The 62,797-nt window shown below is 48.7% G+C and overlaps 5 protein-coding genes, 2 non-coding genes and 1 pseudogene across 10 annotated transcripts; 2 read left to right on the plus strand and 6 right to left on the minus strand.

Annotated features, from left to right (window-relative positions):
* Nucleotides 1–11,685, minus strand: part of LOC132432943 (MHC class I polypeptide-related sequence B-like) — a 159,508-nt pseudogene extending 147,823 nt beyond the window's left edge.
* Nucleotides 11,686–18,444: 6,759 nt separating this feature from the next.
* LOC132432636 (BOLA class I histocompatibility antigen, alpha chain BL3-7-like) lies at nucleotides 18,445–21,901 on the minus strand. Of its 2 annotated transcripts, XM_060023314.1 has the most exons (8): nucleotides 21,770–21,901; nucleotides 21,173–21,442; nucleotides 20,696–20,971; nucleotides 19,801–20,076; nucleotides 19,572–19,682; nucleotides 19,074–19,141; nucleotides 18,921–18,968; nucleotides 18,445–18,757 (listed from the first exon to the last, which is right to left on the minus strand). In XM_060023314.1, exons 1-8 carry the CDS (start codon nucleotides 21,831–21,833, stop codon nucleotides 18,635–18,637), a joined length of 1,236 nt encoding a protein of 411 aa, XP_059879297.1. In that variant the 5' UTR covers nucleotides 21,834–21,901; the 3' UTR covers nucleotides 18,445–18,634. The 2 variants fall into 2 exon arrangements, with proteins under 2 accessions (XP_059879297.1, XP_059879296.1); XM_060023313.1 differs by lacking the exon at nucleotides 18,445–18,757 and having other exon boundaries at nucleotides 18,847–18,968; nucleotides 19,109–19,141.
* Nucleotides 21,902–34,082: 12,181 nt separating this feature from the next.
* MCCD1 (mitochondrial coiled-coil domain 1) lies at nucleotides 34,083–35,436 on the plus strand. The gene is made up of 2 exons (XM_060023312.1): nucleotides 34,083–34,406; nucleotides 34,951–35,436. The coding sequence occupies exons 1-2, from the start codon at nucleotides 34,083–34,085 to the stop codon at nucleotides 35,137–35,139; spliced, it is 513 nt and encodes a 170-aa protein (XP_059879295.1). The 3' UTR covers nucleotides 35,140–35,436.
* Nucleotides 35,437–35,471: 35 nt separating this feature from the next.
* Nucleotides 35,472–46,099, minus strand: DDX39B (DExD-box helicase 39B). The gene is made up of 11 exons (XM_060023311.1): nucleotides 45,915–46,099; nucleotides 44,492–44,834; nucleotides 43,619–43,746; nucleotides 43,247–43,339; nucleotides 40,878–41,061; nucleotides 39,666–39,784; nucleotides 37,457–37,588; nucleotides 36,570–36,679; nucleotides 36,327–36,471; nucleotides 36,035–36,182; nucleotides 35,472–35,695 (listed from the first exon to the last, which is right to left on the minus strand). The coding sequence occupies exons 2-11, from the start codon at nucleotides 44,700–44,702 to the stop codon at nucleotides 35,679–35,681; spliced, it is 1,287 nt and encodes a 428-aa protein (XP_059879294.1). The 5' UTR covers nucleotides 44,703–44,834; nucleotides 45,915–46,099; the 3' UTR covers nucleotides 35,472–35,678.
* Nucleotides 40,750–40,826, minus strand: LOC132432994 (small nucleolar RNA SNORD83). Its single transcript, XR_009521047.1, has one exon. It is a non-coding gene; the product is annotated as a small nucleolar RNA SNORD83 (small nucleolar RNA).
* Nucleotides 45,267–45,344, minus strand: LOC132432993 (small nucleolar RNA SNORD83). The gene has a single exon (XR_009521046.1). It is a non-coding gene; the product is annotated as a small nucleolar RNA SNORD83 (small nucleolar RNA).
* A 1,770-nt stretch (nucleotides 46,100–47,869) lies between the features above and the next one.
* ATP6V1G2 (ATPase H+ transporting V1 subunit G2) lies at nucleotides 47,870–49,880 on the minus strand. The gene is made up of 3 exons (XM_060023308.1): nucleotides 49,747–49,880; nucleotides 49,368–49,468; nucleotides 47,870–48,854 (listed from the first exon to the last, which is right to left on the minus strand). Exons 1-3 carry the CDS (start codon nucleotides 49,826–49,828, stop codon nucleotides 48,681–48,683), a joined length of 357 nt encoding a protein of 118 aa, XP_059879291.1. The 5' UTR covers nucleotides 49,829–49,880; the 3' UTR covers nucleotides 47,870–48,680.
* NFKBIL1 (NFKB inhibitor like 1) lies at nucleotides 49,730–59,570 on the plus strand. Of its 3 annotated transcripts, none has more exons than XM_060023307.1 (4): nucleotides 49,730–49,868; nucleotides 51,352–51,628; nucleotides 58,409–58,630; nucleotides 58,810–59,570. In XM_060023307.1, the coding sequence occupies exons 2-4, from the start codon at nucleotides 51,364–51,366 to the stop codon at nucleotides 59,394–59,396; spliced, it is 1,074 nt and encodes a 357-aa protein (XP_059879290.1). In that variant the 5' UTR covers nucleotides 49,730–49,868; nucleotides 51,352–51,363; the 3' UTR covers nucleotides 59,397–59,570. The 3 variants fall into 3 exon arrangements, with proteins under 3 accessions (XP_059879290.1, XP_059879289.1, XP_059879288.1); XM_060023306.1 differs by lacking the exon at nucleotides 49,730–49,868 and adding an exon at nucleotides 49,984–50,232; XM_060023305.1 differs by lacking the exon at nucleotides 49,730–49,868 and adding an exon at nucleotides 50,818–50,950.
* Nucleotides 59,571–62,797: the final 3,227 nt, after the last annotated feature.

Genomic DNA, 62,797 nt, shown 5'->3' on the forward strand with positions numbered 1-62,797 from the left:
CATTACAAATAAAATCTGATTAATATTCTTTTTATTTTAGGCCACGCTGTGAGGCTTGTAAGGTCTTAGTTCCCTGACTAGGGATCGTACTCAGGCCACAGCAGTGAAAGCACCTAGTCTTTATTTATTTATTTATGGCTGCGTTGGGTCTTTGTTGCTGAGCGCGGGCTTTCTCTAGTTGTGGCAAGCAGGGGCTACTCTTTGTTGCAGTGCGCAGGCTTCTTGTTGTGGTGGCTTCTCTTGTTGCGGAGCACGGGCTCTGGTGCAAGGGCTTCAATAGTTGTGGCTCGTGGGCTCTAGAGCTCAGGCTCAGTAGTTGTGGTGCACAGGCTTAGCTGCTCCATGGCATGTGGGATCTTCCCGGACCAGGGATAGAACCCATGTCCCCTGCATTGGCAGGCAGATTCTTAACCACTGCGCCACCAAAGAAGTCCCTGATTCATATTCTTATGCTTAGGGAGTTCCCTAGTGGTCTGGTGGTTAGGATTTGGAGCTCTCACTGCAGAGGCCCAGGTTCAATCCCTGGTCAGGGAACCGTGATCCTGCAAGCCACCTGGCATGGCCAAAAATTTAAAAAAATAAAATTCTTACACCTAAATATCCTTCTATATTTTATTTTAAAATCATAGATTTGTTGAATAGAAATTACTGGGTCAAATGGTATGAAGTTTTTTGGTTTTTTTTTTTTTTTTGCGGTACACGGGCCTCTCACTATTGTGGCCTCCTGCTGCGGAGCACAGGCTCAGCGGCCATGGCCCACGGGCCCAGCCGCTCCGCGGGATGTGGGATCTTCCCGGACCGGGGCACGAACCCGTGTCCCCTGCATCGGCAGGCGGACTCTCAACCACTGCACCACCAGGGAAGCCCAGTATGAACATTTTTAAGGCTTGTCATACATGTTTTCAAATTGCTTTTCAAAACCACTATGCCAGCTTATATTCAACCCATATTTACTGAGTCCCTACTATGTACTGGGACTGTTCTATGTGCTAGAGATACAAGTGGTGACAAGTAGACAAGGTTCCTGTTTTAAAGAACATATATTTCAGTGATACAGATGACAAAAGCAATTATTCTGCTATCAGTGATAATTGCTCTGGAGAAAAATATGGCTGGGCTAGAAGATTGGTGGTGGCAATGGCAAGGCAAATATCTCAGAGAGTTTGTTGGACATGATGTTTCTGAGGACTTGACCTTGGGACACTGGACCTGAATGGAGGAGGGAGCACCCATGTGAGTCTCTGGGGAGGAGGTGCACTTGGGGAGTCACAGCAGGGACAGGAGCCCTGGGACAGGACTGGGCAGTGTCAGAGGCCCATATGAGTAGATGAGTGAGCCGGGCTGCCAGTGGTGGGCTGAGGCCAGGGTGGCCAGAGGGTCCCTGTCATAAGGGGCTTGTAGGCAGTGGTGAGGGACTGGGATTTCATTCTGCCTACGAAAGGAAGACGCTGCAGTGCTCTGTGGGATGTGGTGGTGAGGATGTGGTCTAACTCAGTTTAAAAATTCATGTCATCTGTTACGTGGGTAACAGACAGCAGGGCATGAGAGCCAGCAGGGAGCCCACCTGGAAGGCTAGCCTGTTTACTATTGTGGGGAGGACAGTTCTAGGATGGAAGCAGTAGAGCTGTGAGAAGTGACTGGATTTAATGTTGATACATTTTAAAGATGGCGTGAGCAGTAAGTCAATGAAGAACCACACATTTATTTACTTATCTTAATTCCACACTTGATTCCACGTGGCTTACTGCAACAAACTCAGTGTAATATACATGAATTATTTAAAAAGCAATATAAAAATATAAATTTTAAATGTTGAGACTGGGTTCAAGTTAGAACATTCCTAGGCAAGCTGGAATATCTGAAACATTTGTTGAAATGGAGAGTTTACTGTTTACCTAGTCATGGATTTCACTGGCTCAAAATCTCTTATGATTATTGCCTAAAAGAGCCACGGGGTGGGGCCATAGCTCAGGGTCAGTCCCTTGTTTCCTGCTTCCGGTTCTATACTTAGAGTAAAGCAGATTAATTCCAAGATGTTCAAAGATTAAATCAACATCTACAAAGTCATTGAGTAAATGTAAGAACCTCAGGAATTCAAGGAGATTTTACAGTTTTTCTCAGAAATGACCTCACTGTGTGCTGCTGAAGAGATAGTGTCCTTTCTGGGGGCCCCAAGATGTAGGGGCTATTGAGCTATAGCCCTAAATAGAGTGGTTCTTTCTACCTAACGGGTCCCACAAAGCCTTAGAGCCAACTTCAGTGGTGTCATCTGAACTAGGATTTTGGTTTTCTGATGTTGGTTCTATTTGAGCATTTGTGTGGGCTTAAAAGTGTGACAAAGGTTTCCTTGCAATGATATTTCTTTGAGGGAATTTGACATCCACCCTCAGTGGCTCTGACTTCCCTGACCAGTCCCTGGAGGGAATGGACTGTCCTGCACCGCTTTTCAGTATCCCTTTGTGTAGGAGTGACCTGTAGACTTGGAGTCACAGGGTCACCGCATCTCACCCTCCTCCCGAATGCAGAGTGCTTTAAGCCTTTTTTTAGGGGGGGGGGGTGTTTGCAGTCTGCTGATCTGATGAGTGCCATTGTCCCATATCCAGAAATAAAGGCACATGTGACCATAACACCAAAGTCTTGAATGTAGTGCCAAGGTGGGAAGGTTTCCTAAATTTTGACTCTCCATTTACACCAGTGGTTCCCAACTTGGGTACCCGAGATTTACACAGAGAGAGAGCTGGAGGGGATGGTATGGGATGTCTAGAGGCGGAGCCACAGGTGCCCTTCAGGGTTTCTCTCAGTGGTCTTTGCCTCTCTTTTTTCCTGCGGTTCAGAGGAGTTTGTACTCCAGGAGAAGTCTTTTGAAAAGGGTGAGAGATATTCAGGGATGGTTCTGGGGAGGGAAAAGGATGAGGAGAGTAGAGACAAAGCCGAGTGCAGCTGGACGAGAGGCGGAGTCTGGCAGGAGAGGGGGCTGGCCTGAGGGCAGCAAGTCTGGAGCCCAGCAGTTCACTGTGTGGAGTCCTAAGGCAAGTGAGGAATGGGGAGAGCGCAGACCTTCTGTTGGCCAGAAAGATCAGCATTTGACTTTGTTTTGTTCTTGTGTTTCGTCAGGATGAATTGGTAAACCCATCAGAGTGGGAGATTAGGTGCCTACTTTTCTTTTATTGAATTTTTTTTCATTTATTTTTTATACTGCAGGTTCTTATTAGTTATCTATTTTATACATATTAGTGTATATATGTCAATCCCAATCTCCCAATTCATCCCACCACCACCCACCCCACTTTCCCCCCTTGGTGTCCATACGTTTGTTCTCTACATCTGTGTCTCTATTTCTGCCCTGCAAACCACTTTGTCAGTACCATTTTAGGAGCCTGCTTTTCAAAGGAAAAAAGTTACAGTCTCCTCCCAGTTTAAGCTCATCAGAAATTGCCAGGAGCAACCCAAGTGTCTGCACCAGCTGTGCCTCCCAGGACTGCGTTGTCCCCTCCAACGCCAACAGGAAGGGGAGCAGGGACGGGTGTGGAGGCTTTGGGTCCTCCCTACCACGCTTTCTTCCTCTCCAGTTATTGTCTGAGTTTCCTTGCCTCCCCGCCACCATCCCAACCCTCCCTCCCTCCCTCCCTCCCTCCCTTCCTTCCTTCCTTCCTTCCTTTCCTCCCTCCCTCCCTTCCTTCCTTCCTTCCTTCCATTTTTGGCCGCACCGCGCTTCTTGCAGGATCTTACTTCCCCCACCGGGATTGAACCCAGGCCCTCAGCAGTGAGAGGTTGTAGTCCTAACCACTGGACCGCCAGGGAATTCTCAGTTTCTCTGCGTCCTCTCCTTGAGCCACTGCAAACCCGCGAGCCAGAGCGAGCATCGCCCACATGGGTTGGATGCTCTGACCGAGACACTGCCATTGCCCAGCATTTTTGAAACTTTACATCAGAAAGTCAGTGTCAAAAAAAAAAAAAAAAAAAAAGGAAGTCAGTGTCTTGTTCCTCAGACTCGCTCTGAAAGCCTTTATCTTTTCTCAAGGACAAATCGAGGCTCGAGGAATAAGGTTTGCCCCGACCTTTTCTCGGCTGGAGGACGCTATGGCACCGCGGGTTTGGAACGTGGGTTGAGGATAAATGTGACGGGATCCCTTGTGTCCCCACTGATTTGCGCTTCTTTTTATTAGAATCCGAGCCTCTCATAAATGTTTGTTTATATTCCGTGTACTCCACTAAAAGCATCCCTTTGCAAAGCACTTTGAAAGATTCAGGGCTATGAAAGTGTGAAGGATTATCCCAAAATACAGTTTCTGGTGTTGGATTTTAGTTAACATTTTGGTGTTTAAAAATCTGCAACTTGGGGGCTTCCCTGGTGGCGCAGTGGTTGAGAGTCCGCCTGCCGATGCAGGGGATGCGGGTTCGTGCCCCGGTCCGGGAGGATCCCACATGCCGCGGAGCGGCTGGGCCCGTGAGCCATGGCCGCTGAGCCGGCGCGTCCGGAGCCTGTGCTCCGCAACGGGAGAGGCCACAACAGTGAGAGGCCCGCGTACCGCAAAAAAAAAAAAAAAAAAAAAAAAAAAAAGAAGAAAAAAAAAAAAAATCTGCAACTTATTGACTTTGGGGCTTAGTGTCATGATATTTTTAAGTGGAAATATTCACTCCCTGACCCCCTACACAATATAAATCCAAATTTACACTAAAAGAAGATTCCAACATTTCAGATAAATTTTAAGCCACGAATTATCTCACTCCCTGGAGATACCACTGTCAGAACTTCGGTGAGCAATCTTCCAGGGTTTCATCTATTTAAAATATATATTTTGGGGACTTCCCTGGTGGTCCAGTGGGTAAGACTCCGAACTCCCAATGCAGGAGGCCCGAGTTCCATCCCTGGTCAGGGAACCAGATTCAACATGTCACAACTAAGAGTTTGCATGCTGCAACTAAGATCTGGTGCAACCAAGTAAATAAAAATAAATTTTAAAATAAATAAGATATATATTTTGTAAGTGGTGTTAGTGGCATTATAATTCAGTACGTTCTCTAGCTTTTAGAGAAGCTTAAAAGTGTGTTGGGCACATCTTTTCATAGCAATACAGTAAAATCTATCTTACTCCTTATATTGGCTGCATGGAATTATGTCGCAAGGCTTTTCTTTGGGGACAGTGGAAATGTTCTACATCTTTACTGTGGTAATGGTGACATGGGCGCGTAAATTGCCAAAGCTCAAACCAGCTGTGCATTTCAAATAGATGCATTAAATTGTATATAAAGTATGTCCCTTCAAAGTTGATTTTCAAAATATTATCCTCTTTGGAACCTGTACTTTGGTTAGGTAAGCAAAACAAACAAAACACCTTGTTCTTGTTGCTAAGAGCTACACGCTGCACACCTGGAGGTGAGGAGTCCTGCTGTGCGCAACTTACTCTCCAGTGGTTCGGCAATAACAGTAATAGCCGTCTATTTATGCATTCAGAGAGAGATCAAACAGCTATAGCAAACCTTGAATAAATGACAGAACTAGATAAAGAATAAAAATAAACGTTAGAAATCATAAAAGTACATCGTTAAAAGTTTATTTCCCCGTAGCTTTTTTCTCCCTTTTTCTTCTCTTTTCCTTTCTTCAACCCTTTCCCCCTTCCCTTCCTCCCTGCTTTTTCCACTCTCTCCTTTAGGGCTTATCCCCTGCATATTCAAACACACGAACACACCTGACTCACCTCCACGGGTCTGGTACCGACGCCCAAGTCGATGCTCACCCGGGCGTTTTGTAAACGATGAAGCGTTGCCCAGCTCCACTGTTATCGTATCATTTCAGGCAGTCACCCCAGTCTTTGAAGGAAGTCACACTGGGTCTAAAGTAGTTTCCTCCCTGAACGCGGCAGAACCTCGGTGGTTTTTTGTTTTTGTTTTCTGGATCTCTGCTTTTCATTCGGGCAGGAAGGACCGGATTTAAAGGCCAGTTCCGCAGCGGGCGCTTTCCTTCCTGGGGGCGACGCGAGGCTGTAGAAGTGTACTTAGATCCTAGAATCTAACGGTGGGCCCCGCAGCGGGGTGGGCTGGAAGAAGCAGCTCCGAACTCAGGATCAATCCAGGGGCGGTTTAAAATAAATCGAATTCCACATCTCTCGTCAGACCTACCGACTCGGAATTTCCGCGGACCCAAGCAGGTCTGCATTTTCGCAGCCTGCAGATGTAATTGCCGAGCAGTGTGAGGACCAGAAGCCTGAATGCAGCTCACTCCTGTCCCAACCTGCCCATAAGAGCCTTTATTCTGCTTTTATATCCACGAACAACTTCTATTTCCTTTAAACCAGAGTTAGGGGTTGGTTGATCTTCTGAGGGCGCAGCGGGGCCGCGCCTCGGGTTAGGCAAGCATCCGCGCAGGCTGCTGTCGGTTTCCTTTCGGGACCCAGCAGCAGTGCGAGAGGTCTGCGCAGAGAAAGATGCCAGTGTGCCGGTGAGTCCAGGGGTACAAAAGGGAGAGTGGAGGGAGAACAGGTAGTTTATAGGGCAGAGCAGTGGAGGCTGGAGGCAGCGTGGCGTGCAGGGAAAATACTTTGTACAAGAGACTAGCTGCGACGCTTGATGGGGGAGGGACAGCCACGCCCAAATCCGGGAGAGCACCCCAAATCTGGAGTCGTACCTCTCACGAAGAGTAGTTGGCTTTATCTCTCATTGCAGTCATCTCTAAATGCTGTGAGACAAACCTAACATATTAGTATTAGTATTAAAAGTCTTTTTGGGGGGAGAGGGGTTGCGACTCGAATGAGACCGTTTGCTGGAGCTGCCACACCTATCAAGTCTTCGAAGGACGATGGTCTTGGAGGAAAGGGCTTGTCAGGAGAGCTGGGTTCCATCTGCCTCTATACTTTCACTACCCTTGTGACCTTTCGCAATGAAAAGAAGCTCTCTGAGATGGGACAGGACCCAATCCCTGACCTGCTAAATAAATTATGATGGTCAAAGTAATTAATTAATAAAAATGATGTGAAATCTAAGAAATTGTTAAAACTTCCCGAGGCATGACATTTCCATCCACAGGAAAAGTATTGGAAAAGGATCTTAGTGGAATGGTTACTAATGAGAGGCAGAGTACAACTTTAAAAAAAGCATTTGCAGGGAGACAAAGATGAAATGAACACAGTTCCTGATCCTAAAGTGGCTCATTTTCTAATGTGGGGAGTATAAAATGGTCAGATGGGGCTCAAGGCAGGGCACACTTGGTTCCATCCGGGAGGTTTCAAGCAGGGCTAGACCAGTGACTCTAAAGCTTGCCTGCACATTTGGAATCGCTGAGGGGGCTTCAAAAGATATGAAGCCCTAGGTTCAACCCAAGGGATACTGATTCAGTTGGTTTTGGCCATGGCCTAGACATATGGATAGTAAAAACTCCCCAGGTGGTTCTATAAGCAATCAGGTTTAAGGACCATGGCGTAGGTATTCCAAAGACCAAGAGATGTGTGTTGGGGATAAGGCACAGCTTTCAGAAGGAGGCTTTCAGGATGGCATTAAATTGCAGGACACCACGCCAGCAGAGCATATATGTACCCAGAGGACAGGGAGGGTCTCCGTGTGCAGAGTCACGGCGGGGAGGCTCTAGGGGTCTGGGGGAGAGGAAGGGCCCTGGCCCAGGAGCAGTACCTGTTCTCTCCCTGAAGCCTGTCCAGGATTCCAAATAGCCCCGCAGTCTTCCACAAAGCTCTCCCTGCATGTGGGCCTGGTAATACTTGCTTTGAAAGCCATCTGTGTCCCAGGACTTCTCCATTTCCATGGCCAAGTTCCGAGCCAAGGACTGGGGCGCTGTACATCCGTGGGTCTCTGGGTGACAGGAGAGGAGGAGCTCCCCATCATAGTAGCGAAACCTGAAGCCCCAGGCATGGTTGTCTTCTCGGATTTCACAGCCCAGATCTCCTGGAGGGAATTCACACCTGCACCCCACCCCACCAGCAGTGACTCCTCCAGTCCCCGTGTCCCTCTGTCCTCACACCCAAGTGAGAAACTCCAGCCAGAGGGCCCCCTCCCTGCTCCCCTCATGTCTTCCCAGGGCTGCTGAGTCATGGCCACCCCCCTGCTGAACTCACAGACCCCTATCCTCTGGCCCCTGCCCCCAAATCCAGTGAAAGGCCTCCCAGCACTCTCGGACCCTCCCCACTCTCACCTCCTTTCTCCTCCTGCAGGGCCAGGATTTCTGCTAGAAGCTCTCTGAGGTCCTTCCACGTCTCTGTCAAGTCCTTGGACTCTGTGTCCCACGTCTCAGCTCCCAGCTCTTCTGCCCACAGCCCCCGGGGTTCTACCTGCCTGTCTCACGGTCATAGTGCAGGAAGGCCTGGCCATCCAAGTGTCCCCCAGCGAAAAAGCTGGACTGCACAGATCCATCCCGGGACAGCGCCGTGAGGTTGTAATGAAGACTGTGTGATCCTGGGGAAGGGGGAACCGCAGATGAAAGAGCTTTCCGGAAACAAGTGCACATCAAATATTTACCAGACAAGTTCTGCTGTCCTGACCTGCTCCAGGACTGAGGATGCAGAACATGCACATGTACAAGGGACCACAATGAGAATTTTTCCAACACAGGGGAAAGAAGAAAAAGAGAAGGGAAGGAGAGGGGAATTGAGGAGTGGAGGGAGGGGTGGAGATGGGCAAACAAGCAGGACAAGTGCCAGGACAGGGAGGCACCGGCTCCCTAAGGGTCCAGGCAGGAGGCCAAGGGGAGAGGCTGGCCTGCAGGGGGCAAGGGAGAGGCAGGAAGACCAGGGTGAGGGGAGGTGGAGTCAGAGGGGAGGGAGGGGCAGTGTCAGGCCCAGGATCAGAGGCATCCCTGGTCAGAGGCGGGTCAGGTGAGATGGAGAGCGAGGGCTGCTGCCCGTGGGGCAGGCTCATCATGGACAAGGTGGGCTCAAGGGAGGGTGAGGCACGAGGCAGAGGGGCCTGAGGGGCTGGGCTGTGGCCCTAAGAGAGTGGAAGGTGGGCCAGTACCCCTGGTGGAGGTGAAGCAGTGGGTCTGGGCCCAGAGTGCAAGAGGCATGGTGAGGCCCCAGGTGGGGAGGTGGCTGGACCTGCCAGTGTCCCCTGGGAGAGGTGGGTGTTGGGGGCCTGAGTCAGTGCCATGTGCCCAAGGGTCATGGAGAATTAGGAGGGTTGGCAAGAGAAAATAGAACTGAAAAGCCAAGGTGCACGTTGGGAGGGACCTGCATGGTGGGAGTGGTTGGGGGCAGGTCACACCTCCACAGAGGGCATGGGTCAGGCAGCCAGCACAGGAGGGCGGGCCTGGGGGAAGACCCCCTGTAGGGAAAGGCCAACTGACCAAGTGGCATCAACAAGGATTTTGGATACATGGTTGAGGTAGTGAGAGCCCACTGGGGTCAGTGAACCCAAGAGAGGGTGATGAAGGCCAAGGAGGTGGGCAGTTGGACCAAGGGTAGTATTCCTATTGGGGAGGGAGGAAGGGCAAGGGGCTGCAGAGGAGACAGTGGTGAGGGTGGATTGGGGGGCAGGGGATGAGCATGCCTCAGGGGTCACTCTGGGGGACCTTGGGTTAGGGTGAAGACAGGAGAGGAGGGGTGCTCTGGTTGAGGGTGAGGATGGGGTAGTGATTCCTGGGAGGAGGCTTGTGATTGATGAGAACGTGGCGATGGCCCCAGGCACTCAGGCAAGGAGTGGAAGCTGGGCAACGTGCCATGAGGGTAGGTGCAGAGGGACCAGGGCAAGTGGAGTCCAGCACCTGAGGCCTAGAGAGTGGAGGTCTCAAGAGGGTGAGGTTTAGGATGCAGGAGTGGGGAAGGGGCAGTGCTGGGGGAAAGGCCCACACTGAACGAGGGCCAAGAGCAGGTGCCTGCACTGGGGCGGAGGTAGGAGGATGGGTGCCAAGACCAGGGGACAGGTCCTCCCACAGGGGCTGTGCACTGTGCTCAAGGCCCAGTTATCATTAGCAGCAGAGCTCCCCCTGGTGATGAAAATAGGGTAGTGATGAGGGAGGGAAGTCCCCCTGGGCAAAAGTCATCCCCAGAAATGTAAGGTTAGTGAAAGCTGGGGGGTGGTAGGAGCCATGCGGGTGTCTGGTCCTTGCAGGTCAAGACCCATGAGGGGAAGAGAGGGACCTGTGGTGGGAAAGGGGATGAGGGTGAGGACGCCCTAGGAAGGGATCAGAGAACTGTAGAGAGGAGGGGACAGCAGGAAGGGGCAGGACAAATCCTGAGGGGGCGCAAGAGATGGCAGGGGAGGAGGCAAGGAGAGAATCAGGGGTGGGTACGTGGGCACAGCAGAAAATTAGAGTGAACATGAGTGGGGGAGGGGGGAAGTAAGGGAGGAGGGAGGGAGTAGAGACCATAGAAACCACAGGAAGAATCTAGGCCCCAAAGCCATCAGATTCACTCTGTCAATGAAATTAATCAATAAACAATCTATAATAAGAATAGAAAAGAGTTTTATCTGAGCCAAACTAAGGACTAGCCCTGAACCCAGCAGGGTTTTCAGCACAGCACAGGCTTTCATATCTTGTCAGAACAAAGAACATTAAACAAGTCAGGGCTGCAGCACATACAGTGTGGCCTTGGCACCTGGGAAAGGAGTCTTATCATCAAAGGTGAACCAGCGTTGGAGTCCCAAGAAGAGGGGCATTGAATCTTTATTTTTAACATGGAGATTCTTTACTTCTGGTCAATGTGCCGTTTCCTTTAATAATTAAAGCAGATGTACAATGTATGTCTGACAGGCCACAAAGAGGCAAGTTACTTAGTGCAAAATTCAACTTAGTTCATGTATAAGACAGGATAACTTACCTGTATCTGAATATGGGAAAACATTTTTTGTCGCTTCCCTCAGTGAAAGCCAGGATCGGCCACGGTGCCCACAGCAGTAGGAAATGTGGTTCAGGGCCCTTGGGCCCTTCCTAGAGCTCCAGTCACTAGAAAGAGACCCTCAACTCCAAGGCCTGAGGCCCTTGAGCGCTGCCTGCCTGGAAGCCCCCTGATTCCCGAGGCCAGAAACGGGAAGAGGGCAGAACTGAGAACAGGAGGAGAGGACAGCGCTCAGGGGCCTAAGAGGGCGTCCCGCACACCGGTGGGAAGTGGCCGCCTGAGCGTCGGACCTCCAAGAGCCCTTGATCGCCTCTGACGGGAGCAACCCGGGCTTGGGGGCAGCCTTCCCACCCAGGGCAGTCAGAGGACGCGGATGTGTGAGGAAGAGGAAAGCAGGGAGGGCGGGTGCAGCAGGGGCAGCAGAGGGTGGGAGTCGGAAAGAGACTGAAAAGCCGGAACGTTATTTGGTGGCCACAGGCCACGAGCCGCTCCCGGCCCCTCCCCGGCCTCACCCCGCCCCCGACTCCCCCCACTCCCCCGCCCCCACTCCCCACCCCGCTGCACCGCAAGTGAGACGGTCCCCGCGACGCTCACCGAATCCCACCCGGACCCTGAAACCGCCCCAGGCTCCCGGCTGAGGACCTCAATGAATGCCACTCACCAGCGGCGGTAGCCGGGAGCACAGAAAGGGCAGCACTGGCTAGAAACGGCAGGACAAGGAGTAGCGCCATGGCCCAGACCTTGTCAACCTCCCAGAGGCCCCGGGACAGCAGGCGAGCGGGCGGCACTGAGCTGGGCAGCGGCGGCGCACTGGCAGCGGAGACGGCCCGCACGGAGCTTTAAAAACTTGGCCCCGCCCCGCCCCGTCCCCGTCCCAGTCCTCCCTCCTCCGAGCGGGGACCGCCATCCGGCCGCTTCCGCTGCCTAGAAAAGCCTGGAGGCCAGAAAAGCCTTAGGATCCCCAGGAAGGTGAGACGGAGGGTAAGTGCAGACAAATGCCGAAGGGACAGGCTCTGAGCAGCAGAGAGTTAGGGCGCCCCCCCCCCCCAGAAGCGCCCAGATCACCGCCTCCCTCCTCTGCAAAAAGACTCCCCGCCCGCGACAGGGAAGGTCTCACAAGGCTGCTTCAGAGACACCCCACGTTTCCGGCCTTTCAGGGCTTCTTCCTTCAGGCACAACTTCTCTACCATAACCCCCTCCCTCCACCTTGCACAGCAGAGGTACTGGCAACAGTCCGCTGAGACCAGATTTGCAGATTTCAGCAGCTCTGCCTCTCAGAAGCCACTTGCCCAGATGAAGGACTCTTCCCCAGAGTTCAAACTCTTCTAGATGTTTCCACCATTATAATCTTCTCCTCCCACTGACTCCAAGACGGAGCCATGTGTCTTTTCCTGTGGCCTCTGCCTATAGGTGTCCACACTCTCCCAAGGCAGCCTCTTGATTCAGGCCCAATGAGGTGGCTCCCCACGATCGACCCCAACACCAACCTCTCCCAACTCCCTTTCCAACCTGCCTCAGGACAACTGCGCCTCTGGGCCCATCTGCCCCTCAAACCCAACAGATGTACAGGCAAACTCTAGCCCTCTCCCTGCACACCAGCCTCTCTCCCCCAAGTTCTCTTTAAGCATCACCAGCTTGGTCCCTTCTGATCCCCTTTCCCCTGCCTCTCATGGGCTCACAGTCAGCTCCTCCAACCCCTTTTCAGTCCCACTGCAGCTACCTTAGTCCAGGCTTTCATCTACCTCAGCCTAGAGAACTGCAAAGGCTTCCTAAACACCTGCCTGTCGCCAGTTATAACCATAAGGCCCCAGCCATCCACAGCTGCCCCATCTGCAGAATTAACACATAAGGTCTCTACTCCACCATCAAAGCCTGCAGTTGCCACAACCAGCTGTCTGGCATCATCTTCCACTTCTCTGGTGACATCTCCCCTGGGTTGCAGTAAAAGTGGGCTCCCCCCATTTCCTTACCCTGTCCTATCAGGATGCCACTGCTTACACATTCCCCTCTTATGGATTACTCTCCTCTGCCTTCTAGCCCATCAGAACTGCACATCCTAAAAGATCTCTTTTACATAGTGGGATTGGTGGCACAACCTCTGGATTATACTAAACACCACTTAACTGTAACTTTAAAAGGGTGAATTATGTGATATATGAATTATACTTCAATAATACTGTAATAACAATAATGCCGTCCTGAAGGCCTCCTTCTACTGAAAGCTGTGACTTATCCCCAGCACTCATCTCTTAGTCTCTGGAATACCTACACCATGGTCCTCAAACTCAGCTGCTTATTAAAACCAGCTGGAGAGTTTTCACTGTATGTATGTTCAGGCAGTGGCCAAAACCAATTGAATTAGTATCCCTTGGGTTGGACTTAGACCTTCATATCTTTTAAAGCTCCCTTGGTGATTCCAATGTATTGGCAAATTTTAGAACCACTGGTCTAGGCCATGGTTTGAACCTCCCTGATGGTACCAGGTGTGCCCTCCCTTGAACCCTATCTTACCATCTTACACTCCTCCCATTAGACAATGAGCCACTCCAGTAGCAGGAACTGTGTTCATTTCATCTTTGTCTCCCCTGCAAATGCTTTCTCACATTGAACTCCGCCTGTCACTACTAGCCATTCCACTAAGACCCCTACCCTACACTTTTTCTGTGGCTGGAAATCTCATGCATCACAAAGTTTTAACCATTTCTTAGATTTCACATCCATTTTTATTAATTACTTTGAGCATCATAATTTATTTAGCCATTCAGGGATTGGGTCCTGCTCATTCTCAGAGAGAATCTTTTCACTTCTAAAGATAGCAAGAATAGTGAGATGCAGAGAGGCAGGTGGAACCCAGCTCTCCTGACAGCTGGGCCCAAGCCCTTTCCTCCATGATGTCAACTCCTTAGAGGACTTCTTAGGTGTGCAAATCCAGCAAACCGTCTCATTCAGCTCACCCCCACCCTCCCAAAAGACTTTTAATACTTTAACGCTAATATGCTAGGTTTGTTGCACAGCATTTGGAGACGATTGTAACTAGAGATAAAGCCAATCCTACTCATTCTGGGGGTGGAAGAGGCCCTGATGGTATAGGGCTCAGGGTCAGGGTTGCTCCCTGGATCTAGATTTGGCTGCCTCGCCCCCCAACACACCGGCCCCCCGCCCAAGCTTCCCAGGTTGTCTTTTGTACAAAGTGTGTTCCCTCCACCCCACCCTGCTTCCAGCCCCCTCTGCTCTGCCCCATGAAAGACGTTTTCTCCCTCCACTCTCACCTTTGTACCCCTGGACTCACCCGCACAGCGGCATCTTTCTCTCTGCAGACCTCTGGCGCCACTGCTGGGTCCGGAAAAGGAACCTAAACCACCCAGCGCGGATGCTCGCAGAACCCAAGGCGGGGCTCGCAGGAGGGCCCTAAAGTTTTCTCTGCTGGGCCAGAGTTTACAGTGAGGACTGGAAATCACCCGTCCCCCAAACCCTGGGCTGAAGGAAATAAAAGTCGTCCACGGATTTAAAAGCAGAATAAAGGAACTTATGTGCAGGCTGGGAGGGGAGAGAGCTGCATTTAGGTTTCTGGTTCTCAAACTGCCGCTTGAGAAAATGAAGACCTATGTGGTCCTCGGAAATTCCGAGTTGGTAGATCCGGAGGGGGATCTGGAATCCGACTTATTTTAAACAAGGTCTTGGTTGATTCTGAGGCGTGTGAATAGGGAAATGCTTCTTCCAGCCCCGCCCCGCCCCGCCCCGGGCCCCCCGCTGTTAGATTCTAAGAACCAAAAACCAGGAAGCAGACGGCCCGCTAAGGATCTAGGAAATACCCACCGAGAATGTTCCTTCTTCTGTGGGGAACATAATTTAGAGCCGGTGTGACTTCCTTCAAAGACTGGAGTGACTTCACTAAAGGACACAGTAACAGCGGGTCCAGGCACAGCTTACAAACTGCTCAGGCGAGCACCCACTCCCCTGTCCGCCCGCATCTGGCCTGAGGTGGACAGAGTCACCTGTGTTCACCGTGGGGCTCGAATGTGCAGGGGACAAGATGCAAAGAAGAGACCGGGAAAAGGAGGGCAGGAAGGGAGAAAGGGTTGAAGAAAGGAAGAGAGAAGATGAAAAAGGGTGGGAAAATCTACAGGGGAAATAAATTTTAAAATATATTTTTATTATTTCTAACTTATATTTAGTTCTGTCATTTATTAAAATTTTACCATAACTGTTTGATCTCCCTCTGAATACATAAAAGATGGCTATCATCGTTATTGCTGCACTACCTGAGAGCAAGTTGCAAACCTTAGGACTCCTCACCTCCAGATGTGCAGCGTGTAGCTCTTAGCAACAAGAACAAGGTGTTTTGTTTGTTTTGTTTACCTAACCAAAGTGCAGGTTCCAAAGAGGATAATAGTTTTAAAACCAACTTGGTTGGGGCATACTTTACATACAACCTATATTTCTTTTTCCTCTTGAATATTTTATATAGATCATTAGGTTTCCTTGAAGGTTTGGTAGGACTTAATCTCTAAAACATTCTGGATAAGGTTGAAGGGAAACAATTTTTATAACTGCTTTAACTTATTGACTTGTACTAAGTCTTTTCCATTGACATAAATTTCTTCAGTTTTAAGATTGTTTAAATCTCTCCTTTGTCTGCAGTGACATATCTCAGACAACTATGTTTTGTTCTTAATTTTGCCTATTTTCTCTTTTTAAAATAACTATTTCAATTCAGTATTTTACTTGGTTTTCTTCTTATAAATCCTCAACTGATACTATTTATTTATTTACTTATTTTTGGCTGCGTTGGGTCTTTGTTGCTGCACGCGAGCTTTCTCTAGTTGCTGAGAGCGGGGGCTACTCTTCCTTGAGGTGCGCGGGCTTCTCGTGGTGGCTTCTCTTGTTGTGGAGCATGGGCTCTAGGGGCGCGGGCTCAGTAGTTGTGGCGCACGGGTTTAGTTGCTCCGCGGCATGTGGGATCCCCCCAGACCGGGACACGAACCCGTGTCCGCCGCATCGGCAGGTGGACTCCCAACCACTGCGCCACCAGGGAAGCCCCAAAGTGATGCTTTTAAAGGTGAAGTCCAATGGAATATACTCAGCCATAAAAAAGAGTAAAGTAATGTCATTTTCAGCAGCATGGATGGCCCTAGAGATTATCATACTAAGTGAAGTAAGTGAGACAGAGAAAGACAAATATCATATGATATCACTAATATGTGGAATCTAATTTTAAAAAAAGATACAAATGAACTTATTTACAAAAGAGAAACAGACTTACAGATATCAAAACAAACTTACAGGGCTTCCCTGGTGGTGCAGTGGTTGAGAATCTGCCTGCTAATGCAGGGGACACAGGTTTGAGCCCTGATCTGGGAGGATCCCACATGCTGCGGAGCAACTAGGCCCGTGAGCCACAACTACTAAGCCTGCATGTGTGGAGCCTGTGCTCCACAACAAGAGAGGCTGCGATAGTGATAGGCCCGCGCACCGCGATGAAGAGTGGCCCCCACTTGCCACAACTAGAGAAAGCCCTCGCACAGAAACGAAGACCCAACACAGCAAAAATTAATTAATTAATTAATAAACTCCTACCCCCAACATCTTCTTTAAAAAAAAAAAACAAAAAACAAACTTACAGTTACCAAAAGGGAAACGTGGGGGAGAGGGATAAATCAGGAGCTTGGGATGAACACACGCACACTACTATGTATGAGATAGATAACCAACAAGGACCTACTGTATAGCACAGGGAACTCTGTTCAATATTCTGTGATAACCTATAAGAGAAAAGAATCTAAAAAAGAAAGAATATATGTATATGTATAACTGAATCACTTTGCTGTACACTTGAAACTAACACAATACTGTAAATCAACTATACTCCAATAAAATAAAAATATTAAAAAAAAAATCAAGAAGTCATACCATCTCCCTCTTCTGCTCAAAACTATCTTCTAACTCCCATCTCCCTCAGAGCAAACGTCAAAACCCTTCCAGCATCCTCCAGGCCTTACATGGTCTGGCTGTACCTCTGATCTCATCTCAATTAATCTCTGCTCCTGCCATACTGGCCTCCTCACTTTAACTGGGACACACAGACATGCTCCTGCCCTGGTGCATTTGCCTGGAGGTTCCCTCTGCCTGGAAAGAACCTCCTCCAGACATCCTCAGGGATAATTCCTCATGTCCTTCAAATCTTTCCTCCAAGGTCACCTTCCCAGTGAGGACCTCCCTGACCACCCTAGTAAAACACCCATTTTCCCTGTCCCCGTACTCACACTCTGGATCACCTTCTCCACTGCATCTTTTCCACTGTACGTATCCCCTTGTAACAGAACACTTTCCTTATTTACTATGCTGATGGCACATAGTCTGTCTCTTCCCACTAGAATACATGCTCCACAAGGCCAGCAATTTTTCTGTTTTTACTTCAATGTTTCCCAGATGCAAAATACTGTGTCATATATCTGGCACACAACTGTATCAGTTGAGTGAATGTTCAATGTAAAGCACCTCCCTATTCTAGAGACAGTATCTTTATTAATGTGACCTCAGGCCAAATGCTGTTTTGTGGCAGCTACAGAACAACATCTACTCACATTGACATCAGTGCTGCTGGTGTTTGTCTCACAAGTGCTGTTCTCCCCTTCCCACCAACCAACCCTCCTCCGCACTGCCTCACACAAGTATATTTTTCTTTTCAGAAAACAATGACCCTTGACTTATGGGTCCTATTTTCCAACCAAATATAAACCTAAATTAGACTCTGCTTTACTTTTTTTTTTTTTCTTCTTTTTTTTGGCCACACAGGGTGTGGAACTTCCCTGACCAGGGATCAAACCCAAGCCCCCTGCAGTGGAAGAGCAGCATCTTAACTAACGGACCACCAGGGAAGTCCTAGACTCTGCTTTATAAATCCATGAGTTTGTACTGGAGCCAGCACTGGGATTACTAGAGCTAAGGGCAGGGAGAGTGGGTAGGCGAGCAGAGCAGAATTCCGACAGGAACTTACCTAAGACGAGACATTATGGTTTCCCGCCTTTCTGCTAATTCCAGAATCTGGATCCTTTGAGAAGGTTGGGGGAAATATGGAAAGAACAATCAAACCCTAGACAAAGGGCAAGAGCTGGATGAATCTGAAAATCCACCTCTGGATACCACAGACTCTCCTGTGTGCAGGGGCAGCCTTGGGCCTTGTGGGGACCACGACAGGCCAAACGACTCCTCCAGCTGTCAGAGGTGGGGGACACCCAGAGGAGAATAAAACACAAACTCAGGCAAGAACCTCTAAAGAAACAAAGAAACAACAAATAACACCCAAAAGATAGGGGCTGAGGACTGGACACAGGCCTGAGCCGAGGCTGACCTGGTGACTTCTTCTGAGATCACAGCTGCTGGTGGGACAAAGTTCTGAAGAGACAAGGACAAAGGAGCAGAGAAGATGTGACCAGGAGTGACCACCTCAAAGCCCAAGATGCAGTGAGCACGGAATGGGCACAAGCCGCGTCCACGCTCAGCTCCTCACAGCCTCCTCCTGTCCCACCTGCAGCAGACAGAGCACAGCAAGCACACGGATTCTGGAAGGGTCTCAGTGCTTCCATTTATTTCCTCTCTCAAACTTCAGGAATCCTCTCCTTATTATCCCATCAACCCCTCATGGCAGGAATTAGAAAAAACAAAATTCATATACAGATTTTATTCCCAACAGGCAAGTTAAGACATTATTATTCAGTGCACCACGAAGTTAAGACAGGGATGGAGGTGGCCCAGCCCTGCCTCTGCTGGAACAGGCAACTGGATCAGGGAAGAGAACACAGGTCAGGGTGGGGAGGGGTCGTGGTGGGCAGGGGTGGGCCAGTCTCCCCACTTCCTCACATTATGCTACAAGGAACACATACACATTCAGATGCAGCTGCAGAAAGAGGAGTCGCGGCATCTGAAGCCACATAGTGGGACCGTGCATCACTCAGTCCCCACGAGGCTGCTGCCTCACACTGTGAAAGAAAATAATCATGAACAAATTCAGGACAGTCATTTAAGTGCTGACCTTCCCAACAGCCCCTCACATGCTCAAATGTCCCATTCAAAGCTCCCCACCACCCGGGGCATCTCCTCCGCCCCAACACCTCTCCCAGTCTAGGCCCTCCAGGGTCTCACCTTTAGGATCCGTGAGAGACACATCAGAGCCCTGGGCACTGTCACTGCCTGGGGGAGAACAAAACCAGGACGTGGTCAGAACCCACAGGAGAGAAACTAGAGAAGGAACTTTAGGAGGGTGAGCCCCCTATGGCCTCCTGTCTGCACCCTCACAAGGGTCTCAGGAATCACAGCCCCTCCACACTTACTTGCAGCCTGAGCGTAGCTCCCTCGTTTTTCACCTGTAAGAAGAAAACCTCACGTGAGAGGCCAGGGAGAAGACTGAGTTGAGATCCTAGAGGAACCCCCTAGTCCTGGACCGCAGAGAATTTTCCAGAACTGTAACCAAAAATCCAGGACAGGATCAGGAACATGAAGAAAGGAGATATGGGGGGAGTGGACCAGCTGCCCTCCTGGGAGTCTGCCCTTAGCGGGACCTTCCCCCTCTGACCTCCAAGTGCTGAGAAACAGGCCCTCAACTGGAATTATGAAGGTGAAAAATCTGTCTTTCATTTTCATATGTACTTTACGAAAGGGTAAGTGTTAGCACTCAGCTCCATATTCCACATGTGTGTGTAGGGTACTGTCCAGTAATGAGGCAGGCAAACGTCTACCTGGGCTTGAACCCCCCAGTGAGACAAGAAAACTCAGATCCCTCCCTCCCTTCCCTACCTGAGTGCTTCTTCCTCCAGATCACAGCTCCAGCCACCACGGCTCCATCTACCACCAAGATCAGGCCAACAATGAGGGACATGATGGGGACGAAGGACTGAGGAGGAGGTTCTACAAAGAGAAGGGAAGGCGCCCAGTCCTCAGGCTTCAGTCTTGACTTTGCTGAACGTGTCCAGAAAGGCTCCTGCTTTATCTGAGAGGAAGCTCCACCCCACATGTCCCTCCTTACCCCATCTCAGGGTGAGGGGCTCCTGAAGCCCCTCATGCTGCACGTGGCACGTGTATCTCTGCTCCTCTCCAGAAGGCACCACCAGGGCCGCCCACTTCTGGAAGGTTCTGTCCCCTGAAGGCCTGGTCTCCACAAGCTCCATGTCCTGGGTCTGATCCTCCCCATCACGCTGCCAGGTCAGTGAGATCTCCTTAGGGTAGAAGCCCAGGGCCCAGCACCTCAGGGTGACCTCACGGTCAGAGATGGGGTGGTGGGTCACGTGTGTCTTTGGAGGGTCTGAGGAGGAAGAATCAGAAAATTCACACTTAGTGTTACCTTCATGGGCCACTGAAGCAGCATCATGTGACCATCCTGAGAATGAACAGCACAACAGGTTTGAAAAGAAGCAGCAAAAACACCAGACACCAGCCTGGACTCCGGGGTCTGGGAAGATCTCCCAGTCCTTGTCAAGTTCTGTGATAAGGATGAAAGCCAAGGTAGGAGGCTTCATGTAAAGGGGAGAATACAGAGCAATGGTCCTGACTTTGGTGGAGGCTGAATGACTCAGAAAAGCTAGAGTCAGGCCTCCTAAGATGTTCTTAGGCTGAGAACAGGCTTGAGAGAGAAAGTCATGGTTACAAGATGGGGGTCAGGGTCAAAGGGCGCCGCTGGTCAGTTATTTCAGGGATGGTTTCCTGTTTCTTCCCCAAAGAGACTTGATTCCTTCACTGTCTTTCAGAGAAGTGAGGCCACCGGCGAGTCACTGTCTTGTACCGAATATGAAAACCTGGGCGGATTCCTCCCTCTCCCGACAAGAAGTTGGGGCAGTGTTCCCACAGGGACCCCATTTCCTCCCCTTGTGGGAAGCCAGCTCCAGCCCGAGGGGAGACCAGGGAGGCTCCGTGGCCCCTCGTACCTGCGCGCTGCAGCGTGTCCTTCCCGTTCTCCAGGTATCTGAGGAGCCACTCCACGCAGGCGCCCTCCAGGTAGGCTCTGTAGTGCTCCACAACACCGGCCGCCTCCCACTTGCCCTTGGTGATCTGAGCCGCCGCGTCGGCTGCGGTCCAGGAGCTCAGGTCTTCGTTCAGGGCGATGTAATCGGCGCCGTCGTAGGCGTACTGTTGGTACCCGCGGAGGAGGCGACCGTCCGGCCCCACGTCGCAGCCGTACATCCACTGGTAGGTGTGAGACCCTGACCCCGCCCCGACCAGCCGCAGCGATTAAACCCAAACCGAAAATGAAACCGGGTAAAGTCCCGCCGTTTCCTCCCGAGTCGCGGGGCCGGGCGGGTCCCGCAATGTTGGGGTGACCCTCGGACCCGGAGACTCGGGGCGACGCCGGCCCGTCCCTGGGGATGGGGGTCGTGACCTGGACCCGGGCCCGCGTCGCTCACCGGCCTTGCTCTGGTTGTAGTAGCCGCGCAGGGTGTCCAGGCTCGCTCGGAAATTCTGTGCGGTGTCCTTGCAGACCTCCGTCTGCTCTTTCCAGTACTCCGGCCCCTCCTGCTCCACCCACGGCGCCCGCGGCTCTTCCCTCGGATTCGAGGCGTCGCTGTCGAACCGCACGAACTGCGTGTCGTCCACGTAGCCGACGGTGATGAAGCGGGGCTCCCGGCGGCCGGGCCGGGACACCCCGGTGTAGAAATACCTCAGGGAGTGGGAGCCTGGGGGCGGGGAGGGGTGAGATCCGGTCCGACCCTCCTCCCGGCGCGGGTCCCCGGGTCCGAGGTGACGAGGCCGGCAGGGGGGAGGGGGCGAGGGGCTCGTGAGACGGAAAAGGTGTGGAGGTCGGAGAAGGGCCGGCACCTCGCGGGGAGAGAAGAGGGGGCGGGAAGCAAGGGAGGGACTGGCGGGGACCGGGGTGAGGGGGCGGGTCTGGACCGGGGTGGGGGGCGGCGGCGTGGCTCCTTCCCTGGGAGTCCTGACCCCCGACCCCCGGGGTCTCCTCGCTCCTCCCCGCAGAGGCCGTTCCCTCCCGACCCCGCACTCACCCGCCCAGGTCCCGGTCAGAGCCAGGGCCCCGGAGAGGAGCAGGAGGAGGGTTCGCGGTGCCATGACCCACCACCTCGGCGTCTGAGGAGAAACTGAGTGCGGGTCGGTGGAGACTTTATAACCGGGAACCGCAGGGACGCTGATTGGCTTCTAGAAACCGGACACGCAATGGGAGTGAGGACTGGGGCGTCGTCATGAGTATCCAGTCAGGAGGGTTCGACACAGGCTGTGAGAGAGAAAGTGAAACTCAGGGGAGATGAAGAATCCCCAACACTGAGCGTCCCCGCCCCAGACACCGCCCTGAGAGAGACCCAGTGAGCCACACTCGAGTTCTGGGACGTTGCCCTGATCCCGCTCCTCCTGCACCGAATGCTCTTCGTCACATTGTCTCTCTGAGTCCTGGCCCAGGGGCTGTCTGAGGAAACCAAGAAGCCATGCCCAGATTGGGCTCAGCCAGTTTTTCCTCCAGTGTTCTTTCGAAACCATCGTGGCTGAACAGGACCATCTGCCTCTCACCCCTTATCTCTCACCCCTTGGACTCTTCTAGAAGAAAACTCAGCCGCCAGGGACCTTGATGCCAGAGAGTGAGGTCTCTCTGGGAATGGAGGTGGAGGAACAGGGGTTTTGTGCTTTAAACCTGGAGAAGTTGTGCCTGAAAACACCAGATAGAGATTCCCATATGGATCGGATAGTTTCCTCTGTGTTTGTTAACTATAGCGGGGAGCACAATCTTTATGATCCGCAAACATCAGGAATCTAATCTGTAAAACTGATTTTGGCCCTTACCAATACAGAAATGTGCCTAAATAGCACTGCCAATCATACTCACAAAGCTCCTAAATTTTACTTTCCCAAACCATGTGTCAGTGTCTCCTGTGTTGCTGTGTTTTAAAATTGTCTTCATTCCATATCCCTGAGTTTGTGTGAGTTGAAGAGGAGCAGAAAAATACCACCCCAAAATATACCATTCTGGCATACTGATTATTTTGAACTGAAGTTATGATGAAATAAAATTTATATTTTGGGGGCTTCCCTGGTGGCACAGTGGTTGAGAGTCCTCCTGCTGATGCAGGGGACATGGGTTCGTGCCCCGGTCCGGGAAGATCTCACGTGCTGCGGAGCGGCTGTGCCCGTGAGCCATGGCCGCTGAGCCTGCGCGTCCGGAGCCTGTGCTCCGCGATGGGAGGGGCCACAGCAGTGAGAGGCCCGTGTACCGCAAAAAAAAAATTAAATATTCTTTCAGGATTTTAAAAATCAAATACTGGAGTATGGTATATACACTTTAGCCATACTAGATAATGCTATTTTGAGTTCCAAAGTGCTAGTACCCAACAAAACATTGTAAATCAACTATACTTCAGTAAAAACATAAATTTTTTAAAAAGTGCTAGTACCAACTTAAGCTTTTACCAGAAATGTGTAAGAGTTCATGGAGCTGATCTGTTTACCCTGAAAATGAAACTCAGCTTGGGACTTCCCTGGTGGTCCAGTGGTTAAGCATCCACCTTCCAATGCAGGGGACGCCCGTTCAATCCCTGGCCGAGAACTAGGATCCCACGTGCCACAGGGCAACTGAGCGTGCTACAACTACTGAGCCTGCGCCACAACTAGAGAGCCCACACACTGCAACTACTGAGCCCTCACGCTCTGGAGCCCACGTGCCACAGCTAGTGAGAAGGTTGCGTGCCACAACAAAGAGCCCGCATGCCACAACTAAGACACGACGCAGCCAGATAAATAAATAAATATTTTTTTAAAAGAAACAAACAAACTCAGCTTAAGGAAAGGAAATAGCAGTTGAAAGTCACTTACTTGTTTGCAGAATCACCCAGGCATTTTCTTTTCTTCCTTTATTTTACTTTTATTCCATATACCTTGGCATTATAATTTTAGCATATACAGATAATGCTTCCTTTCAGTTTTCAGTATAACCACATAGTATTATTTTATATGTTTGAAACATCCGATAATAAGAATAAAGGAAGGAGAGGAGAGAAGGAAGAAAGCAAGGGGGAAGGAGAAAAGACAAAAGAAAACAAAAGTAAAGGAATGAAGAGGGAAAAAAAGGGAAAAAAAGAGGAAGAGAGGAATTGGAAGTGAGGATAAATAACATTTTCAAGGTGAAAGGAGATAAAACAGATTTAGGCAATAACTATAGAGTAATAGAGACTTAAGAGAGCTTTGTTAGTTATCTACTGTTGTGTATCAAACTACTTCTAAACCTTAGCAGCTTAAAACAACAAACATCTATAGTTAGTCAGACAGAGAAAGACAAATATCATATGATATCACTTATATGTGGAATCTTAAGAAAATGATACAAATGAGCTTATTTACAAAACAGAAATAGACTCATGACATAGAAAACAAACTTCCGGTTATCAAAGGCAAAAGTGGGTGGGGGGAGATATAAATTAGGAGTTTGGGATTAACATATACACACTACTATATATAAAATAGGTAAACAATGATCTAATAGCACAAGGAATTATATTCAATATCTTGTAATAACCTGTAATAGAAAAGAATCTGAAAATATATATCAATATATATGTATTTACTGAATCACTTTGCTGTACACTTGAAACTAACACAGCATTATAACTTAACTACACTTCAATTTTTAGAAAACCAAACATCTATCACCTCAAAGAGATAATACGAAACAAGCGAAATGGAACAGATGCTGGTAGAAGTTGGATAAAGAGAAGGATTTTACAAGATGGAATAAGTAAATAGGTTGTTGGTATACAGATGGAAATTATTTTGTTAGTCCCAGTCCTCCAAGAAACAAATGCCAAAATAGGATTAAACTCAGCAGAATTTTATTAAACATCTGTCAGAGAATATGGAGAGGGAACCAGAAAAGATGAGAGAGCCAGCAGACCGAGATGCAACTCTGATCGCAAGTGATGAACAGAAGGAGAGCTTTCCTGGACTCTCCAAGACCATCAAAAACAATCTAAGCGAAGTTAAGCAAGGCCAGAGGGAGTCCTCAAGTCACAGTTGGTCATCAGAGGAGTCCCATGTCTCCCAGGAATGAGCCTCCCATAGTGTCCCTGCTGTGACCAGTTACTGTCTGGGAACAGCCCACGGGAAGCAGGGCCTCTGCACAAACGCTGTCATAGATTTCAGAGCACAGGAGCGTGGGTCCTGTGCCTTACCTGGGAGTGTGACCCAAACCTTCACACCTGATGGGTCTGGGCCTCTGGAAATCAAACACTTCTGTTATTGGACTTAATTACATCCCTCCCAACCAAATTCTTATGTTGAAGACCTAAAGACCAATGAGACTCTATTTGAAGATGGAGCCTTTAAGGAGGTAATTAAGACTAAACAAGATCATAAGGATGGAGCCCTAATATGATAGAACTGGTGTCTTTATAAGAAGAGCAAGAGGGCTTCCCTGGTGGCGCGATGGTTGAGAATCCGCCTGCCAGTGCAGGGCACATGGGTTCGAGCCCTGGTCCAGGAGGATCCCACGTGCTGCGGAGCAGCTGGGCCCGTGCGCCACAACTGCTGAGCCTGCGCTCTGGAGCCCATGAGCCACAACTACTGAGCCCACACGCTACAATTACTGAGGCCCACTTGCCTAGAGCCCGTGCTCTGCAGCAAGAGAGGCCACTGCGATGAGAAGCCCGCACACTGCAATGAGGAGTAGCCCCCGCATGCTGCAACTAGAGAAAGCCCGCGTGCAGCAACAAAGACCCAACGCAGCCAAAAATAAATAAATTAATTTAAAGAAAAAAAAGAAGAGCAAGAGACACCAGAGATAGCCTTTTTGTTTTTTCTTTTCTTCTTTTTTTTTTTTGGTGGGGGTGGTGGTTTGGCCATGCCGAGTGGCTTGTGGGATCTTAGTTCCCCGACCAGGGATCAAACCCGGGCCCTCGGCAGTGAAAGTATGGAGTCCTAATCACTGGACCACCAGGGAATTCCGTCTCTCCCTTTTTCAATTCCCCTGTGCTCACAGAGGAAAGGCTGTGAGGTCACTGTCTGCAAGCCAGGAAGAAAGGCCCCACCAGACACTAACCCTGCTGGCATCTTGATCTTGGACTTCCAGCCTCCAGAACTGTGAGCAAATTAATTTCTGTTTTTAAGTATCCCAGCCGATGGTATTCTGTCATGGCAGCTTGAGCAGCCTTTCTCAGGCTGGGTTGCTGCATTTGTCTGTTCAAATTACAGGGAACGTGAGAGAACCAGGAAGCGCCCAGTCTACCACCACTTCTGAATGGATTCCTCCTGCCCTCATTGTGTGGTAGTAGCTCCACCCCTTTCTCCAGGTTAGGGTAAATTACTCCTTCCTCGAGAAGAGGGAACTCCTCTTCTTACCTGCTGGTCTCTGGGCACATGGAGTCCAAACTTCTCTGGAGGCAACAGTAATGTGTAGAGGTATAGTTCCATGGTATCCTTGTGGTACACCTTATAAAAGTGCCCCTTTGGAGAACCAGGACCCCCAACCCTGTGGAGATGTGAAGGCAGGAAGTGTAAAATCCCCCCCGTGGGTGATTGAAAGTAATGGTAAATGGGGTGACACCTGTTTCCAAACCTTGGTCCTGGACCCACCTTATTTTCCTATTGAGAACATGGCACTATATAAAAGTCTCTGATTTAATAATACACTGTGTCCAGAAAGATGTATCCTCATCCCTTCTAGATGTTTCCTCAAAGATGGAGCTTTAGTTGCATCTTCAGAAGGCCTGTCCAGCATTCTGTGTGGCTGGCAGCCCCTGGGTGGTGCAAACTGTGATATGACCAGTGGATCTCATGGTCATGGCCCAGCCTGCACCTCCTTCACTGTGAAGTTGGCCCCTGGTCAGATACTCTGCTAAGAGCAATTCCAAGTCTGTGCATCAGGAATTTCAATGGCCACCACGTAGCGGTGCTGGCTAAAGTTCTGAGGACCGGAAAAGAAGATCCGTACACGGAATAGGTGTCTGTCCCAGTGAAGATGAACCTCTGGCCCTCCAAGGATGGAGGGGACAGAAAGCAAGTCAATTTGTCAATTAGCAGCTAGTTGGTCACTCAAGAGACAGTGCTATATCAGGGCCCGGTATTGGTCTCTAATGCTGACAAGTTGAACATTCAGGGGCAGGTGTCTGAATTCTAAAGTCAATGTTCACCCGCTCGATGTCCATGCCTCGGCCACAAGAATTCACTGTTGAAAATCTTTAAACTGTTGATACTAAGAAAGCCTTTGTGAGAAAGGAAAGCAGAAAAATGTTGAAAGTCCCTTCTTTTAATGGCCTCTTTTCCTCGCAAGGACACAAAACATCTTCCTCATCTCTGACTCACCTCTCCTCCTGGAGCATCCCACAGAGGATGGCAATGGCTGGGAAGTTTTGCTCCACTAGGAGGCGGGCCAGGGCAATGCAACGCTGCACAGACCTCAAAAGGATCGTTACGTGTTGGGGGAGGGGTGTGGCGGTGAGAATGAGGGGATGTGGGCTCCCAGGCAGGCTGCCTTAAACTCCTTGAGCTCAAAGCCACCCTCAGACATGGCCCTGTCCACCAAAGGGCCCAGGAGCCAGCCCCACACACAAGTGCACAGGCACTAGACTTAAGATTCCCAGGGCCCTGGACCCAGCTTCCCGAAACCCCTGGACCCAGCTCCACCCATCACTGGGCAGGCTTCAGCCCCAGGACACTCTGGGCCCCAGCACTATCCACCAGCAAGTCGATACCAGCCTCAGAACCAGCCTCACATACCAATCAGCAGGCTCCAACACCAGAACCCACTAAACCTCAACTCCCCCCACCAGTGAACGGATACCACCCCCAGGACCACCACAGCCCCGAGGCTGACAGGGCAGGACCCAGCCCACCTACCAGCAGGGCGATGCCAGCCCCAGGTCCTGCTGGGCCTCAGTGTCGTCCACCAGCAATACAACACCAGTTCTGGGATACCTGGGCCCAGCCGCCAGAGAACCCAGGTCCTGGCTCTGCCTGCCAGTGGGCCAGCACTAGCCCCAGGGCCCAGTTTCACCCACTGGTGAGTGGGCACCAGCCTTGGGATCATCTGGACCCCAACCCCACCCACCAACAGGTGGACACTGGCCCAGGGACCAACATAGCCCCGCAGCCTGCATTGTCAGGACCCAACCAACACACCAGCAGGCTGGCACCAGTCCCGGGACTTCCTAAGCCCCAGCACTGCCCACCAGCAGGTCAACTCCTGCTCTGGGACATCTTGGGCCCATCAGCCTGCTGCCCTGAGATCCAGCCTCATCCACCAGCAAGCTGACACCAGCTTTGGGACCCCCAGGGTCCCACAATCAGAGACCCCAGGACCCAGCTCCACCTCCAGTGAGTGGGCACAAGTCCTGGGATCCCCCATGCCCCGGCCCCACCCACCAGCAGGCCAACACCAGCTTTGGGATACCTTAGACTCCTCAGCCAGCCACCCCAAGATTCAGCCCCACTCACCAGCAGACCAACACTAGATCCGGGAACCCGAACCCACAACCATACCCCCCCGAACCTGGATCTGCCCACCAGTGAGCCAGCTTTAGCCCCAGGACCCCCTGGGATCCCACACAAGCTACCTCATGACCCAGCCCTGCCAAACAGCAGCCATCAGCTTCTGCACAAGGCAAGGCCTGGCAATCAACCAGACCAGGGGCCAGCCATGCCTACTAGATGGTCCACAGTAGTAAGCCCACCACAACAGAAGGACTCACACAGCCCACATAGGGGGCACCCCTAGAGCATATAGCTCTGGTGACCAGAGAGGAGTGTACAGCTGGGATGCATAATGTCTCCTACAAAAGGCCACTTTTCCAAGATCAGGAAATGTAACCCATCTATCAGATACATAGAAACAAAAACAGCAAGTTAGCCAAAATGAGGCAACAAAGGAGACTAGAAATCAACTACAAGAAAAAATCTACAAGAAACACAAACACATGGAAGCTAAACAACATGCTAATGGATCACTGAAGAAATCAAAGGAGAAATTTAAAAATACCTAGAAACTACTGAAACAAAAACACAATGATCCAAAATCTATGGGACACACAGAACTGGAACAAATAATCCTAAAATTTATATGGACCACAAAAGACCCGAAACTGCCAAAGCAATCTTGAGAAAAAAGATTAAAGCTGGAAGTATCATGCTCCCTCATTTCAGATTATTCTGCAAAGCTACAGTAATCAAAACAGCATAGTACTGGCACAAAAACAGACACATAATAAACTCACACATCTAGTCAGTTAATCTACAACTAAGGAGGCAAGAATATACAATGGAAAAAAGACAGTCTCTTCAACAAGTGGTGATGGGAAAACTGACAGCTACATGTAAAAGAATGAGATTAGAAAATTTCCTCATACCATATATAAAAATAAACTCAAAATGGATTTAAGACCTAAATGTAAGACCTGAAACTATAAAAATCCTAGAAGAGAAGACAGGCAGAACACCCTCCGACATAAATAGCAGCAATATTTTTTCAGATCTGTCTCCTAAGGCAAAGGAAACAAAACAAAAGCAAAAGTAACCATGTGGGACCTAACTAAACTCTCATAAGCTCTTTTTTTTTTTTTTTTTGGTCATGCCGAGTGGTGACAGTGAAAGCAACGAGTCCTAACCACTGGACTGCCAGGGAATTCCCAAAACTCACAAGCTTTTTTTTTTTTAAATATTTATTTAGCTGCGCCATGTCTTAGTTGCGGCACGCCAGATCTTCAGTCTTCATTGTGGCATGCGGGATCTTTAGTTGAAGCATGCGGGATCTTTAGCTGCAGCATGCGAACACTTAGTTGCAGCATGTGGGATCTAGTTCCCCGACCAGGGATCGAACTCAGGCCCCCTGCATTGGGAACACAGAGTCTTAGCCACTGGACCACCAGGGAAGTCCCAAAACTCATAAGCTTTTATTAAAAATATTTATTTATTTATTTTTGGCTGCATTGGGTCTTCATTGCTATGTGAGGGCATTCTCTAGTTGTGGCGAGTGGGGGCTACTCTTTGTTGTGGTGCACGGGCTTCTCTTTGAGGTGGCTTCTCTTGTTGTGGAGCACGGACTCTAGGTGTGTGGGCTTCAGTAGTTGTGGCACATAGGCTCAGTAGTTGTAGTTCACGGGCTCTAGAGCCCAGGCTCAGTAGTAGTGGCACACGGGCTTAGTTCCTCTGCAGCATGTGGGATCTTCCCAGACCAGGGTTCGAACCCATGTCCCCTGCATTGGCAGGCAGATTCTTAACCACTGCGCCACCAGGGAAGTCCAAAATTCATAAGCTTTTGCAGAGGAAATGAAACCATCAACAAAATAAAAAGACAAACTAACGAATGGGAGAAAATATTGATATGACCGATAAGGGGTTAATATATAAAACATAAACAGCTCATACAACTCAACATCAAAAAAACAAACAACCCAATTAAAAAATGGTCAGAAGACCTGAATAGACATTTTTCTAAAGAAGACATACAGATGACCAACAGGCACATGAAAAGATGTTCAACACTGCTAATCATAAGAGAAATGCAAATCAAAACCACCATGAGCTATCACCTCATACCTGTCAAAATAACTATTATCAAAAAGTCAAGGGGGGGCCTTCCCTGGTGGCGCAGCGGTTGAGAGTCCGCCTGCCGATGCAGGGGACACGGGTTCGTGCCCCGGTCCGGGAAGATCCCACATGCCGCAGAGCGGCTGTGCCTGTGAGCCATGGCCGCTGAGCCTCCGCGTCCGGAGCCTGTGCTCCGCAACGGGAGAGGCCACAACGGTGAGAGGCCCGCGTACCGCAAAAAAAAAAAAAAAAGAAAAAGTCAAGGTCTTCCCTGGTGGCGCAGTGGTTGAGAATCTGCCTGCCAATGTAGGGGAACAACTAGGCCCGCGGAGCAACTAGGCCCGTGAGCCACAACTACTGAGCCTGCGCGTTTGCAGCCTGTGCTCCGCAACAAGAGAGGCCACGATAATGAGAGGCCCGCGCACCACGATGAAGAGTGACCCCGCTTGCCGCAACTGGAGAACGCCCTTGCACAGAAACGAAGACCCAACACAGCCAAAAATAAATAAATAATTAATTAAATAATTAAAAAAAAAAGTCAACAGGGCTTCCCTGGTGGCGCAGGGGCTAAGAATCCGCCTGCCAATGCAGGAGACACAGGTTCGTGCCCTGGTCAGGGAAGATTCCACATGCCGTGGAGCAACAAAGCCCATGCGCCACAACTACTGAGCCTGTGCTCTATAGCCCGTGCTCCACAACAAGAGAAACCACCGCAATGAGAAGCCCGCGCACTGCAATGAAGAGTAGCCCCCCGCTCGCCACAACCAGAGAAAGCCCGCACGCAGCAACGAAGACCCAACGCAACCAAAAGTAAATAAACAAATAAATAAATGTTTTTTAAAAAGTCAATAGCTAATGTTAGTGAGGATGTGGAGAGAAGGGAACACTTGTATGCTATTGATGGGAATGTAAATTGGTACAGCCACTGTGGAAAAGAGTATGGAGTTTCCTCAAAAAGCTAAAAATAGAACTACCATATGGGGACTTACCTGGTGGCACAGTGGCTAAGACTCCGAGCTCCCAATGCAGGGGGTCCGGGTTTGATCCCTGGTCAGGGAACTAGATCCCACATGCATGCCACAACTAAGAGTTTGCATGCCACAACTGGGGAGCCCGTGTGCCACAACTAAGGAGCCCGTGAGCCGAAACTAAGGAGCCTGCCTGCCGCAACTAAGACCCAGCGCAACCAAATTAATTATGTTTTTTAAAAAAGAAGATGAAAACACTCAATGCTCTGTGGTGACCTAAATGGGAAGGAAATCCAAGGAATAGGGGATATATATATATACATGTGGCTGATTCACTTTGCTGTACAGCAGAAACTAACACAACATTGTAAAGCAACTATACTCCAATTTTAAAAAAAAAGAAAATGAAAACACTAATTCAAAAGGATACATGCACCCCAATGTTCATAGCATCACTATTTACAATTGCCAAGATATGGAAGCAAGCTAAGTGTTCATCAACAGATGAATGGAATACTATTCAGCCATTAAAAAGAATGAAAATTTGCCATTTACAACAACATGGATGACCCTGGAGGGTATTATGTTTAGTGAAATAAGTCAGAGAAAGACAAATACTGTATGTTATCACTTATATGTAGAATTTAAAAAATAAAACGAATGAATATAGCAAAACAGAAACAGCAGGTATAGAAACAAACTAGTGGCTACCAATGCAGAGAGGGAAACGGGGAGGGGCAAGATAGGGGTAAGGGAATAAGAGGTACAAACTACTATATATAAAATAAATAAGCTACGAGGATGTATTATACAGCAAAGGAAAATTAGCCGTTACTTTGTAACAACTTTAAATTGAGTATAATCTATAAAAATTATGGATCACTATGTTGTACACCTGAAACTAACATAATATTGTAAATCAACTATACCTCAATAAAATTTTTTTCATTTAAAATAAATGCAGGGCTTCCCTGGTGGTGCAGTGGTTAAGAATCCTCCTGCCAATGCAGGCAACACAGTTTCAAGCCCTGGTCCGGGAAGATCCCATATGCCACAGAGCAACTAAGCCCATGCACTGCAACTACTGAGCCTGTGCTCTAGAGCCCAAGAGCCACAACTACTGAACCCACGTGCCACAACTACTGAAGCCCACACGCCTAGAGCCCATGCTCCGCAAAAGAGAAGCCACTGCAATGAGAAGCCCACACACAGCAACAAAGAGTAGCCCCTGCTCGCTGCAACTAGAAAAAAGCCCACGCACAGCAACGAAGACTCAATGTAGCCAAAAATAAATAAATAAAAATAATTTAAAAAATACTACTAGACATAAATAAAACTTATGATATGAAGAAAGACTATTAGATACAGGAATAACAAAAATAAATATACACAGTAACAATCCAGGTTTACATTTATCTATCTTCATCCCTTCATTTCCATGACTATGAGATCCACAGCTCATCCGATAGATTTGAACTGATCCAAATACCAGCTTTTTCTTTAGTTCTCACAGACGAACAAAGCCAAATCCACAGACTCTATTATAATTCACGACTTAGGACTGCACACTGCAAGTTATTGGATGTTAGTCCATTTTGGAGTTCATAACCTGAAATAGAAACTCAGATGGTTGGGACCTCTCTGGTGGTCCAGTGGTTAAGACTCCATGCTCCCAATGCAAGGGGCCCAGGTTCAATCCCTGGTCGGGGAACTAGATCCTGCATGCCGCAACTAAGATCCCACATGCCTCAAGTAAGACCCAGCACAGCCAAATGAATAAATAAAATAATAAATAAAAAATTTAAAAAACCCTCAGATGGTTGAAATGTCTAATTTTCAGGAAGGATACTTCATTATTTGTGCATCATTTAGATTGTCTTACACAAGTTTTCTTAACAGCTGCTAATCTTTGCTTTGAATTTATAAATGTGGTTAGTTTCACTTCAATGTTGAATGTTGTGGGCTGTTTAATCGTATACTAGTTTCCCTTAACTGTAACAACAGTAGTTTGGGCCTCTTATGTCCCAATAAGTAGGACTTTAGCCTGTGCATACATTGCAGTTCAAAAATGAACCATGTATAACCCTATCACCGAGAGACAAGAAGGAAAGCTTCTCTCCTCCAAAATTTTAGAGGGATTCTCTTTTTCTACTGAAAAATGGGAACCTGCCAGTTAATGGGGAATGTGAGGTCTCTGACCTCATCTAAAGGTGCTTCAGCCCTTCAAGTTCAAAAACGATTGACCTGCAGGAAGGTCTTCCTCTCTGGTTCCTGGACCCCCACACCATGGAAGAGGCCATCTTCCCTCCGAATTCAGTGTGATGTCCTCCATGGTTTGATGGGAGGGCTCACCAGTTCAACAAAGCTTGAAACCGGTACCAGTGTATAGCGCCCAGACTTACCAGAGAAGGCAAACACTGAAGATGTGCAATGTACAGCAGGGACAAGGAAAAAGGTCCCTCTGGGCCAGCAAGCAGAGGAAAGAGAAACAGAGGGAGAAGCAATACTTGAGGTCAATGGGTATGAGCTTTCAAGTCAGGTAGACCTGGGGGTGAATCTTCCTGGCTTTTCCACCAACCAGCTGTGGAGCCTTGAGCACATCCGGCCCAGAGCAGGCCCCAGCCCATACTTACTGAATTGAGTGCTGAACGAAATTCTCTGACCATTTCCTCATCTGCCAACCAGTAATGCAATTCCTACCTTGCAGATTTGAGAGGAGTGAGAAAACACACAGTGCTAAGAAAAACAGACACAAGACATGCAGTAGGCTGGGGACCAGGGTTCTAAAGCAAGTTCTGCCTAACCTGGCAGGAGCATTCTCACACCAGGGAACATGAGTTCCTGGACTCTGTCTGGGGCCAGGTTAGGAGGCGGGCAGGTGCAGCAGAGCAGGGCAGGGGCAGGGCCAGGCACTGAAGCGAGGCCACAGCGCGGAGGGAGCCAGTTCCTTGTGGCTGTTGGGTGGCTCAGACAGCTCCTTGCCTCCCCAGCCATGGTTCTCCCTTTGCCCTGGCTCTCCCGAAGTTGCTGCCGTCGCCTCCTCCTGCCACCCTGGCCCCCGGCACTCCAGGGCTCCTGGAGGTGCTGCTCCCAGGGTCCCAAGGCAAGCACAGAAAAGACTAGCTCCACAGGCGCTGGGCAGATGTCACCTTCCAGGGTAAGTGGCACCAAGAGTGAGGGTGGAGGGCAAATGTGTACTGGGGGCAGGGAATCCCCTCCCATCTCACCCTGTACCACAGGCCAGCTGAGTGCAGACACTACCCCCACCCCTAGAGAATGCTGCCTAGTTCCTCAATTCCCCAGCACCCTCCCTGCCCCCACCCCCTCCAGACCTCAGGGCACCCTCTACCTACACCCCTCCCTCCCTGCACAGTCCACGAAGTCCTTGAACAGGAATTTCCCCTCATCCAACAGTTAATTATTTCTCAGGGCGGGTTGGGACAGCCAGTTCTCCCCTTCCCATACGTCACACAGAAGTCCAGTTATAGCCCCTGGGCTGTGATCTCTAACTTTCCCCCTCCCCCCAGGCCTATGCCTAAGACAGGAAGCAATACAGATGTACTGCTGTTAAGATCATGTGTACTGCAGGCATCGCAATACACATGACCTTAAACTAATGGTGCTGAAAAACAGGAAGGAGGCAGTGAACCTCAGCCCCCTGCCCTGGCTGATGCTCTTTCCTAACACCCCCCGTCTCCCAGGACCCCTGGCCCCGCCCCACAGCTGAGCTGGCCCAAGCTGAGGAGCTGCTGGAGCAGCAGTTGGAGCTGTACCAGGCCCTGCTCGAAGGGCAAGAGGGGGCCTGGGAAGCCCAGGCCCTGGTGCTCAAGATCCAGAAGCTGAAGGAACAGATGAGGAGACACAGAGAGAGCCTGGGAGAAGACACCTAAGCTTTCCACCAGTTGCCACTTCACCCTCCTACACTGGAAATACTGCACACTACCCTCCCTCCCCAGCCCTTTGATCAGAAACATCCCAGCCTCTCCCAGGCCACTAAGGAAACGGAAGAAACCACCACAAAGGGCCAGAAATTGCAAAGTAGTGAGAAGCCACGGCCTCTGCAGTCTTTTCAGTAACATCCCCCAGTCTGACACCTCCTACTGACCTCCGCCCCACAGCAGTGTACACAGTCCCCACGGGAATTTACTCCGGATTATGCCCTAAAATAGCCTCACCCCAAAACCAATAAAGGGACGGAGCGCTTACAGACACCACAGACTCATGTGTTTTTTAGTTTTGTTAAAAAAAAATTCTGACAAATCAGGGAAATGGGGGTTTAGGAGTGGTGGCGATGCAAAAGAAGGAAGCCATGGGGTGGGGGATGGGGTCGTCAAGGGTAGGCGGCAGCAGTGTCTCCTTCACCCCCACGCCTGGCATCATCTCCTGAAGAGGAGCAGACTGTCACACTCCAGAATGGGTGGGGAGTTCTCTACCGCGTCTGTTCAACTGAAGAAAAACATGGCAGTTAGAATAAGGTATGGAAAAGAAAAAGCTAGGTTGGTAGAAAAGGCCCCCCACCCCCGAAACACATGCAGATGTTTGTGCAGTGTGTAGGTCAGAGGATACATTTGGGGGTAAAGAAAGAAATACTTCGATGAGAAGAGACCCCATAAAGAGGTCAACTAAACATCCCAACAGGGCATCAAGATGGGGGTGCAGGGGAAAAAACAGATGACAAATTTGTCAAGTGCCCACTATGCACCAGGGGCTTTAAGAAAAAACCCTCTAAGGAACAAGGAGACCCTAAAGGACTGGGGAAGCCAGTTTCATGAGATCATTACTCACTGTAGGAGGAGATGTCTATCTCATCAGGCAGCTCACTAATATTGACTTCAAAGCGATCCTGCACATCATTGAGAATCTTGGCATCATTCTCATCTGACACAAACGTGATGGCCAAGCCCTTGGTGCCAAACCGGCCTGCTCTGGCCACCTGGAAGGAGACAGATGATAGAATTGGTAGACCCCAAAGAAGGAAGACACCCAAGAGGAGGGGTGAAGATGTATGGTATGAAAAGATAAAGAAACTAAGGGGGTGGGAGAGGACACTAGGATACCTTCCGGGTGTGGGGCTTACCCGATGCAGGTATGTGTCAGAATCCTCAGGCATGTCGTAGTTAAAGGCGATGTTCACCCGCTCGATGTCCATGCCTCGGCCAAACAGGTTGGTAGCCACAAGAATTCGTCGTTGAAAATCTTTGAACTGCTGATACCGAGAAAGCCTTTGTGAGAAAGGAAAGCAGAAAAATGTTGAGATTCCTTGCTCTCAAGGGTCTCTTCCTCGCAAGGACACAAAGCACCTTCCCCATCTCTGACTCACCTCTCCTCCTGAGGCATCCCACGGTGGATGGCAATAGCTGGGAAGTTCTGCTCCACCAGGAGCTGGGCCAGGGCAATGCAACGCTGCACAGACTTCACAAATATCACCACCTGTGTGTGTGTGTGTGTACATATAAGATTGGAGGGGATGTGCGTCCATGTGGGAGTGTGTGAGAGAGATTACGTGCAAGAGTTTTCAGTAATTACACTCTTCTAAAAGAACTCCTCTTAGTCCCCATCACGTATTTCCTCTTCTGCTCTAAATATTACTTAGCCTTTCCCTCTTGGCTCTGATTTTTCCTGAGCAGACAGACATGCTGCAGAGAAGGTATGGAAAACAGTAACTAAAATTACCAGACATATTAGGAGACAAGGATGAAGCCACCTCACGAGTGGTAAAAATTTGAACTAAAGTCTGGAAAGACCACGACCGATATTCCGACTCACCAAAACGTCAAATATAAGAACTTACCCTAATTCTAGAAAGTAGTTTTTAGTGCAAGCAAATCACACCACAGGTAAAGTGATGGAACACTTCTCCCTCAGTTAAGTAGTACAAGAAACAAAACTTAAGAATCGAACAGGCTTAATGTATTTCTGGACTTTCACCACCTTATTAAAACTCTTCAAGGATTTTATAATTTGAGCTTTATTTTGTTGAATATCTATGCCAGCCATGGAACAGAAAAGCAGTTCCCACCTTGCTCACGCTCAGTGCCACCAAAAGACATTTTTCTCTCATTTAATAGAATTTTCATTTAAGAGAATTTCTCCACCATTCTCTTTCACATGACACACATGGTTTCCTCAATAAAAGGATATATTATAGAGGTTCCTGCAACAGTTGGAGATGTGCTCATTCTCCCTACTGGACCTTGAACAACTGACCTGGTTGAATTCAAGGACATCCAGAAGGTCAAAGAGCTTCCGGTTCTTCTCGTTGTCCTTCAGTTTCACGTAGTACTGCTGCAACCCATGCAGCGTCAGCTTCGTCTCATCATCCACGAAGATCTCCATTGGCTGGGGGGGAGGGGGGAGGGAAGGGGTGGGGAACGGGAGGAGGGCAGAGTGGGGGGGTTAAACCTGGGGGGGTGGAGGAAGTTGATCTCCAATACACCCCATGGCGGGATGGGGAGAAGAGAGGAGATTGGAAACCCAACCCCACCCCCAAAAATACCCACATATTAATGTGGTCTTTTCCACAGTTGATCTAATGTCCTTCCTATCAGTTGAGTTTTAAGATTTTCCAACTGAAAATTTTCACGGGAAAGAAACTTTGCAGGGAGGAAAAGACACAGTACAACCACCCAATGGCAAGATGCCATTACCTCAAATGGAGGTGGTGGAGGAAAGAAAACAATGGGAGGTGATTCTCCAAGAGAGAACATGATCCAAACACCTGGGAAATGATGGGAAACAGTGACTCGAGGTCAGAATAACTCCATCAGAGCTGGTTTAATATCGGGGAGAGGAGAAAGACTACTCCATTTTATGCTCTCAACTACGAGAATCATATCCCCATTACGAAGGTGGATGTCTTCCATATCCCCATTAGGACGGTGGAAGATCAGAATGCTTCAGTGGACATAAGTCAAAATGCCATGAAAAGAGAAGCAAAAATTACTCAAAATGAGCAACAACTTGCCCTCGGACCACAAGGAAACAGTTTTAAATAAGACTGGTCTCAACTAAAAATCAAACCACCTAAACTGTTACGTGGAAGGTATCAATAAGTAGTGCTAAAAAGCAGATTCAGAGCAACAGTTATTCACTCATCTTTAAAAACAAAACAAATCATATACACACACAACCCTTGAAGGGAAGGAAGGCAGCATTAAAAAAAAAAAAAAGGCGGAAATTGACACAAGACTCAACTCCAAAGCCCAACTTTCCTACCACTCTTCACTAACTTGAAGACATAGTTAACATAAAACCCCAGGGTCCAAGATTTCGGGAAAGGATGTGTGTGTCATGGGAGAAAACCAGAAGCCCAATCTCAGAAGTCAGACTAGCAAAGGTAGGCTTTCCAAAGAGAAGTTCCATGGCTTCTTTCAGATCTAATCTGAGCCCCAAGTACAGCTGAAGAGTTTTGGTCCCATGGGAAGGAGCAGAGCAGGGAGGGAAAGAACACACTCCACTGCTTATACAATAGCCCCGCCTAGCCCCAGACCCTAGCACCCACCTGGTTACATCCAAGTGGAGCTCCTCACTTTACCTTTCCCATATCCCTCTAAGTATTAAAAAAAAAAAAAAGTGTTTAAAAAATGAAAAAAAATCTACCACCCCATTCAGAACACCCCTCCCCACCAACACAAATGGAGGGAAACAGGGAACACGGCACGCCTTGGGTTCAGGAAAAAAACCGGGAACGGAAAAAGAGGCTGGTTTGGTCCTCGGCTTCCTGGTCAGGTTCCCCGCGGCCTCCGCTGCCGCCATCCACCGCCGGGTGCCGTCCGCATTCCCCCGCCGCGCCACGGTGCTTCTCTGCTGCCGGCTCACATCAACCGAGGTTCCGGATGGGTGCGAGGAGGTACGGGTGGGAAGGAGTATGGACTCGGGGACTGAGGTGCCAAAGGCCCCCACCCCTGGAGGTGGGGAGGAAGCGGATTCATCTGTGCTGTTTGCTCTTCTTTTGGACATGCCCTGCCATCTGTCTGTCCCTCTCTTGCTCTCCTGCCACCGGGACATTATGAGTTTGGGGAGCAGAAGGCTCCGGTTGTATGCTCGATGCCACCTTGAGGGTGCGTGGCTGTAGGGAGTATGTAGGAGACGATGGGTGGGTGGTAGGGCAGAAAATCCTGCCCTCCCCCAAAAGGGAGAAGAGGTTCAAAAATGCTGTGATTAAAAAAAAAAAGTCGAACACTTCCCGCTCTCACGTTAACCCGACCAAGTCTTCCGGAGTTTCCCTGGCGCCCGCGCAGACCCTAACACTAACTGTCTCTGCCTCTGTGTGTCTCTTCAAGGAGTCATCACTCCCAAATGGGCATGTGCCCCCTTCTTGGCGCTTGAAGGACAAGGGAGTCTGGAGGAAGAGGGCGCGGAGGGGGAGGAGGCAGCGGGCGGGGAGTGGAGGGAGAGAAGGTAGAAGGGTATTTACGTCTTGCATGAACTTGCGGCAGACTGGGCGAATCTCTTTGCTCAAGGTAGCACTGAACATCATGACCTGCTTCTCATGGGGGGTCATGCGAAAAATTTCCTGGACATCCCGACGCATGTCTACAAGAAAAAGGAACTATAGTAGAAGAGAAGCATATATCGTAAACAAAGACCAGAAACAGGCGTACCAATGAGGTAAAGACTGTTGGTAAGCGAGAGTCTCGGTTCAGGGGAAGATTTGCCTCAGGCCTCTCTCTGCTCTATTTTCTCCAACCACCATTTAATCATATCCATAGTAATAACACAGTGGAAAGAACAATGGATTTGGGACCAGGTTCCAGCTGTGTATTTTAACCACACAAGAAATTAGATGAAACCCCAAAGCCCACAACTAAAACATGGGGATAAAGCCCACTGCAGAGGCTCACAAAGATTAAGTCCTCTGAAAAATGCTTTACAAGGAAGGCCCTTCTCCCTAATCCTCTCTCCCCAAGCTCCAACTGTCTACAAATATCGCGCACCTATTACATTCCAGCTGTCAGAGTCCATTCCATGCTTCCTCTGGATCACACTGTCCTATCCAGTCAGGCAAATATGACATCTCTACTTGGAGCCCACCTTATAGCTCGCCATCTAGAATAGCCAAAGATCATTTGGAATGACTTATCCCTGGGGCTATGTCGATCCCTACTCTCTCATTCACCAAATTTGAGTTCTTACAAAACATTTTCCTTACTTAACCCCACTTAGCACACCAGAATACCACACCACACAAACTCCCACAAACACCCTCCACATTAATTCCAGAACTTAAGTCTAGAGATCTATTCAGCTATAAATTCTGACAATATATGCTGAGCTGAGGATGCCAAAAGAGTAGACTGTCTCCTCATCCAGCTCAAGTTTCTCCCCTATGACACCCACTACAGGGTTTTACAAAGGAGAATGGTGGTGTGACTAATATCCAACATCAGCAAAGTCCCTTCTCTCAAAGTAAACATCACCAAAAGAAAGAACGTAACACCCTCCTCCTTGATCACTAAGGATGCTTAAAAAGCCTAACAAAGACTGACCAGGGAAGCCAGAGCCATCAGTCATGGGTGATAGATTAAGAGTCGTCCTGGCACTAAAGTGCTCCAGTGTCAAATAAACATCATTTGGCTCCAAAAGGCAACTCCCAGATCACTAGCCCAGTCCCAGCACTGCTACTCACCGAGCTGTTCAAGCATCTTATCGCATTCATCCAAGATAAAGTGTTTAATGTGTTTGAGATTGAGGCTCTTATTTCGAGCCAGGGCTAGGATGCGGCCAGGGGTCCCCACGACGATATGCGGGCAGTTCTTCTTCAGCACCTCTTCATCTTTCTTGATAGACAGACCACCAAAAAACACTGCGACCTGCCAATCCAGGAGAAAAGAGTATCTCACGAGGAAGGAAAGAATTCAACCTCCCCAAGGTTCCCATCCTTTCAGTTTACTCTAAACCAAGTCTTAGAACACTTCAGAGCTAAAAGGAACATAGGAGATCACCTAATCTAAAATTATTATATACCCCAAACATTAAAGCTAAGAAACAAAAGTGACCTGCCCTAAATTGCATGGCTGATCGAGGCACTGAGGACCAGCATTTAGTTCTTCTGACTTAATCTAACAATCTTCCTTCCCCAAGGCCAGGCTTCACTGTAAAAATGAGGACAGCAAGAAATCACCAGTGTCAAGTACCAAAAAAAGCTCATGGACATCAAGTTTTCCTAAATGACCCCAGATTTTTAAACTCCTTTGCATAAACCCTATGAAATTACTGACTCAAGCTAAATATACTACTCCATGTTAAAACCATTAGGGGAATGGTTGTTGAGGATCTGGGCCTTAATACCCTCTCAAATAGCACCAGAACTGCTTTTTAGTTTCAAGGGGGAAAGATCAGACTGACAGGACCCTAATTCTAGGGTAAATCTAAAACCATTAACTGTGGGACAGGCAGGTTTGCAACAAAACAGGAGATACATAGCATCATCTATGAAGAATTCTTGCCAAAAATGTTCAACTTGAACCAGTTAAGCTTTCAAATATAAATTTCAGTTTAGGGACTTTCCTGGCAGTCCAGTGGTCAAGAAGCCACGCTTCTTATGCAGGGGGCGCAGGTTCGATCCCTATCAGAGAACTCAGCTCCCACATGCCGAGTGGCACGGCAAAGGGAGGAAGGAAGGGAGAGAGGGAGAGAGAGAGAAAGAGAGAAAGCAAGCAAGAAAGCTCAGTTTATAGGAAACACTGGGAGGGAAAAACAAGTTAAAACAACACAAGGGAGTAACCAGACAAACTCAGAGGTAAGATTCTGTAGAACTAGCCCAACGTCTTAAACAAATCACTGAAGCATAATTTTGAGCAAAAGAAAGAAAAGTAAGACTATATCAGGACAATTTATATTTGATCTTGACACCAAGACCATCCTCTTTTGAGTCCACAAGGTGATGAGTCAGACCTATAGAGGAAGAAGTGCAATCCTAGCTCTCTACTGAGCTCAATGACAAATGTTTCTACAGTCATTAACAATGGAAACGGTTTCCTGGTTTTCAACTTATAGAATCAACCTACCAACAAGACTGCTTGCTAAAAGGACAGAAAGTACACCGCAATGAAACTGACAATATAAGAATACAAACATACATAACACACACACCAGCTTTCAGACTATGTTTAGATAATTTAAATTAATACAGTTTTCAAATTCTAGGAGAAAAAGTGTAAACAAGCTAAATAATCTTTCACGAAAAAGTCAAAAAGGCCTTTAAGTTGACAAACTGAGAAAATAGCACCGAATACTTGGTTTCACAGAACATCAGAACTTAAAAAAAAAAGTTAACTAGTGGTATTCTGTGAAGTACGATTAGACGGGAGAACAGAAATCTTTTCGTTAAAAGGCCCTCTGGATTACCTATGCACTTTTACCAGGCACAGATACTACTTTTACTACTTTGGTTTTAAACAAATTACTTTTAGTCTAGGGCTATTACTCACACATTCCTAGTTCTACATATAAATTAAAAATCAATTATGAGGAAAATTACAACAATCTGAACAAAAATACTGTTTTTCTTTCACCCAAGGAGGGTACAAAGTTATATACATCAAGCATATGTTTATGCTTCTCAAACTCCAATTACCCGAGGATCTTGTCAGAACACATATTCATACTCGGTAGGACTGGAGTGGAACTCATGCAATCTACATTTCCAACAGGCTCCCAAATGACACTGAAACCACAGGTCTGGGAACCACACCCTGAATATCAATGCACAAGCATATTTATAAAACGTGTTAAAAACCAAGGCAAACTATAAAGCTTCTCCAAAATCAAAATACAGCAGACATCTCTGAAAGTATAATGCATACCCAAATGAGCCCTAGAATATAAACCTCTTATACACCTAAGTTGCAGAAACTTACTACGTACTACGTGCAACTGAGATTTGTGTATAGATATTTAACACCTGTGGGATGTGAAGACTGCTGATCTAACAAGTCTCCAATGCCTCCAACTCCCCACACCCTCACTCCCCCAGGTCTCCTTACCCTAGCTTACCTTGACGTTGGGCATGTATTTAGAGAAGCGTTCATATTCCTTGCTGATCTGAAAAGCCAACTCCCGAGTGTGACACATCACCAGTACAGACACCTGGGGGGGAAGTAGACGGAGACACACATACAGTATATCCCTTCACCAGGCATGTCACAAAAGCACACCCAGCAGATCACAGGTGACTACAATTCTGGATCTAAATCATTAACCCCGTGATTACTACAGAATATTCTCATGCCTACCTGTCAAGGATGATAAAGGTCATCTTAACAACAAGCACTCCTGGCTCTGAATGCATCATGTAGCAGAGACGAAAATACCCTTCCTGAACATTACTAGCCAAAATGCCTTCCCCAGCACTCTCCCCAAGTGTACCTGCCCAGTAACTGGCTCCAGCTGTTGCAGTGTAGCCAGCACAAACACCGCCGTCTTTCCCATGCCTGACTTGGCCTGGCATAGGACATCCATTCCCAGGATGGCCTGAGGGATGCATTCATGCTGGACTAGAAGTAGGGGAAAAAAAAGATAAATTAGTTTCCAGAGAACTCCACCACCTTTTTCACCAGGCCAAACCCATTTCTCACCACTCAATTCTTAAGTTGTTCTTGTCAATTTCCAGACCCTTTCTACCTCTCTGCCCCCTCAATCAAAGTGATTCCCAAATCAGACCTTCCCAGTTCCTTCTAACATAGCCTTCCAGCTATGGGCCCAAAGTCCTGCTAACAACCCTCTTGCATCTACCAATTGGACGACTTAGGTGCTTCTGATTCTGTCTGAATGTTCCTTCATCTGTAGCAATCCATGAATTTTGAGTGCCTGCCACAAGCCATTTCTCATACTTAGATTATCATGCTTTGGGGTACATAACCCTGCAACAACCTTGAACAAAATGAAGAACTTGGTACATGACCCAAAAGCCAGCCAGGTTTCCAGAGACCAGAGTTGGCCTGGCCCAAGGGTCCAACCAGCTCCTCTCTGGAAATTTTAAACTAAAAGTCAGAAAGACAAAATTTAAAACAGGCAAGAAAAAAAGCCCCTCTAAGTTGCTTTTAGATCACTAGCACTTACATACTATCATGAATGAAAGACCAACTTATATAAACCTCTTCTATTGCTAAAATAGCTTTTAGTACTTATTTCCTGGTCTATCCTGAATATAAATCTGTATCACCGGAGGGGCCATGACCATACTGTTTCCTGTATCCTTAAAGAGCCTAATGAATACGCCATGCCCAACAGAAAATTTACCTTCCGATGGATGCTCAAAGCCACAGTCAACAATGGCCCGGAGCAACTCTGGCTTGAGCAGGAAGTCACGAAAGCCAGAGCTGTGAATGGAGACGTAGGAGCCCTTGACATCCTTCTTGGCAGGGGCCTCAGCCCCATCTCCCCCAGCTGCTGTCTCCACCTCATCATCTTCATAATCCAAGAGCTCATTGTCCACATCGTTCTCTGCCATAACTGGGCCGGCAGGGGGAGAAGGGGAGGGGTCTCTGGATGAGTTCACGCAGAATAAGGGAAGACAGAGGAGGAAAGTGGGGGCTTGAGGAACAGTAGAGGAAAAGAAACACAATAGTTTCTGACAGAAGAGCTGGGGGAAAAAAAAGAGAAAACTCATCAGTCATGAGCAGAGCCTTCACCATCTTTTCCATCCCCACACTCTTTCCACTTTCCCTAAGCTAGGAAACATTTACCTGGAAAAAAAATAATAATAAAGAAGCACAAGACATAAAAGCGAAAGGCAAACATAATACTGGGAATGGGAAACGTGGGCCCAGGGGAAGTGGTTAGGACGTAAGTCCCCAAAAAGATAGGATTGGAGAAGGAGAAACCGGAAAGTTGGAAGGGCAAAACCGACTTATAAACTCCTGGTCTGTGACAGTAACAAGGAAAAAAAAATACACGTCTGAAAAACAGAATACTACTAATGACTTAAAATGGAGAATGAAGATGAAAGTGACAAAACGAAAAGTCCTCAACGGAAGACCTTGTGCTTTCCCTATAATCTCAAGGTGTCGACAGCAGCCATCAGTCAAGGGTGATAGATTATGGTCGTCATTACGCAAAGCGCTCACTTTTCAAAATGAAAACATCATGTGGCTGCCAACCACCTCTCGCAGCATTCCAGCCTCCCACTCCTCAATAACCTTCTGGAGCTTAAGAAATCCTTGTGTAATTAATGACGGAGAAAGAGGCCTAGAGAAATGGCTCGGCCGGGAAAAAACCCACTCCTCCATCATACAATAAATAAAATAGAACACAATAATGAAGAAAGATGTATCCTCGTTCCGGCTAACAGAAGCTTTACCAAGTGACCTTCCATCACCATTATGTTACTCCTAGGTGTAGCTCATTTCCGAAAACACACAACGATACCACTGGTAAAGATTTGGAAAACACTCCAGATAACAGTGGGCAGTCCGTGGTGAGAAAAGTCCAACTAGGCCCACAAGTCGGGACTCCTTCCATTCCCACCGCGGACCGAGATAAGCGGGAAAGTGAGAAGAGCCCCGCCCTCTGCAAATGCCCAGGACCAGAAGACGCCTAGCGCCGCCTCTCACTGTCGCTGGGTTCTGAGGTAACCGAGGGTCCCACCGAAAGAGCGAGGAGCAAAGGAAGCACAATGGCGCCGGGGCCACCATCTTGGATTGGGCCCCTCTGGCTTCCCTACCTTCCCCCGAAGTTTCTTGATCTCGAGGGATGCAAGTGATGGAAGTAACAACCCAATCAGACGCCAGCGACCAGACCATAGCCTGTACAAAGGTTATCAGGAGGCCGTGCGACACGATGGCCACAGAGAAACGCAGATGGAGGCGGATGGTGCCGAAGGCCAAAGCTTACCTGAGCAAGGCGAAGGCGTATGGCGGCGGTAACAGCGACGAAGGAAGGAATCTGCCTTCACTTCCGGTTCCCGGCTTCCCTCTACCCCGGCCTCCCGCCTTACGACCGCGCAGACGTAAGGAACCGGAAGAAGGACCTTCCACGGTTCTATAGTTCCGCGCGCTCCAGGGTTGCCTTTAGAAAATGCCTGTGTGGAAAAAAAAAATTTTTTTAAGCCACTTCTAACTCCTCCGCTACTACCAGTAACAAAAGGCATAAAGGAAACTAGCATCCTCCCCATTGTTATCTTTTTTCTCTTGTCCTGCTCTTTTCCACGCCTCTCTCTTCATTTACGTTCTTGCCGCACAGGCCTTCTCTCTGGGCACCCCTCCGTGGGTGCAGGAGGACCCAAGGTGGCGGGATTTCGAGTTCCCACGGGGTCCTTGGTCCGGTAGTCAAGGTGACCTGGGGACGTTGGCGCTGGAGCTAGGGAACGACCGGCCCCAGGTGTGGGAAGTGAGTCGTGCTCACGAGTCCTATCCTAGCCCTACCCTTTCACCAGGCCTGGAGCCGGTGGACGGCATTTGCCTAATGTTGGCCGAGGTAGCTGATGCCTTAAGAGCCCTGAGGTTCGTGGGCGTGGGCTGGAATCAGGAAGGGGTTCTGAATCCACTGAGTGGGGTACAGGGTCTAGATTCTGCCCCAAATGTTAACGATAAACGCTAGGGCTTGAGAGTTAAATAACTTTTTATAAGTGTTGTTAATTCTACCGGAATGTGCTTAGCCCTGCCCCCAATAGACCCTTGGTTCAGCCTGGATTTTTTTTTCTGAATGAAACATTTGATATATCTCGCCCCGCTTTTGTATGCTACAGAAGTCAGATGTGACTTAACAAAACTGACAACAGACGTTTGGCCCTTTACCTGTTATCACAACCATTTAACACCAAGGTGTACCATTATTCCCATGCTATATCAAGCAAACAGATTCAAAGAAATAAAGCAACATGTCCAAAGTAATACAGCTAGTAAGGTGACCAGTAAGAGCCAGGATGTAAACACCTCTCTATTCTCTAGTGTATCCTGACTCCCTGCTTAAAGAGTCTGGTTAATAAATACACACTATAGATTACCTCACTGGTTCAAGTGCTTGGTGAAGTAGGCTCGTTTTCTGTGGCCAAAAGAAATAACAGTGATCCAAGGATGATGTTACAGAAGCGCAGTTTTTCAAACCCACAATATCAATCTTTTTCAACAGTATTTATCAACTGCCTGTCCTGTGCCAAATGCTATCCTGAGATCTGGGGACACAGCAGTGAACAGCCCTGTCCTCACAGAGTTCACATAACAGGGGAGACAACACATAAACATGTCAAGTATCGATAGGTGCTATGAAGGAAAATAAAGCAAGGTAAGGGGCAGAGTGCTTGTTCCTACACCCCAGCTGTTCTCTACAGTTACCATCTATAGTCCTCAGGTTCACAAAGGAGGAGCCACGTGTTTCTCACTTTAGAGAAAAAATAATGTACCATTTGCTTTTGTTTCTCAAAGCTCCAACACCTTTTGGGTGTTTGGGGAATACATAAACAAGGAACAAGAGTGACTGAAAATGAGAAATGATGAAGCAAAAGGAGGCTGATTCCACCCAGCAATTGATTTGCCCATAATTATTTTATTGACACTTTTTTATTGTTACAAAGGGAAAGTAAGGTGTTGAGGATGTAGAAAGGAAGGCCATGCACATGAGGGGACACAGCATCACTTTAGATCTCAGGAAGCAGTAATAAGCATCTGATGGGTCTTTGGGGAAACAGGAAAAGGGGGAAATCCAATAAAGAGAAAGACCAACTTAAGAGAGACAAAAAGAGAGGCTAAGAAATGCAAACATCTTCCTGGAACCACAGAAGAGAGGCTAAATGAGGCCATCATTTAATCTATCTTTTCAGGGATAATAAGGTCTCTGGGGAAAGAGAGGTGGGAAGAACCAATTTTTTAGAGAATTTCTAGGGTCACAGAATGAATGTGACCCTAGAAATTACAAAGCCACAGACAGAAGTGAGAAAACAGCTATGTTTAAGTTTTGGTAGGTGGGCAGAGACTAGTAATAATATCACAGGTTTGCCATTTATTGAATCACAGCTACTACATGCTGGAAACCATGCTAAACTCTTTATAGAATGATTCCTAACCAATGCAACACCCCTGCAAGGTAGGCATTATTATTATTATTCCAACCTTGCAAAGGACACTGGGGTTACAGTTTAAGTAGCTTGTTCTTGTTGCCCAGCCAGCAAGGGGCAGGGTCAGAAGAGGGACCCGAGCCTGCCAGGCTCTGAAGTCAGAGTGTTTTCACATCCCTACTTCTCCATGCTACAAATTTCACAGAGGGGCTGGGTGAGGGTGACTTGGCAAATTCCAAGCTCCCAGTGAAAGAACAATAAGGAGATTCAGGTCTGAGCAGGATATTTATAAATTTCACAGGAGAATTATTGGATCCTGCTTTCTAGAATTTCTAGGGAATGCAAGGGAGAGAAAGGATTATGGTGGGAGTTGATTTTGACTTGGGGATTTCTTTGTAGGAGGGAACTGGCAGGAGGAGTCAGGCCCTAGGGTGGGTCCTAGGCAGCAGTCCGGTAGTTGGGGTGGACCTGGGGCCTGACGTCACAGACCATGCCAAGAAGCTGGGCCAGGACACGTTCGCGGCTTCTCTGCTGGGAGCTCTGCATGCCCTGCACCTGGCGCCTTGTAGCCTGCTCCACCTCAGCTGACAGATTCCCTTGGGAGCCCATGGCCTGGGGGGTGGGAGAAAGGGTGGAAAAGAGAAACGAGAAAGCAGAAACAGAGAAAGAAGCATCCACGCATGTGGAGGGAAGGGTCCTGGAGCAAGACCAGAAAGAAAGGCCCTCTCCAAAACCACTCCCATCCGTGGAAATATCTAGACACTGAAGAGACCAACATAATGCCCTCTCCCCTAAGACCTGACATGCAGCATCACCCTACAACAGACCGTACCATCCCCACCACCTCACCACCCATGCCCATAAAACTCGGCCCTCCACCCCAAATATCATCATACTCTACAGAGACTGTGGCAATCCCCCCCACTTCCACAAGCCGTAGAAGTCCTTCAAAACTCCTAGACGCTCTTACATATCACAAAGCTTGACCAATATCATGGTCTTCATCAGGTCCCCTTCAGCCCTTTACTACCTTATTTTCTTGTGGAATCACCCTGTACACACCTCACCAGATATACCGACCAACTTGCACCCTGGGGTCCCATCCCAGCCTCCCCCACGACTCACTGCCTGCTGCTTGCTCTGGAATTCCTGCTCTCTCTCTCTGCGGTATTGCTCCACTTCCATCTGTGCCTCCTCCTTTGCCTGCTTCAGACGCCGGGCCTTCCCTGGAGGCAGGAGAAAGGACTGAAAGTGGGGGTAGACCCCACACACACAAAACGTGAGAGCAGGGGTCAGTCCCTCCCAAAAAGTTAGTGCCTTCTCTCAGCCAGCCAAGAACTAGATTCTGACACCCACCCACCCATTTCTTCCCTCCTAATAAGCGCCCCCAGCCTCCCTCCCCCCGCCCCACCAGCCTTGGGTTATCCTAAGGACTCAAATGTTTGCTGTCCTTCCACCCCCAATTTTCTCTCCAGATTCCTAAGGGAGAAATGAGGAGACTCACTCTTTCTGGCATCTGCCACCTTCTCAGCCGCCCGCTTCTCGGCTTGCAGGAGCTGCTGGATACCCTGGGACTGACTGGCCATTTCTGTCGTTACGACCGATGCCGTTTCGGAAGCTACCAAGGTACCAGATGGCTCCCCCTTTCCCCCTCCCCCCACACCGCCTCCTCCTCCTCCAGCTGTTTGCTGCAGCCTTCCACTACCCCTGGGTCTTAGTGCTCCCCTTTTCGCTCAGCCTCCTGCACCGGGTGTCTCCCCCAAACTGATCCTCCCATTGATGGCTGGTCCTCCTCTCCCACCTCTCACTCTGGCAGTACCCAGAAGAACCGCCTGGGGGCAGCAAAGACCAGGTCCAAAGCTGCCTGCTAACTTCACAGCAGGTGCAGGGCTTTCCCAGTCGGAAGGTCTAGGAATGGGGGCAGGGGCCGAGAAGAGAGGAGTATTTGAGAGAGAAGGAGGCATAGAGGGATTGAGAATGGGGTGAGGAGGTAAGGAAATTATCATGCGTGGTGTGTTGGGAATAGAGTGTGCTGGGCTTCTCTGAATTCTTCCAACTTCTTTTCCTTTTTCTCCCTCCCATTTCCATCTCCTTTTTCTACACCTTTCCCAATTCCAAATTTCTCCATTCACTTCACGTGCTTTGTCCTGCGGTTGTTTTCCTTGTCTTTTGCTTCCTGTGTTTTTCTCTTTTATGATCTGTCCCTTTCTTGATCTCACTGTGGTTTTGATTTTTCATTTTCATTGTGATTTTTATCCTGTCTTTATCTCCCCTGTTTTCTCTCTCTTCTCATTTTTTCGCCTATCACTGAACCATCTCCTCTCTCCTCCCAGTAGGGGGAAGCGGGCCCTTGCTCTTCCTTTTCCTCGCCTGTCGTCCAGTCTTCCGGTTTCAGACGGACCCTTTATCTTAAGTTCCCTAGTTTCCCCCCGGAGGCTAAGGCCAAGGAAACACCTCCCGTCCCCTCGGGGAGGAACGGCATCCGGTAACGCGCCTCAGTTCATTTCCGTCCTTTACCTGCGTCTCGGCTTGCGCCATTTCCGTCAGTCTAGAGTGTCTCCGCCCTTCCCGCCTCCCTTCCTCGAAGCGTCTTAAACACAGGCTTCGGGCCTACTGCTCCGGGGGTACTTAGGGGGCGGGGGGCAGGTCTGATGAGTAACCCCTCCCCCCAAGTCCCAGAGGGAGAAGCCTCTACATCTGTCTGTCGGGTACATTATATTCAATTTCTAGATCATTATTTGAAATTGTGACTTTTTAAAATTCAGGTTTCTATTGATAAAAATTTCCCCCATCACTCTCTATTTGTCTTTATTATATAACAAAGTCCTTTATTAAAAATTTACCTGGACTAATGAGCCTTTAAGTAATCATTTATCCTTTTCTCAAATTTCACATTAAAAAAAAAATGTGACCCCAGCTCCCCTCAAAATTGTTTTCAAACCTATCACCTGGAAAAGGGATGAGGGTTAGGACTGGTCTCATCTCTTGCTGAAAATGTAAGAAGAAATGGGGAACCAAAGGGAGAAACAGAGGGAATATCAGAGATGGAGGGGGAGGGACCATCCAAGGCTGGGGTCCTGACTGCTGCCTGTTTATCCTTCTTCCTCAGCCCAAGAGTTCCATGGCCTCCACTTCCCGACGCCAACGCCGAGAGCGTCGCTTCCGTCGTTATTTGTCTGCAGGACGGCTGGTCCGGGCCCAAGCCCTCCTCCAGCGACACCCAGGCCTTGATGTAGATGCTGGGCAGCCTCCACCACTGCACCGGGCCTGCGCCCGCCACGATGCCCCTGCCCTGTGCCTGCTTCTTCGGCTTGGGGCTGACCCTGCCCACCAGGACCGCCACGGGGACACAGCGCTGCACGCTGCTGCCCGGCAGGGCCCTGATGGTGAGTCTGCTTCACGGGGAACAAGGTCATGAGCAACTGGTGGGGTGTGAGATGAAGGCCAATGGTTGAAAAATAAGCTAGTTATTTGGTCATGGGACTTAGGGAAATAGTTGATTGACCAAGTTGGCTTGTGGCTGTCATTTGTACCTTTACATTACTGAGCTACCATTGTCTGAAGAGCCCAGCATTCCCCAAACAGCAACTAGTATTTAAATTACACATCTCTCTAGATTAGTAGCTACTTTGTCTCTTGACTGGTTGTTTGCGTGTAGTGTGAAAAGCAGGATAGAGGGTACTCTCTGCAGTTACATTGCCTGGGTTCAAATCCCAGCTCCACACTTAATAGCTGTGTATTCTTGGCAAGTTTCTAAACTGGCCTGATGCTTCATTTGCCCATCTGCAAAATTATATTTCATTTCATTTTATTTTATTTCTTTTTGTGGTACGCGGGCCTCTCACCATTGTGGCCTCTCCCGTTGCGGAGCACAGGCTCCGGACGCGCAGGCTCAGTGGCCATGGCTCACGGACCCAGCCGCTCCGCGGCATGTGGGATCTTCCCAGACCAGGGCACGAACCCATGTCCCCTGCATCGGCAGGCAGACTCTCAACCACTGCGCCACCAGGGAAGCCCCCATCTGCAAAATTAAATAACAGCAACCATTGCTGTGTGCCAGACACTTCTCACAAAGCAACTCATTTAATCCTCACAGCTACCCTATGAAGGTATAAGTACTAACATCATCCCCCATTTCTCAGATGAGGAAACAGCACAGAGAAGTTTAAGTACTTTGCCAAAGTCACACAGCTATTAAGAGCAAGGGTTGTATCCTAGGCAGCCTAACTAGACTGCCTATGCTCTAACCTGTGTGATCCTTTGTAGAATCATACAGTAATAATGCCTGTGTTCAAAGCACCCATGCTGTGACATATGTTTTGAGAATCAGCTGACACAGTACATAATTAGAGCACTTGGCACATGATAAACACTCTAGATACTGGCCATTGTTCCTGTGGTTATCAACAGACCCATACTCTTTCACCCACAGTTCTGAAACTCAGAAACACTCTGAGAACCAAACATTTTTCATCAGTCTGCCACCAAACTCATTTGGTAACAAAACCTAACATAAACTAAAGCTAGGCTATTTATGATGTTTTTATCCTACTGATGTCAGTATTCATATGTTTCACTGCAGAAACATTCACGTGTTTGGTTACTGGGGCTACCCAGTCTCTCCCGGGCTACATAATATACAGTGTACAGTTGTCCCTTGGTATCCGAGAGGGATTGGTTCAAGGATCCCCCTCCCAAGAGACCAAAATCCACAGATGCTCAAGTCCGTTTTATAAGATGACGTGGTATTTGCGTATAGCCTACAAACCATCTTCCTGTATACTCTAAGTCATCTCTAGATTACTTAAAATACCTAATACAATGTAAATGCTATGTAAATAGTTGCAGGCAAGCAGCAAATTTAAGTTTTGCTTTTTGGAACTTTCTGGAACTTTTTTTTCCTGAATGTTTTAGGTCTATGGTTGGTTGATTCTGCGGATGCGGAACCTGAGGATATGGAGGGCCAACTATATGTATACTTTCAGATCAACTCTATCAAATCCCCAAAATATCTGCATTCTGGAAAGCCTTTGATATTGAGGGTTTCAGATGGGGACTTGTTGATACATTAGTGGCAGCAGAGGCAGCTCTGCAGAGGTACAGCCCTCCTAGGAAAATAACAGGTGAAACCCCTTTCCCCTTTTAGAGATTTTCCTTCTATAGTAAGAACATTAGATGAAAACCTTTAGGTTGGGATGAACAACCTGAACTCAGTTTGATTGCTCTTATCATCCCCCAGCTCCCCACGAATATACAGGAACCTCACCCACATCCCCGAAACCTCCCCCATATAGTCAAAAATCCCCTTTTCTTTAATTCCCCTAACATAAGTGAGATAGGCTGCCCTGTTCAGATTTTTTTTTTTTTAAACTGAGAACAAAGAGAGGAGGTTTACAAAGCGCAGGCACCTAACTCGACAGTGGACATTGTACATGGCAACAGAGCAGAGTGCCCTGAGGCCAACTTCAGACCCCGTCCAAGCTCCAGCTCTGCCACTTACAGGCTGTGTGACAGGGACATGCAGCTTAGCCTCTATGAACCTAATTTGCTTCTCTAAAATGGAGGTTGTGGCGAGTAAGTGAGGCAAGCATTTGGCAGTTTTGGTCCTCACTGGATGATAAGTATTGTTATTTTTATTCTTGTATTATTCAATTAAGGCTTTTTAAGTAACAGAAATGTCTCTTACAGTATGGTAAGTGCTTCCTTCATTGTACTGAATTCTAAGAAGCATGTGAGAATGACATTATGGTTCCATTTACAGATGAGGAAAGCAGGGCCTAGAAGGTTCAGGACCTTGCTGAAATCTCACCTACACTGAGGTCACTCCCAAGCCCTCTCAGGCCTTCCTTCCTCCTGGTCCCCTGCCAGCCCTACCACCAGGTGGCCTTCTAACTCCTTGGTAGAAAGGCCTGTCTCTAGAGACCACTCTGCCTTAAAATGCAGATATTTCCTTTGAACAGATGAAATGACCCAGAGTCTCCTGGGGGAGGGTAGGTTCCCTTCAGTTTCCATGTTCAAGGGATGTGCCAGTTCACGCTGAATTGGCTGGGCTGGGTTGTCACACCTAGTGAGATGCCAGTGAATGGCCACTACCTTTGAGGCTTTTGGTAACACCTCATGGGGAGGTGGTCTTAGCTGTCAGAGACCCCTGTATAAACACACCTTAGTCCAACAATAGCCATTCTCTATATACAGCAAGAATGAGTGAACATTGAGAAACGGGGTCGTTTTCTCACAGTCTTTGCAAAAAGAATAAGTCCAAAGCCAGCTTGTGTGTTTGTTTTCTTTTTTTTTTTAATGTAACATTCACTGCACCTGTGCCAGCACAGTATTAGACATTTCCTATCCTTTACCCACTTTGATCTGCTCAGTAGAAGTAGGCTGTGGCCCTGCTTTGCAGATGACTGAGCTGTCCGGTTTATGTTCTCTTTGCTTTCCAACCTTACATCCCACAGCGAGCCCACAAACCCGAGACTCCTGCTTCGTGACTCTGTCTTCAGTGACCCCAAGCATGTTTTCAACAAACATGCTTGTTCTTTTATCTGCCTCTTGCCTGTCGCCTTCCTGTCCGCCCTACTAAGTTTTCCACCTTGCTAGATTATTCTCCCTTCACAGCCCAGTGTAAGTCCCCACCTCCTCCTGGAAGCCCTTTCCAACCACCCCGCCCACTGTTACCTTTTCTTCCTGTGTCTCAGTCGTCACTTAATATAAACTTCTGCTCTGGCATTTTAAAAAAGTGTTTTGTACCAATTAGTATGAACATCTCATTAATGTAGAAATCATGTCTCATTATGGGGAGGAGAAGAACAGTGCTTCCATCACTAAGAAGAAGTGCATTTTTACTCCACAAAGCTTTTTTTTTCACATTTATTTTTCCCAATATAAAAGTGCAACATGTTAATTAAAGAACATAAGGGAAAAGTTGATCTATACTGCTAAATTGGTGGTAAAGTTGGTGTTTCAAATCACTGGAGGGGGTGGTGGTGAACTATTTAATAAACGATACTGGACCATTTGTCTTCTCTGGAGAAAAATAGTCTTACCTTACACCTGATTTAAAAGTAAATTACAGCAGATTAAACACCTATATGTGACAGGAAATGCATGGGAGGGTTTTCCCTGGGGGGAATAAAACTTGGAAGACAGTATCAAAGAAAACTTCAGCTTTATCTATGATTTTTTTTTAAAGGATGTTGCAAAATGAAAATATATTAACATACCTTGTGGTAGGAATAGGGTTGCTTATCATACTATACTTTGTACTTTTTTCTTTTTTTTATATTTCTAGAAATATAGTAGGAAAACACACAAGGGCATAATCTTGGAGTGGAGAAAAACCTTCCTAAGAATGAAATAAAGTCAAAAACTGTAAAATGAAAATATTGATACAGATTTAACTACAGTACAATTTTGAAAAGACAGATGGGAAAAAATATCTACAATATATGTGACACAGACACAAAGGGTTGGTATCTATACTATATAAAGAGCTCTCATATCTACACATATAATTTCCAGGGGAAAGTAGACAAAGAATATGAATATGAAATTTTTCATTAATAAAGTCATTTTTTTAATCCATCAGATGGGCAAAATTTAAAGGGTTAGGGATATTCAGCTTTGGTAAAGGACAGCACAGGCACTCATATATTCTTTTTTTTTTTAACTTTGATAATTACCTAGTTCATTTCAAGAGTAATTGAATAATATTCTTTGTCGCATATAGAAAAGGATTCCTGAAAGTGATAAAGCTGTAACCTCATCAGGCGCTCGTATATTCTTGATGACACAAACTTTTTGAAAGCAGTTTGGCAAAATTGCACATGTCGTTTGACTCAGAAATTCCACTTCTGAGAATCTACCCCACAGAAGTACTGTAAGGAGTCCACAAAGACACATCCATAAGACTGATCATTTTTGGAAGCAAAGTCTTTCTGTTGGGGGTGTGAAGATTTGTTTCATGCACACAGTGGAACACTACACAGTCATAAAAAAGAATGAGGTAGACTATGTATACGCCTGTGGAAAATATATAAATGAGGTGTTAAAATGAAAAAAGCAAGTTGCCAAACAATATATAGTAGTATGGTCGCATAACTGAAAAGAAATTGTGCGTTATGTGTTTATATAAACCAAGAGAAGACTAGAAGGGACCACAGCAAACTGTTAACAGTGATTAACTTTATTCTTTAGTCTTTAAAAAGAAAAGAAAATTTCACATTAATTATGTCCCTTTCACATTAAAATATCAGCTAAGGTTGAAGGAAAGCCACCCATAGTCTACCACCCAGAGACTAGAATGTTTACGTATTTCCATCCAGTCTACCTTTTTCAAGCATGGGGTTTGGTCTCTTTTTCACAGAGCTGTGATTGGATCCTATGTACAGTTTTGCAGCCAGCTTTTTCCACACACAAACATAATTTTTAGTGGCTATTTAATATTCTGTACCAGATTTTACTCATGATGTTTTATAGTTGGAGGCCTTACCCCTTAAAACCTGTGAATTTAAAAACCTTCCACCCTCACACCTGCTGTGAGCCCTGGTGGGATATAAGCCGTTGAAAGACAAGACCAGGTACTTGCTGGGAGGGACAAGTTGGGAGGGCTTGTGACAGGTCACGTCAGTACTAAAGAGAAGCACCCCCACCCCTCCTTTTGATGTGGTTTGGGTTGGGTGACGCTCAGGTGTGCCAGGAGATGGGTGGGGGCAGTGGACCTTGGCCAGCCAAGGCTGGACCCTTCTATCTTCTGCTTTCCTGGCAGTGACAGGACAACCCTTCCTCTCTCTCATCCTTTTGCCAGGTAGCCAGTATGTTCTAGCACCACTGAATAAAGATCTAAAGACTGCCGGCCCACTTCTTCCTGCCGTAGGGAGAGAAACTAGGTCCACAGGAAGGGAGGGTGCCTCACTCATCTTCCTCTGTCCTGAGAGTGCAGAGGTGGTTGGCGACCATGGCAGGTGGCAGGCTGGCCAGGCGTAGGGTGCCGGGTGGGCAGTGAGGAGAGCAGCGTGGCACTCAGCTGATGCGTTGAGGTCAGGGCTCAGGAAGAGGGGAGCTCAGGAATGTCAGTCCCTCTCCTATTTTCCCCCAGCCTCCTGTCAGCCAGGCCCTGAGTGGAACCCTCTATCTCAGCCCCGTTCCCCTGCCCTAGGTCAGCAGTCATTTGGAAAGAGTTTGCTCTGCTGCTGGGAACATTTCTATGGCTCAAATTCATTACTGGGCTGGACTCTCTACCTCTCCGTCCCCCTCCCAGCATCCCCTGGCTAAGGCTGGCTGAGAGAAATGCCCCTGAAAATATTTATCTTATGCAGCTTATTGAAAAGTGATATAAAGAAAAGTATTAAGTATTTGTATATTTAGAATGGTACAAATCAGGGTGTGCAGGTATTTTCCCAGTCTGGAGAACATAGTTTTGGGTGAGAAACACAATGAGAGGCATAAAGTGACAATATTTTCAAGCCAAAAATGGAATATATAGTCAAAGTGTTTTGACATTACCCTAGGTGGCTGGAGGCAGACCAGAAAATGTCATTGACATAGTAGAGCTCCCAGGACACTAAATTAGTTTGTGAAGACGCAGGTCGGTATATTTTAAACTACCACACTTACCACGCATGTGGTTAAGTATCAGTAAATATTTGTCAGTGATGGTGATTTCCTAGCACCCAGAAAGCATCTATGTGGGCAACCCTTCCATTGCTCTAAGACCAAGAGAGTGGGCTTCCCTGGTGGCGCAGTGGTTGAGAATCTGCCTGCCAATGCAGGGGACACGGGTTCGAGCCCTGGTCTGGGAAGATCCCACATGCCGTGGAGCAACTGGGCCTGTGAGCCACAGCTACTGAGCCTGCGCGTCTGGAGCCTGTGCTCTGCAACAAGAGAGGCCGCGATAGTGAGAGGCCTGTGCACCGCAATGAAGAGTGGCCCCCGCTTGCCACAACTAGAGAAAGCCCTCGCATAGAAATGAAGACCCAACCCAGCCAAAATTAAATAAATAAATAAATAAATAAATAAATAAATAAGCCAAGCATTTGAAGCCCTTTAAAAAAAAATAAAAATAAAAAAATAAGACCAAGAGAGTAAGTAACCTGTAGGATTCAAGATGGCGGCCCTACCAAGGAGTGAGAGTTCCAGCTAACTTTTGCTCACTGCTCTCCCACAAACAGCCTACACGGATTTCTTCCTGCCACTGCTGAGTCGCTGTCCCTCTGCCATGGGAATAAAGAATAAGGATGGGGAGACCCCAGGGCAAATTCTGGGCTGGGGACCCCCCTGGGATTCTGCCGAGGAGGAGGAAGAAGATGAGGCCTCTAAGGAGCGGGAATGGAGCCAGAAGCTGCAGGGAGAGCTGGAGGACGAGTGGCAGGAGGTCATCGGGAGGTTTGAAGGTAAGAATCCATTTCCATCCACAGCCGCCCTTCTTCCTCACTGGCTGCTTTTCCTACACCCACTCCACGAATGCTCCCACTGGCTTCCTATGGTCCCTTCTTCTGTGCTGCCCCACCTCTCTTGCCTGTCACCTTCTCATGGCCTCCCTGCGACCACCACCTCCCACCCTCCCAAACAGATGATGCTTCCCTTGAGACCCAGGAACCCGAGTCCTTCTCAGCCTGGTCAGATCGCATGGCCCGGGAACATGCCCAGAAGCGCCAGCAGCAGCGCGAGGCAGAGGGAGCCTGCCGACCCCCACGGGCTGAGGGCTCGGGTCAGAGCTGGCGGCAGCAGCAGGAGGAGCAGCGGCTCTTCCAAGAGCGAGCCCGGGCCAAGGAGGAAGAACTGCGTGAGAGCCGAGCCAGGAGGGCACCGGAGGCTCCCGGGGATCGAGTGCTGGAGCCAGCCAGGGCCGGGCCCAGGGCAGAGCACCCCAGAGGAGCGGGGAGGGGCAGACTCTGGCGCTTCGGTGATGTGCCCTGGCCCTGCCCTGGCGGAGGAGACCCAGAAGCCATGGCTGCAGCCCTGGTGGCCAGGGGCCCTCCCTTGGAGGAGCAGGGGGCCCTGAGGAGGTATTTGAGGGTCCAGCAGGTCCGCTGGCACCCCGACCGCTTCCTGCAACGATTCCGAAGCCAGATTGAGACCTGGGAGCTGGGCCGAGTGATGGGAGCTGTGACAGCCCTTTCTCAGGCCCTGAATCGCCATGCGGAGGCCCTCAAGTGACCCCAGGGAAAGAGCAAGAAACTGCAGGAAGTGCAGGGAAGTAAGAAGGGTAAGGTCAGGAGACCGGTGCTGAACGGCAGAGGATGTGGGGCGGGAGCAGAACTTGTAATGAGCAGGGGTGGGGGGATGCGGGCCACCACCACTGCTCCTTGACTCTACCATTTCCTAATAAGACCTGGTTCCACATCTCACTCCCGGTGTCTCCTCTGCCTTTGTCCATCACTGTGGTTTTCATCACCCATAACATCTCCTTTCTCACTCCACCTGCCCAAACCCACAGCTCCTGCACACCTGCACCATGCACGCACACCCTAACTCGTGCCCTCAGCTGGAGACTAGGAGCCCCCTGCTTGCCTGCCCACCCGCCCACCAGGGCGGCCCTAAGAAGGCCCAGCTTGCCCTCCAGTCTCTCCACTCCCTATACTGGGCTCCTCTCCACTCTTCAGTCAGCGGTTGGAGAAATAGATGTGAACAGACGCGAAAAGGGGAACAAAACCAGTTTCCCTCCCCTCCCCAGCCAGAACCACATCCTCCTCCCCACTTAACACCCCCTTCCCCCAACACAGGGCTTTCCCTCTGCTGAGTCACTGAATGATGTGAATTGGGGGCAGCTGGAGCTGGGGGACCATAAGGAGGCTGTGGGAGGTTGGGGGATAGAAGCAGAAAGGATGGAGGAAGAGCCTATGGGGCAGTGGAATTTCGGTTGCTAAAATTAGGAGCAGGGGAAGGAGGCGGAAAGGGCCAAATTATGTAACCTGGGTTGTCTGTTCTTGGGCAACCAGGGATCCACCCCTGAGGCCATCCCTCGCCTCTAGCTTCTCAGTCCCGTCTCTCGTCCTCTAGGGCCCCGATTCTCTGCTCCCTCCATCGAGCTTCTGCCCCCATCCCAAACCTGGGCTTCATCTCTGGGCAGCCCAGTCTTGGCCTTCCAGATAAACATCCCCTTTTCCTGAGGTTGAGGAAAGGGCCTGGAGGGTAGAGGGAGAGGGTCCAGGATTCGCAGGGCGTGGGGTGGAGGACACCCTCCCTTCCACTCTTCATACTCAGTCCCCACTTCAGCTCCCGGGAACTGGGGTAGGGAGTTTGCAGACAGCACCAGACCCCACGTCACCAGCAGGACACAGCAGGAACTCAGCAAAGAGAAAGGGCAGGACTAAGGAGAGTACAGGCATGCGCTGGCACGTGCACAGTCTGCATGTTGTCTGCATCAGAGAATCATGAATCAGAACTTATTTTTCAGGTTTGGAATGGAATGCCGGTCTACACAGGAGAATCCCAGGAGTGGAAGTGGAGGGCAAGAGGTGACAGGGAGGGGAAGCTTCTGGAAGCATGGAAACATGGGGCGGGTGTGAGACCCTTGAAGAAGACAGAGAGCCAAAAGGCCCCAGGTCTCCGAGGGACCAGGCGGATGTTCAGGGGGCAGGAGGAGGAAGGGCTGGTGAGAAAGATCCTGTGAGAGGAAGCTGCTGTGATTCAGAGAAGAGACTGCGAGCTGTGAGCAACCCAGGCGTCCGGTTCCTCTCACAGGCCAGAGATTTCGGAAGTGGCATGCAAAGAGCTCAGGTTGGGAGTGGAGGCGGGGTTGGGGTTAGGACCCCTAAGCTGGGGGTTGAGAGGTAAGCAACAGAAAACTTTGGTGTCCAAATTTGTTCCTTCATCCAGCAGACTTTTGTCTGGTTTTTGAGCACATCATTTGCCCTTCTGCCAAGAGTCACATAAAACTAAAGCAAAACAAGCCCTGATACCTGGCCCCCCAGACCTCCCTCTTCTCAACGTCTCTCCCTGGTGTCTGGCCCCCAGCCCTGTTGGGGGTTCCCCTGAGATGAGGGCTGTTCACTTTCTCTGACCACACGGTTTCCGCTTCTGTGTCTCTAATTTCCTAGGCTGATAAAAATACTGAACCCTAGAGGCCCTGGCTTCCTCTGACCCCCTGGGGCCAGGCGGCAGGCATCCTGTCCTCCATGGTGGGGGTGGGGAGGAGGAACCAGGGATCCCCAAGGGGTGACTCAGTGCCTACCATGAAACACTGGGGAGGTAGGAGTGTGCATATCTCGCTCTCTAGACCTGGAAAGAGGAATCACTTCTCAGAGGAGGACGCGTTGGGGTTCAGTTAGAGAAATGGGATTGGGAATGAGACCGGTGAGATTGAAGAGGGTCAGTTGGGGGATCGGGTTGGGGCAGGTTTGGATTAAGTTAGGAGAAGGGTCTGGGAGGGACTCTCTTCAGTGCAGTTCAGCTGAGCATCAAATAGCCCAAAGATAAATGCAAACTCTGTTTCAAGTTTGCCATCCGATAGGGGAGGCAGGCCCATACCTAATCAACTGATTCAAGGCATGCTGAGTAAAAACGAGTAAGGTACAGTGGATGTGCAAAAAGGGGAAGGGGAGGTGGATTCCGGCTGAAAGCACCCGGGGGTCTCTGAGGGAGGAGAAGGCATTTGACGAACGGGTAGGATTTCTGTGGGAGGGGGAGTGGAAGGGCCCCAGAGAGGAGTGAAACAGCTTGAGCAGAGGCCAGGAGTCAGAAAACAGGAAAGACAAGTGTCCTGAGGTAGAGGAAGCACAGGTGTGAGGGAGCATGTGCTGAAGAAAGGACACAGAATGTCCAGGTGAGGGATTTGGACCTTATCTGTGGGCAGTGGCACTGCGACAGCTGTGAAGAAGAGGGAGTACAGGGCAGTGCTGCAGGTGTACAGACAAGGAATAAAAGTAACTGCCATTCGGGGGGCCGCGTACTATGTGTTAACCATGTCAAGCCCTTTTCCTAATGTCAGAATCCTGCCAGCAACTGTCCTCCATTATACAGATGAGGAAACTGAGGCTCACAAGTGTACCATAGCTTGCTTAAGGTCACACAGCTCAAAAGTAGTGGAATTAGCATCAAACGCATTTTACTCCAAAACTTGTGTACTTTCTACTTAGGTCCCAATAACTCCAAGTGGCGTTAAAGGAAGGAACAGATTTTATAAACTGACAGGGATAAGTCGTTAGGTCATGCCAACTGATTGGATGGTGGGAGTGAGGGAAGAGGAGTCTTAGATGACTCCCAGTTTTGAGCCAAGGGCATAGGAAAGGCGATGATACCCTAAACCAAGGAGGTGTGTGGCTAAGGGGAAAATGAGTTAATTTCAGACATACAGTCAAATTTTTATTAAGCACCTGAAAGAAGCAGGGTGCTCTGCTAGGCAATGGATATAAATGATATAAAGTCATTGCCCTCATAGGGCTTGCAGTCTAACGAAACAACATACAGACAAGGACCAACTACACGTGATGACAGGAGGTGCACCTGCTTAGAGTAATAAAGTACTCAAGAAAGTCCTGCGGAGTTTGAGGTGTTAGCATGACACTCAGGTGGAGATTTCCAGTGAGCAGGTCTGGAGCCCGACAGAAAAGTTGGGG

This window comes from Delphinus delphis, chromosome 10 (genome assembly GCF_949987515.2).
Source record: "Delphinus delphis chromosome 10, mDelDel1.2, whole genome shotgun sequence".
NCBI lineage: Eukaryota > Metazoa > Chordata > Mammalia > Artiodactyla > Delphinidae > Delphinus > Delphinus delphis.

What these genes read in the sequence shown, in the direction of transcription:
- LOC132432636 (XM_060023314.1), bottom strand. Translation starts at nt 21,833, where the DNA reads ATGGCACCGCGAACCCTCCTCCTGCTCCTCTCCGGGGCCCTGGCTCTG. An exon ending in GGACACGCTGCAGCGCGCAG is followed by an intron (nt 20,077 to 20,695) that starts GTACGAGGGGCC and finishes CTTCCTCCTCAG; the next exon opens with ACCCTCCAAAGACACACGTG. An exon ending in CTGTGATTCCTGAGACCCTT is followed by an intron (nt 18,969 to 19,073) that starts GTGAGGGTGCAG and finishes GTTCTCCCCCAG; the next exon opens with GCAGTGACAGTGCCCAGGGC.
- MCCD1 (XM_060023312.1), top strand. Translation starts at nt 34,083, where the DNA reads ATGAGTTCCTGGACTCTGTCTGGGGCCAGGTTAGGAGGCGGGCAGGTG. An exon ending in GGCAGATGTCACCTTCCAGG is followed by an intron (nt 34,407 to 34,950) that starts GTAAGTGGCACC and finishes CCCGTCTCCCAG; the next exon opens with GACCCCTGGCCCCGCCCCAC.
- DDX39B (XM_060023311.1), bottom strand. Translation starts at nt 44,702, where the DNA reads ATGGCAGAGAACGATGTGGACAATGAGCTCTTGGATTATGAAGATGAT. An exon ending in AATACATGCCCAACGTCAAG is followed by an intron (nt 41,062 to 43,246) that starts GTAAGCTAGGGT and finishes CTGGATTGGCAG; the next exon opens with GTCGCAGTGTTTTTTGGTGG. An exon ending in CTGACACATACCTGCATCGG is followed by an intron (nt 36,183 to 36,326) that starts GTAAGCCCCACA and finishes GTCTCCTTCCAG; the next exon opens with GTGGCCAGAGCAGGCCGGTT.
- ATP6V1G2 (XM_060023308.1), bottom strand. Translation starts at nt 49,828, where the DNA reads ATGGCCAGTCAGTCCCAGGGTATCCAGCAGCTCCTGCAAGCCGAGAAG. An exon ending in GGTGGCAGATGCCAGAAAGA is followed by an intron (nt 49,469 to 49,746) that starts GTGAGTCTCCTC and finishes TCCTGCCTCCAG; the next exon opens with GGAAGGCCCGGCGTCTGAAG. An exon ending in TCCAGAGCAAGCAGCAGGCA is followed by an intron (nt 48,855 to 49,367) that starts GTGAGTCGTGGG and finishes CCCACCCCCCAG; the next exon opens with GCCATGGGCTCCCAAGGGAA.
- NFKBIL1 (XM_060023305.1), top strand. Translation starts at nt 50,894, where the DNA reads ATGAGTAACCCCTCCCCCCAAGTCCCAGAGGGAGAAGCCTCTACATCT. An exon ending in CCTCTACATCTGTCTGTCGG is followed by an intron (nt 50,951 to 51,351) that starts GTACATTATATT and finishes CTTCTTCCTCAG; the next exon opens with CCCAAGAGTTCCATGGCCTC. An exon ending in TGCCCGGCAGGGCCCTGATG is followed by an intron (nt 51,629 to 58,408) that starts GTGAGTCTGCTT and finishes TCCCACAAACAG; the next exon opens with CCTACACGGATTTCTTCCTG.